We start from the raw sequence: 62,625 nt of genomic DNA, 5'->3' as shown, positions 1-62,625 counted from the left end.
ACATACAGTAATTTGTTCAGTTATTCCCCAGCGGGAGGATGGGCATCCCTTTAGTTTGCAATTCTTTGCCACTACAAAAATGACTGATATATATTATAGATATAAATATACATACATATACATATATAAATATTATTATTATTATATATTATGTATTATATACACACACTATATACATATATACGCATACACACATGTACAGATGGATGGATGGATGGATGGATATCGACATGGATGTAGATTTCCCCCCAGAACCAGGTTATCCTGCCACTTCCTAGTTTGGTCAATAGGGGAATTAGTGTTTTTTAACTATGCATATTTCTTTAAAAGGATTTTCTTTTTCTTTTCTTGAGGGGAGGGATGTGGAAAGAGAAAAATACTTTTTGTTCATGAAAATAATTTAAAAAAAAAACATAAGCTCCTTAAGAGCAGAGACTGTTTTCCTACTTGTATTTATGTCTCTAGTATGACATGTATTCAGAGGATAAATTATAAAGAGAAGGTCTAGAAGCAAAGAGGGCTATTGTAATAGTTCAAGTGATGAAAGGTAACAGGAACCTGTGTAGGGTCTGTGTTGAGTGGAGAAAAGGAGATAGATACGAGATATGACGGACAGAATGAACTACACTGAGTAACTAATTGGCTGTGGGAAGTGAAGGCATGAGAGCAAAGGAAAGAAGTGAGAGTCAAGAATAAAGAATGAGTTCGAGATTGGGAACCTGGGCAGCTAGAAGGATTGCAATATCCTGATGAGGAATAGGAAACTATAGAAGAGAGGTAGATTCAAAGGGAGAGTTAGCAAGTTCTATTTTGGGTAGGTTGAGCTTAAAGTCCTAATGAGACATCTGGGGAGATTATTCCAGCAGGCAGCTACTGACTTCGGACTGGTGTTGAGGAGAAAAAGTAGGACCAAGCAAATGGATGTAGGAATCATAGATGCATATAAGAGAAGAGAAGAAATGTGTGTATGGAAAGGGGAGAGAGACACAGACAGAGACAGAGAGAAAACCCAGGCTGGAAGATCTTAGTGGAGGAACACCTAACAAGCAGAGCAGCCCCAAAGTGGAATGGGCTGCCTAGGCTGGTCCCTTTCTTCAACCAGAGGCTAGATGACCATCTCTCAGGTACATTACAGCATGAATTCCTTCCTTCTCCAATGTAAGTTGGACTAGAATTGCCATTGAGGTACTTTCCAACTCTCCAAATTTGTGATTCTTTGGTGTTTTGACATGTGGAGAAGGGAAAAGAAGTGGGATGGACTTAATTTTCTCATTAAACCAGGAGGCCAATTCTGCCCTCGGACCAAACATGAGTTTTCTACATGACAGTCTTCAAATACTTTAGGACAGATATCATGTGTTCCTTCCTCCACTTCTATTCTTCAGGCTATCTTTTATTCTCTCTCCTCACCCTGGACAGTTTCTCTTAACACAGCCTAAGGATACCATTAGTTTTCTGGCTTCCATAAAGTCAGTTGGTTGGAGCCAGAAGGGACCTTCAAAATCGTCTAGTCCAACATTCTTTTTGTATAGAAGAGGAAAATGAGGCTCAGCAAAGGTACCTGATCACTTGCCCAAGGTTTCCTGTCATCCACTTAATGACAGACCCTGGACTAATGAAATTACTCTGGGAGGCCAATCTCTGAGGAACACCTAATCCATTGCCAACTGGGGAAATCTATGGAACTAGCAAATAAAATTAAACTACTTCCTGTTCAGCTTAGACCCCATGGTCAACCTTTCATTACAGTCCCAAAAATTCCTAGAACCAATCACCTTCTTGACCCTCTCTTACATCGTCCATAGGTAAAACCTCTGGTCTCCTAAACCTTTCCACTGGACTAACATGCTTCCCATAGATTAGTAATTAAATTAAAAGGAATTTTTTCATTAATTTGCATTTTAAGGAAAAGAAGGTAAATCCTAGCAAAAGAAGCCTTTATTAAAGATGTACAAGTACAAGGTTCTAAGATCTGTCCCAAGGTTAGCTCGGATCTGGTCCAGTTTTCTATATGGGGTTGGCCTTTCAGAGGTGTTGAATTGAGTTTTGCTTTACACATTCTGCCATGAGCAAGGGGGATTTAGCCAAATGCAGATCACTCTTTCCAGTGATGCCTGAAAACTTCAAGTGGTAACAGGTAGGTTGTTTGAGCCTCCTGGTGGGAGCCTAGTTAGAGATTCTTCGGGATTATATCCTCCACACATTCCAAGAGTCCACAGAAGTCTTGACAAAAGAATGAAGAGGGGCAGGTAGGTGGCACAGTGGAGTCAGGAGAACCTGAGTTCAAATCCGGACTCAGACACGTAAGACTCACTAGCTGTGTGACTCTGAGCAAGTCACTTAACCCCAATTGCCTCACCAAAAAGAGAGAGAGAGAGAGAGAGAGAGAGAGAGAGAGAGAGAGAGAGAGAGAGAGAGAGAGAAAGAGAGAGAGAGAGAGAGAGAGAGAGAGAGAGAGAATGAAGAAATGAGCATTGACACAGATTCTGTGTCTGAACTCCAGCTTGCACACACATCTATACCTTCTACTGTGCTTAGGATCCACCTTACAAATGGTTTGTGTAACCGGCTCCCTGCCCCTAAGGGATCAACCCCTCAGTTCTCCATCATGCTTTATTTCCTTTGGGTCTTGAAGATATCTACCCATTCATTCATTGATTCATTCACTTTCCCTATCTAGGTGAACGGCTTGGAAGCGGGCGAAATAGACTAAAAATGGTTAGGAGGGAGGCGCAATAGAGAGTAAATGAGGAAACAGTAAGAGAGCATCTGCTTGTGCTCAGTGAGTGCAGATCCTCAGACCCAGACAAACATCCTGTGGTCCTGAAAAAGCTGGTGGATGTAAGAACTGGTCAGTGACCTTGAAGGAATGGTAGTGAGCAAGGGAAGGGGAAGGAAATAAGCTTTTACTAAGCTTCTGTTCTGTGCCAGACACTGCGCTAAGTGACTTGCAGATGTCTCGTTTGATCCTCACAACAACCCTGGGAGGTAAGTGCTCTCATTATCTCCACTTTACAGTTGAGGAAACGGAGGCAAACAGAGGTTAAGTGACTTGTCCAGGACCACACAGCTAGTGAGTGTCTAAGACTGGATTCCAACTCAAGTCTTCCAGACTCCAGGCCCCATGCTCAATCCACTGTGCCACCTAACTGCCTCAGCAGAACAAGAAAGTGGCAATCTAACTTAGAGCTTAGCAAATTTCTCCATTCTTTTATTTTTTGCAAGGCAATTGGGGTTAAGTGACTTGCCCAGGGTCACACAAGTAGTAAGTGCCAAGTGTCTAGTCTGAGACTGGATTTGAACTCAGGTCCTCCTGATTCCAGGGCTGGTTGCTCTATCCTAATTTCTCCTTTTTTTTTTTCTTTTTGGTGAGGCAATCAAGATTAACGGACTTGTCCAGGGTCACACAGGTAGTAAGTGTCAAGTGTCTGAGGCTGGATTGGAACTCAGGTCCTCCTGACTCCAAGGCCAGAGCTCTATCCACTGCAGCACCTAGCTGCCCCAATTTCTCCATTCTTAAAATCATAAATCCTTCAAGCTTTCATCCCATAATTCATAGCAAAGTTCTATATTAGATCATTAAAGAAACATTTGTGAGCAACTAAGGGAGATGTGGTCACTGTGTGCCTTCATGGTCTCGTGAAGAATAAGTCATGCCAGATTAGGCTAATTTCCTTTTTTTGGACAGTTTTTTTCCCAAGAAACACTGGAGTTATATTTTGCCTGGATTTAAGCATTGCATTTGACTAAGTCTTTCATGAGACCAGTCATCCTTCATTCTTGGAACTTTGCCACCATGTCCCATTGTAGCTATTTCTCCATCCTCCTTATTAGAATGCAAGCTCCTTGAGGGCAGGGACTGTCTTTCTTTTTTGCTTATGTTTCTATTCCTAGTGCTTAGTACAGTCTGGCACATAATCAATGCTTAACAAATGCTTATTGAGTTGAGATCCTTGTGGCCAAGATGGGAAATGTGAACTCACCACAGTGTAGCTAGGTGGATTTACAACTGACAACTCACAGAGTATTGAGTAATTCTTCAATGTCAGTATGGAGGGAGTACTGGTAGAAAGCACAGCTATTTTATTTGCTATTTGCATCAACAACTTGAAGGATTCGTCAGCCTGTTATCAAATTTGAGAATGACATGAAGCCAAGAAGACAAAGGTTAATACAGTGGAGAACAGAATCAAGACCCAGAAAGATCACCCCAGGATCCTGGACCGAAAGATGGAAGGAACCTTAACATTCATCTGGTCTAACCCCCTCATTTTACAGATGAAAAAAACGGGTACCCAGAGAAACCGCCCAAATTGGAAGGCAGCTCTTCTGACTCCAAATTCAGTATTCCATTGTACTACTGATGCAATATCCTTCAATACCTTGTAAAGAAAAAAAATCCCAGTTCTTTCTTTTCCCCCCCATAAAAATCTCATCAAGTATTCCAAGTTCCAGTATTTCCTTTGGAACTTTATTCAAAATATTAAAATATTTTAGTGCCTTCCAGGGTCCTTACAGATGAGAACAATGAGCTGGATCTGATAAGAGCCCACATTTATCTATTGATTTATGATCTATAAAGCACTTTGCATACATTACCTCCTTTAAGCCTTACAACAGCCCTGTCAGATAGGTAGGACGCATAATATTATTTCCATTTTCCACATGTGGAAACTAAGACTTTCCTATTGTCACACAGTAGTTAATTAATTGGCAGAGCTGGAATTCAAACCCAGATCTTTCTGATTCCAAATCCAGCATATTCTTCTATACAATGCTAACAAGATAAAATGTGATGAGGATAAATATAAAATGGTACATTTGAAATATTAACTAGCATTTATAGAGCGCTTAAAGGTTTACAGAGTGCTTCATGAGTATTAACTCGTTTAGTCCTCAACAATCCTGGGAGATAGGTGCTATCATTAGCCCCAATTTACAGATGAAGAAACTGAGGCAGAAAAAGATTAAGTGTCTCATAGCTCAAAAGTGTCTGAGGCTGGATTTGAGTTCAGGTCTTCCTGACTCCCAGCCCAGGGCTTTATCCACTGCACCACCTCGCTACCTATTTGAAAACAAAAAATCAGTGGAACAAGTCCAGAATCTGGTAGACTTGGCCATAGAACAATTTTTGTGGAAAAGGATGTGGGGACTTCAGAGGGCTACAAGGTCAAAGTAAGTCAGCAGTGTGACATGACATCCAAAAAAAAAAGTAATCTTGGGCTACATTATAATAGTGACCAGAATATGGGGGCTTGTGGTCTCCCCATCCTCTGCCCTGATCAGAACCCTTCTCAAATGCCATGTTTATTTCTGGGCAGGAAGGACATTGACAGGTTGGAATGTGTTCAGAGGATCACCGAGATGGGCTGAGAACATGAGACAAGGTCATAAGAACATGGTTTTAGAGCTAGATGGAATTCTGGAGACCATCCAATCCAAACCCCTCATTTTACACTTGGGGAAACTGAGGCTTAGAAAGGCCAAGGCATGTGCTCAACTTCACACAGGGCGGGCAATAAATGGCAGAGTTGGAATTAGTTGAAGAAATAGAGGATGTTTATTGTGGAAAAGAAAAGACTTAGGGGAGATATGAGAGCTGTCTTCCAGTATTTGAAGAGGAATTAGCCTTGTTTTGCTTGGTCCCAAAGGGCAGCATTAAGACTAATGGGTGCTAAAAGGAGACAGATTTCACTAAATTATAAGGAAAAGCAGTCTAAGAATTTGAACTGTCTAGAAGTGGAATGGCTTGCCTCAGGCAGTAGTGAGGTCCTGGTGACTAGAAGTCTACAGGCAGTCAATGAATATTAAGCACCTACTATGTACCAGAAACTGTGCTAAGTACTGAGGTGGAACAAGGATTCACACTTCTGTTGGAAGTTGGACTAAATGATCTCAAGATTCCTTCCAGTGCTGCAATGAAGTGACTTGGAGTGATCACTTCCCCGAGGTATGTCTGGTCTGTGACCAGCTGAGGAAATTCTGTGGCTTCAGTCCTCCAAGGGTGGTCTTGGGACCCCTGGGAGCCCTCAAGATCTTTTTGGGGTGGGAAGATCCTTGAGGTAAAAACTATTTTCATAATAATACTAATTTTTCATTTCAAATATGCTAAATATTGATAGATATGACCCACACAAACAAAAGCTCTTTGGGAAGGGTCTCAGTTTTTAAAAAACTGATCACCTATGGAACTGGTAAATTAAATTGGACAAAGACATGCACTAGCCTGTTTCCTGCCCAGCCTAGACCCCATGATGAGCCATTTCAATTACGGTCTCAGCCTAGGACTCTTCAGCCTTTTTGACCTTCCCATATATCTTCCTCCCCATTCCCTAACCCCAGGTAAAATCCTACTGACTGTTCTCTCCTATTCCTAGCCTCTGAGAGTTTCTGGAGGAAGTCTTGTTACCATGCCAATCAGTTCCACTACATATTTACACTGTGTAACCCCGGGCTAAGCCCTCACTGCTATTTCTCAGCCTTCGTATTCCTTCTCTAGCTGATGGCCTATTCCTTCTTCTCAGTAGCTGTTCCAGATCTTTTCTGTTCTCAAGGCTCACTTTGTTGACTTCAACCAACCAATTCCATTGTAGGTCTCCCCATCACTAAAATGAATTTAGTGAAATAGAAAAGCACTAGAATGGTATTCAGACAAACGTCTTCCATTTAACTCAGTCTGTATGTTTGTGCAACTCACCTCACCCCCTCCTCCCATCTCACCCCCATTAGACTGTGAGCTCTAACCTTTCTCTTGACGTGAATGACCAGCTGCCAAAATGATCTTCCTGAAGTTCGGGTCGAACCATGTTACCCCCCCCACTTCTCAATAAACTCCAGTGAGTTCCAGTTTCCTTGAAGATCAATACAAAATCCTCTTTGGCATTTAAAGTCTTTCACAACCTGGCCTCTTCCTACCTTTCCAGTCTCCTTATCCTTTACCCCTCCCCCTCCATATACTCTATGTTCTAGCTACAATGAAGTATTTGCTGTTCCTCACACATAACACTCAGTCTCCCAAATTCCAATGGCTTTCCATTTACCATCCTCCATGCCCAGAATACTATCCTGTAGGATAAGGAAGAATGAAGAGTTAAGAATGACTCTTGAGGCTTTGAACCTGGGTGACTAGAAAGATGGTGGTCCTCTCTACAGAAATAGGGAAGTTAGGAAAAAGGGTGTGAGGAAAGATGAGTTCTGCTCTGGATATGTTACCCTTTGAACATGTTAAGTTGGAGATACCTACAGAACAGAAATGCAGACTATAAATGGGCATTTGAGTACATGTGTCATGTTACTAGTCAACAAGCATTTATGTATTTATATTCCAGGGACTATGGTAGGTAGATGCCATGTGGCAAAAGATGAATTAAAACAGTCCCTGACCTCAAAGAGCTAGAGAAGTGCAAATGAAAGTCTGATATATGACCTTATAACCTGAAATTGGGAAAGATGACTCCCAATGGGAACAGTCAATGTTGGAGGAGCTGTGGGAAGACAGGCACAGTGATATGAACCTGTGGATTGGTCCAACTATTTGGAATGCCAATTTGGAATAATTATACAAAATAAAGTGACTCAAAAGTTTATACCTTTGATCCCAGGAGGTCAAAGACAGAAACAAATACCTAACATATGGCAAAATATTAGTAGCATCATTCTTTGCAGTAGCAAAAAGAAAAGAAAGAAAACAGGTACCCATAAGTTGCAGAATGGATGAAAAAAATGTGGTATTTTGGATGTAGTCAAATATTATTTCATGGTAAGAAAGTAAGAGTTCACAGAAACATGGAGATATTTGTATAAACAGATGCAGAGTAAACTTAAACAGAACAAAAAAAACCCCAATCCACAGTGATTACAACTGTGTAGATGAAAATGTCACTAAAAGGAAGGCATTATAAATTCAACATGTCCAAAACAGAGCTTATCTTTCCTCCTAAGCCCACCCCTCTCCTAAACTTCCCTCTGATGGTCACTCCTCTCAGTCACTCAGGTTAACAACTTCAGCTTCTCCCATATCCCCATCAGTTGCCAAATCTTATTTCTTTTCTACATTTATCATATTTGTCTCCTCCTCTCCACTCGAACAGTGAATCATCTTAGGTCAGGCGCTCATCAGTAGCTTTCTAAGTGATTTCTCTGCCCCACGTCTCTGTCCTCTTCAATTTATCCTGCATCCAGCGATCAGGGTAGTTTTCCTAAAGCATAGATCTCCCCATGTCAATCCCCCTACTCAGTAAACTCCAGTAGTTCCCTATGTATCCCTTCTAGGTTCAAATACAGGCTTTTGTTTTTCATTTAGGTACTCTACATGACCTTACCCGCTCCTGTCTTTTCAGTCTTCTTACACAGTCCCTCCTTCCACGCACTCTATAATCCAGCCTAAGTACTAACCTACTTACTGGTCCTTATACACAATGCCCCATCTCTTGTCTGCATGCCTTTGTGATGATTACTCCGTGCTCCTGGAACTGTCTGTATTCACCTCCACCTCTCGGAAGCCCTGACTTCCTTCAAGATTCATCTCAAATGCAACCTTCTACAAGATGTCTTTTTCAGTCCCTCCAGCTGCTCATGGCTTTCCCTCTCAGGGTACCTTCTACCTACTCCATGTGTGTCTTATAAGTCTCCCCAACCAGAATATAAGCTCTTCGAGCATTGGCACTGTTTTTCCTTTATCTTTGTATCTTTGTACATTTAGCACGATGCCTGGCATATTGTATATGATTAATAAATGTCGATTGATTGGAAAAAAAACAAAAGTTCAGGGAAAAAAAGATAATTAAGCATGCTTCCTCATGGCAGAAGAGTAGAGAACTATTGTGACAGAATATTGTATACATTGTCACATGCAGTTCCTGTTTCTGTATCTACTATAGTGTTTTTACTTAATTGTTGAATTGGGATTGGAAGGGAGATATTGGAAGGGAGATAGGTAGGTAAGTGGATAGATAGATGGTTGGATGGATAAGTAGATGGATGGATAGATAGATGATAGATAGATGGATGGATGGATGAATATGCTTTGAAGAATTAATAAAATTCATTTTAAAAGACACTTGCTTAGTGGTGTACAATTGTTGTACCTGTTGGCAGGGAGGTTGAGGCTAGTGGATTACTTGAGCTTGGGGCTTCTGAGCTGCTGTGGGGCTAAAGCCAATAAAGTATCCTTATTAAGAACAGGACCAGCATGGTGAGCCTCGGGAGCAGAGAGCTACCAGGCTACCTAAAGAGGGGAAAGCAGTCCAAGTTAGAAAAACAGAGCAGGCCCAAGTTTCTGTACTTATTAGTATTGAGATCAGGCCCACGAGTGGTCACTGTGCTTCTAGTCTGGGTGAGATAGGGAGCCCCAGTCTCCAAAAAAAAATTTTTTAAAAGAAACCTCTTAGTATTTTGATTATTGTTTATTGCTTAAAATGAGCAATTTGCTTTAATTAATTAATTTCTGAAAATAAGCAAATGAAAAAGAGAAAAGAATAAAGAGAAGGAAGCTGAAAGAACTCACATCTGAAGCCATCAGCCATTGGAGGTATATTCCAGGGCTAGAGAGAATGAAAAAGGTTTGCAACAGTTGGCTGTGGAGAATGCTGTGGGGAGTTGATAATGCAGAAGAGAGATGCTGAACAGCATTGAGGGCCCAGTCCTTTTCCTGTCTCCTAAATTTGATGTTCCCCTAGCTTATGCCATGTTCCCCAATCCCCTCCCTCACACCTTCTACCATCACCTCGAAAAAAATCTTCAGACCCACACTTCCAACGGTGGTGTTGGACAGCTCCATTTGGATTCCTCACCAACAAACACTACATTGGGTAGAGAATGTCTTTTTTCCCCCTCTTCCATTCCCAAATCTGCATCTGCTATTAGTGGCAACGCCTTTGATGCTTGCGGTGATCCAAACCTCATTTTCATCTCTGACTCCTTCCTCTCCAGTCATCAAATCTTGTTGTTTCAGCCTCCACTGAGGCTGTCTGATCTTTCCCATCCTTTCTCCCATGACTCCCAGTTTAGTGAAGCCCCCCTCCTTACGCATTTGTATAATGCTTAGGAGATGATAATACTGTAATCAACAACAATGGAGAGGCAAAAGAGAATGGTGGGCACCAGTTACATTTGGAATCAGAAGACTTGAATTATAGACCTGCCTCTGCCACTTACAAGCTGTATGAATTTAAGCAGATCTTTCTAAGCCTCAGTTTTCTCATCTGTAAAATGAGGAGCCTCTATTAGATAATCAGTCTCCAAGGTTCCTTCCAGATATAAATTTTAAGATCTTTCCTCCTAGAGGTCCTAGAAGCTGGACTGTTGGGCAGGCAGGTAGTGTCTTCATGCAGCCTGCTCAACACCAAGGGAATACGTTTACGTTGTTTGTCCCAATAGGAGGATAGCCTCGAAAGAATTTTCTGCTTGTGGGGGGTTTTAGATGCTGGGTTGGAGCAACAGAGGCATCTAGGGTCACAGGATTAAGAGGTGGAAGGGACCTTAGAGATCATATCCTCCAGCGCTTTCCTTTTACAGACAGAGAAACTGAGGCCCAGAGAAGCCATGACTTCCTACACAGACAATAACCAGCTGAATTGGGATTCAAACCCAGGTCATCTCGCTCCAAATCCACTGGAGACCACACCGCCCTTGCTGGTCCAGTTGACTTAGCACTCCTTCCTGGTCCAAAGCCAATGGAAGGACTAGAAGACCTCTGGACACCCACAGGCGCCTCCAAACGGGACTGGCCCTGGGGTCTTGGGCTCCAGCAGCCCAGTTCCACACCCCATGATGGTACATCCCTCTTTCCGTGTGCAATCCCTGGCATCTGCCACTAGGGGGGCCGTGCCCCTCTCTCCTGCTCCTAGCTTTTCTTCCCTTCCGCTTACTCACAGCTGTTTCCCGCAGGAGATTGACAGCTGGGCTCCCAGGTTGCCATGGGGATAGGCAAATGAGGGCGGACGGGCTGGGGTTCCGATTGGCCTGGGGGCTGTTACCCCCTCCCGGGGAGGCGGGCTCGGGCACTGCGCTCTATAAAAGGGCTGAGTGCTGTCTTCGGCGTTTCAATCTTGTTGAGGAGGGGGTGGGGGGGGCGCTGGGGCGGGCCGGGACGGGCCGGGCCGGGCCGCGCCGCGCCGCTTAGGAAACCGTGGGAAGAGGAGGAGGTGGGAGCAGCGGCGGCAGCAGCAATTGCTGCGAGAGCAAAGAACAGCTTTCGCAACCGAGCGAGGACAGAAAGGCGGTGGGGCCGCGGGAGGGCACTCGCTCCGGGAGCCCAGTGCGTGCCGGCGGGGTGACTTTCTCAGCGAAGGCGCACGGAAAGCAGGAACGGACTAGGACCGCCAAAGAGTCCTGGCGGAGGCGAGGCAGTGAGGGCCTCCCAGCACTTCAGTGAGTTCTCTCCACCAAACTTTTCTGCCTTCTCCCTCCAAAGCCGGCGCACCCCACCTCCTCCCTCGCGGGAAAGTGTTCTGCTCTACTCACCTCTCCCGCCACCGCCGCGGCACCAACCTCAGCTGCCCACCGCAGGCGGGACCAGGACTTATACACTTCGCGCCCCCCTCGGGGGAAGCCTGCAGGAGGTGGGGGCGTGCCCAGACCCCCGATTTAATTAGTGTAGTGGGGGGGGAGGCCGGCGGCTCCCCCCCCATCACCTCCGCCCCCAGTTCTCGCCCTTGACCCCAGTCTGCCCGCCCCGTCGGGGGTGACAGCCTCCTCCCCGCTGCCCTTGAGCTGTCAGGGCGCGGGGGGCGGGCCGGGGCAGGGCCTTCCTGAGATGGCCTCGGAGCTGGCGATGGGCGGCGAGCTGCCCAGCAGTCCCCTGGCCATCGAATACGTGAACGACTTCGACCTGATGAAGTTTGAAGTAAAGAAGGAGCCCCCCGAAGCGGAGCGCTTCTGCCACCGCCTTCCCCCAGGCTCACTCTCCTCCACACCACTCAGCACCCCCTGCTCCTCGGTCCCTTCTTCGCCCAGCTTCTGTGCCCCAAGCCCAGGCACCGGCGGCGGCGGAGGAGGAGGAGGAGGCGGAGGCGGCGGAGGAGCGCCCACAGGGGGGCCCCCCGGGCCGCCGAGCGGGGGCCCCACAACTGTCGGGGCTGTGACTGGCAAGCCCCAGCTGGAGGACTTGTACTGGATGAGCGGCTACCAGCACCACCTCAACCCCGAGGCGCTCAACCTGACCCCGGAGGACGCGGTGGAGGCGCTCATCGGCAGCGGCCACCACGGCGGCCACCACTCGGCCTCGGCCTACGAGACCTTCCGGGCTCAGGGTTTTCCGGGCGGCGGCGGGGGCGCTGGGGAGGAGCTGGGGCCTGGCCACCACCACAGTGGCCACCACGCAGCTCACCACCACCACCATCACCCGGGCCACCACCACCACCACGGCGCGGGCCACGGCCACCACGTGCGTCTGGAGGAGCGCTTCTCCGACGACCAGCTGGTGTCCATGTCTGTGCGCGAGCTGAACCGACAGCTCCGCGGCTTCAGCAAGGAGGAGGTGATCCGCCTGAAACAGAAGCGGCGGACCCTGAAGAACCGTGGCTACGCGCAGTCCTGCCGCTATAAGCGGGTGCAGCAGCGGCACATCTTGGAGAGCGAGAAGTGCCAGCTGCAGAGCCAGGTGGAGCAGCTGAAGCTGGAGGTGGGCCGGCTGGCCAAAGAGCGGGACCTGTACCGGGAGAAATACGAGAAGCTGGCGGGCCGAGGAGGCCCTGGGGCAGGGGCCGGAGCCGGGGGGCCCGGGGCAGCGGCCGGGGGAGCCGGCAGCGGCAACACAGGCTTCCCCAGGGAGCCCTCCCCGCCCCAGGCCGCTCCCGGGGCAGCCAAAGGGGCAGCTGATTACTTCCTGTGAGCTTTGCCCCTAGTCCGGGCCGCGGCTGGGGCTCCGCGCAGGCTTCGGGGAGCGAGCCGAGGAGCGGCCGAAGCGAGGATTCTGCCCCTCTCCTCTCTTACCAGCGCTCCCCGTGCCCTCCCCCGGCCTCTGCCGAGACGTTGGCGGCTCTGCCCGAGAACCCGGCCCAAAGGCGCTGTGAACTTTGTAAATTTCCAGAAGCCCCGGAGGGAGGGGATTTACTTGGAGGGGAGGGTGTCTGCAGCCCCCGAACTCTGGGGGCAACTTCACACACTACGGAATCTTAACTTGGTACTGGGCTGGGAGGGATCGGGAGCGGCGGAGCTAATGAGGGAAGAAGTGGTCTTGCGGAGGTCGCCTCTCCACTAAACTTTTCTTAAGACTTTGTGAAGCACTAGCCTCAGCGGCTTTCCAGGCGGCTCGGAACTGCTGTTCCCTTGTCACCTCCCACCCCGCCGGGCCTCCCTGCATGCGGGCCATGTATGGACTCGGGGGGGTCCTTGTTCGGGCCTGAGGCGCGTTCCCTCTCCAGCGCTTTGGCGCCGTTAGGGTTTTGCATCCTTTTAATTCTAGCCCAATCTCCCGAACCCAACTCTGCGCACAGAAAAGTCTTAAAGGGCCGAGCCAGGGCACAAGTTCTGGAGGCCTGAGCCGCCCCAGGCCCCTAACACCGGGCGGTCACTTCAGTCTCCAACTCCAGGGCCCGTGGGCATCCGGCCTAGCCGCCCTAGTAGAGTGCGGCCCTCCCCCTTCCCCTGGCCCGGTCCAGGATTCCCTCCAGGCTCGGAGCTGGAAGTGTGGGTGGAAGGGGACTTTGCTTGCTCGAATTCTGTTCCCTTCGGTCCCTTCGGCTAAGATGGTGCTGACCACGGGAATAATGTTCGTTATTATTGCTACTACTATCATTATTATTAATTATTATTATTATTAATCTTATTGCTATGAGGATGGAGAATGGTTATTTTAAACAGGAAACTTGAGCCAGATTTAACTTATTTAAAGGAGGCCACTTGTACATATGTAGAATTTAGGTTTGGAGGGCTCAGCTCTCGTCCTTTGCGTTCTCTCTCTCTCTCTCTCTCTCTCTCTCTCTCTCTCTCTCTCTCTCTCTCTCTCTCTCTCTCTCTCTCTCTCTCTCTCTTTTCTCTTTCTCTCTCTCCCTCTCTCTCCCTCTTTCCCCACGCCCCTGTCTGTCTCTGTCTCCTCCACCTGTCTCTTTTCTTTCTTCTATTTGTTCTTTCTCTGTTACTTCGTCTCTTTTCCCTCTTAATTCAATTCAATTTCACTCCCCCTCCCTCTCTCTCCTTTTCTATTTTGCTTGATGATTTTAAAAACAAAAACTGGAGGGAAAAAATCCCCCCCCCAAGCTCTGAGTCTTAACCCCAAAGTTTCTGTCCCAGCATGTGCGAGACCACTGAGTGAGCAGCTGCCTGCCGTCTGCCCCTGAACCGCGGGACGCCTGCTGGCCCTCCCTCTCCGCCGCCCGTCGTAAGACGGCTACCCCGCCAGCCGGTCCCCGACGCGGGTCCCAGAGCTGCCGGCTGCCCGCCCACTGCTATTGGCGTTTTTTGTTTTGTTCTGTTTTGTATTTTTAGAGATTTAAACCAAGAGAAAGTATCTATACTGTTTAATCATACTACTACTATTACTGCTACTCTGTGGGGTAGGGGTGGGTCGAGGGTGGGGGGCAAAGGAAGCCCGTGCAGGTGGAATGGAGACAAACTCCGGCTGGCGGCCTGCGGCGGTGGCCGGAGCAGGCGGACTTGGGCCGCGGGCTGTTATTTCTCTATGCACCAGATTGTATTTATTATTCCCTGGGAAACGAATCTTTTTTTGCCCTGGAAGAAGAGTGAAAGGACAGGACGCACAGGGTTTCTAGCAAACCCAGAATTGACAAGCCGAGAAGGAAATGAGGCCCCGGCCGCGAGGATTTTTTTTTGTACCTTTTAATTTAAACTGCTTTGTGTTTCGTTTGCGTTTTTGTTTATTTTTATTTTTTGTTGTTATTGTTTTGAAAGCCTGATGGCCTTTAGAGGTTGGGGAGGGCCTCGAGGCCGAGTGCAAGAGGAGATGCGCCCGGCCTGGAGAGCCTGGCCCACGATATCCCCGAGATCCCAGTGGCCTCCAGGTTTGGCCGGGCCCCTGGCCCTTTCTTTTGTCCTTTAGTTGGAGTCCCTAGGCATGGTCCAGCTTCAAGGGCCCCGGGAGTGGCCCCCTCCGCCCCAAGCGTGGGGCTGACTTTTTCCTTTCCTTTCCTTTATTTTATTTTTCCATTTGCTACGAAAACAGAGGAAAGAGAAAAACGAATAAACCTGTTGAGATGGAAGCGCCGCTGTCGCCTCCGCTGCTCTGTTTGAAGGGGGCTGAGTCTGAGTCGTGTTTCTCTCTGGGGCTAGCTTGGGGTGAGGGTGCGGAGGATGGTCAGAGGAAGGGAAATGGGGAGTCTCGCAGGCCCAGAAGGGTCCAAGGCTACTAAGAGAAGCCCTGCGAGAAAGGGTTGCGGTCGTGGCCAGGGCAAGAGGCACGCGGAGCGGGGCAAGGGCTGGGGCTGAAACTGACCAGGCCTTGGAGAGAAAAGAGCTATTTGGGCTGCCCTGCCCACGCCCGGCCAGATCGGCTGTCCTTTGGTCTCTTTGGTTTGATGGTCGTCGGGAGTTTGCTAGGGGGAAGGAGGGCATGTTTTTGTTTGTTTTTGTTTTTCCTAATCTCAAAACGAAGCCTCAAAATCAAACAGGAATTAGACGGGAAGGGATCGAGGTTAGGGTTGGTAATTGGAATCCGTCTATCTCCCGCTTCTTCCGAAGGAACTGTAGCTTATGTGGGAAAACACCTCCACTGCGGGAAGTGTCCAAGTACGGTCCGGGTTTCCCCGAGGCCCAGGTAGGGACGCTGAAAATCCCTGCCCCGGATTGGGGTAAGGTGACTGAAGGACGGAATGTTGAGCCCTAGGGAGAAGAGGCTGTGAGAGGACAGAGTCGGAGGTGTCATTCCCGGACTGGTTAAAACAGGCCCCTTTGTGTAAAGTGATGGAAATCTATGGTGGAGCGTGTTTTATCCTCCTTACCCGAACGTGTGTGTGTGTGTGTGTGTGTGTGTGTGTGTGTGTGTGTGTGTGTGTGTGTGTGGTATGTGTACTGTTTCTGTATTGAGGATTTGTGGCTGTAGCGTTTGGAACCCTAGGGACCTCCCCGCCCCGACGGTCCGATTGATGGTCATTTCCAGGGACCTCTGGGCATGTGTGCGAACGGCTCCCTCGACTTGGTCCCCCGATCCTATCCAATCTTTCGCAGAGGAAAGCCAACATTTCTACACTTTGGGGGCCTGCGTGGGTGGCTTCCTTTGGACTGAGTTGTGACTTTGTGTGTGTGTGTGTGTGTGTGTGTGTGTGTGGTGTGTGTGTGTGTGTGGTTTTGTTTCTCTATTTTTTAAATCAGAGAGACCCAGAGAAAAAAAGGCCTTTCCCTTCCACTCCCCGGTCTCCTCTGCCTACTCCCTAATTCACCAGGCTACTCCGTGCTCATCCCAGTCCCCTTACATGTAGTAGGTACTCAGTAGGGTTTTGTTGAACTGATTTAAAGATGCTGCAGCCTTCTAGGTTTTCTTCGGCCTTAGGTGTGGGTGATGGGGGAATTTTTAAAAATCCTAAACATAAATGCCTGGGTGGTTATCATCAGCTGCAGCCCAGAGACAGGGCTCTGGGACTCGAACAGGAAGCGTTGCTACCTCCCTGCAGCAGTAAGAGATGGAGGGGACCAAAGGAGAATTTGCCAGAGCTGGGGGGTGGGGTAGGGGATGGAAAGTAGACTTTGGGCTCGGGTGCAATATTGAGAAAGAAATAAAACTGAGAGACAGGGAAGGCTGAGAGTGTGGGTAGGGAAGGGTATTCCTTCCCCAGAATGAAAACCTTTTCTGTTGTCGAACGAGCAGTTCTGAAGCAAGAGCTAGTAGTGAAGCAGCCCAGAGTGCCTCCATCTGTGTGATTCCTTAGTTTCAACCATTGCAGGCGAGAAGCTTGCTTTTCCCCTAACCACTCCAGCAGCCTGGAGCCCAGAACTAGGAGCAGGAAATATCAGACACCGTGATTTCTGCTGGCACAGCTGCTCTGCAGCTGGAGTTGAAGGCAGCATTTCTTTCTGCAGAAAAATTAGAGGGATCAGCCTTGGCTAGGTGTAGGGGATGGGAGGCTGTGGCTAGGTGAGCTACTCCTCTCATCTTGTTTCCTTGAAGGAAAGAAAGAGACCTAGTGTGGTGGCTGTTATCCTGACTCTGGAAGTATTTATTTTCTTTTTAGTGGAGGGTCCATGGCTGGACCTTTTCCTGCTTGTTCACTGACCTGAGCTGCAGTGGGATGTGGTTCAAATCTTATTCCTCCAGATCATTTTATCATCTGGTTCCAGTTTTTCCCCTTCAGAGAGGAAGAAAGGCATTGTCACATTTATGTAGGACTTTTAAGGTTTATTGAGCCCAGTGAGACTTTGAGCCTCAGTTTCTTCATCTGTAACATGTAGATAATATCTGTAGCAAACCTTCAAGTTGTTTTTCAGTTATTATTATTTATTAACATCTACATTTTACAGATGAGGAAACTGAACCTTTGAGAGGTTAAGCAATTTGCCCGTTATTACACAGAAACTTGTTTGGGAACAAAGGAAGACCTCAGATGGAACTGGATCTGGAGGTGAGTCCTTTCTTGCCTGGGGGCATTGCCTTTTCCTGAGGGAGGTGTATAGATCTTAGAGTCCTGGGGTTTGGGAACCTTCTCTTTCCAGAGTCGCCAGACTCTTTTCTCATCATATGGGAAGTGGAGTGGATATGTCTTCTAGCACTTTGGTCCACGGAAGGGGAAGGAGGATTTCATTATTGTGCTCTGCAGGCAGTTGAGACCTGAGGTGGTAGAGGTAATGGAGTGATGACTTTCTGCCATCTGAAGAAGGATGCAATCTGAAGTAGGGAATCTGGATCTAGTTGTCTCTGACCCCATTTTCTCCCTCAGCCCCTTTACCCAGTGAGAAGCCTGGATAACCTGAAATCTGATCCCAGGTTATTGACTCTGGAATAAACCTGATGATGAGAGCAAAAGAAAATGGTAAATCAGAATAGGAGAGAAAGCTGACCCTTCCCTTTTTGCCCTGAATGACAGCTCTAGGGAGGGGAAATTCCCCATTTCTATGCTTTTTTTAAAAGGTTGCTGAAGTGCTTTCCAGGTGCCAGCCCTATGAGGAAAATGCTCATGAAGATGCAGGCCCTAAGAGGCCCATAGTCAGGGTCATTGACATGTATCAAAGCCAGGATTTGAATTCAGGTCTCCTGAGTCCAAGGCTAGCAGGAGCTTTAAACCTGGGGCAAAGAGGAAATCACCATGTGGTGACCCACGTCATGTGGTGGAAAGAGCACAGGTTTGGAGCCAAGAACCCTGGCTTCCTTCCCTTCCACTTGGATGACCTTGGGCAGGATATCTCACCTCTGGGCTTCAGCACCTTCATCTGCAAAATGAGTTTCCACCAAACGAGACAGTGGCCATAAAGCACTTTGGAAACCTCAAAACACCACATAAAAGACCAGTTATTTGACTTTAGAATGACAAGAACCCTTTGTAACTTCATGGTCTTAGAAAGCTGCCCTCAGCTCAGAGAGATTAAATGACTTACTTTGTTGATAATCAGACATCTCAGAAGTATAAGAGGCAGGCTCTAAGCTCAGGCCTTCTTTGTCCAGTTTTCTAGCCTTGATACCTCGATGTAAACTAATAGTAGTGGTATTTATTCATAATCACTAATAAATGGATAATAATAAATAAGGGTGTTAGGCTAGATGCGCTCTCCGTCTCCTTCTGGCTCTCAATCTGATGGCACCTCCCAACAGGAGCTGTCTGTCCCCACCTACTCTCACCCCAAATGATATCTCCAACTTTGCTTCTTGATAGATGGTAATACTAATAGCTGGTATTTATACAGCAGTTTACCAATTACATTACATTTGGTCCTCCTAGCAGTCCTGTGAGTTAAGAAGAATAGATATTATTTTCCCCATAGTATATAGAGAGAGCCAAACCTTCTTCTCTTGGAGCATAAATTCAAAGCTGCTTCTACTTCATTGCTCTCCACTGCAGAGTTGACAGCCCAGGTTCTCAGAACTTAGAGATGGAATGAGCGTTAAAGAATATAGTCCAAACTCCTTATTTTGCATATGAGAAAACTAAGCTTCCTATCTCCTGCCCTACTCCCAGCTGAAGGCAAGTTAGCTTAGATATAAGGACAAGCTTTAAGAGGGCACCTTGCTGATTTCTGATCATCTACACATGGCCCGAAGGTCCTGGTCCTTGGTTAGCTTCTTAGGAGCACATAGGAGCTCATTCTGGCCATGAGCTCAGGCTTCCAGGCTCAATCTTTCCTCTGTTCTGGGGTGACCCCTCAGCTTACTATCTGCCTTCCTACTGTGTCCACTTTTCCTTAGAGGTTCCGAGCTTAAGCATAGCCAGCTGGGCAACCTCTGAGAGCCTTAGTGTGTGTGTGTGTGTTTGGTGGTGGTGATAAGATGGGACTAATCAGAGCCAGGCTGGGTGTTTCTGTGTATGCGTGGCCAGCTGAGATCCTAGGTTCCCAAAGTACCATCCCAAAGGAAGCCCCCTGGTGAGGGTAGAGGGTACACTTTGGGAATCATTGGCACACTGGGAGCCTGATTATCCCTCCTACAGAAGGAAGAATGTGAGTCCAGTAGAGGCCACGGTGCAGAGAATCCCTAGTCTAGAGACCAAGCGAAGATAAATTACCTTTAGGACTCCAAGTCTATCCATGATGGAGTGCTGAAAGAGGAGGAAAGATTTCCAGAAAAACTCCTGTACAACCTCAGAGCATAGGGTTTGGAGCTGGAAGTGTCCTCAGAGATAATATAGTCCACTCCTTCATTTTACAGATGAGAAAACTGAGTCCCAGGGAAGGAAAGGGACTTGTCCAAGGTCACATAGCTGGCAAATAGCAGAGCTGGGCTTTAAAGCTTTGTTCTTTGACTCTTTCCACTATAATCTCCCGGGAGCTGTGAAGGTGGAAGCCCTGCCCTCATGTGTTTGGGATGTGTCACCAGATGTGTGTGTTTATGTCTCAGGGATTTTCTGTGGGTCTTTTTTTCTTCATGTCTTACTGATTTTTATAAAATCAATATTACTTCCCAATAGCCAGCTCTACACTAAATAGAACCCTCCCTTGTAACCACAAAGTACAGTGAAACAAAACAAACCATCATATTGACTGTATCTGACCAGGCATGCCTCATTCCATACCTTTCTACCCAGAGGAAGAGGGAGGCGTGTTCCAAGCTTGGTCCTCTGGAGCCCAGGTTGCTTATTGATCTGAATCTTGCATCGGTTCAAATAGAGCTTCCCTAATTTCTTTGAATATCTCATATTTGCCATTTCTTAGAGTGCATTAAAATTCCACTAAAATAATAGCTAACATTTACATAATGCTTACTACAGGCCAGGTACCATGCAAAGCACATTGCAATTGTTACCTCATTTGATACAACAAACCTGGGTGGTAGGCGCTATTATCCCCATTTTATAGATAAGGAAATTGAGGCAAACAGAGCTCAAGTGACTTGCTCAGGGTCATGAAGCTAGTAAATGTCTGAAGTAAGATTTGAGTTCAGATCTTTCTCCAAGCCCAGAGCTCTATCCACTGCCCAACCTAGCTACTCTATTACATTCATACACAATTTGTTTAGCCAATCAATGGGCATCCAATCACTTGGTTTCCTTTTTTTTTTTTTGCAACCACAAAAAGGGCTGCTATAGATATTTTGGTATACATACACTGTTTCCTCTGTCTTTCAGCCTTTCAGATGTGTGCCCAGTATTAGTACTACCATAATTCCAAATTATTTTCCAGAGCAGTAATATGACTTCACAGTTCCATCACCAGGCATGTATATGTCGTATGTGTTTTATTCAAATTTGCTTTCACGTTTGGGGGATTCGATAGGGTGTGTGTATGTGTGTGTTTGCATGCTTTTCCTTTGGGAGCTATTTGAATGGCTATCTGAGGGAAGCTACATTGGAGCAGGGTGGGAGTGTGTCTGTGTCTGAGGAGATGTAATGTTGGGATTCTGTGGGGTTTGTGTGGTATGTTTCGGCAGGATGTTTCTTTGTGGGATGTGTCTGTAGGGTACAGGATTAGGGCTAAAAGGGAAAATATTTTGAAGGCTGTATCTATGCAGGGATTATTTGGGATGAATTTCTCTATTGAGTGTAGGGTTGAGCTGTGCAATTTTGTGGCTTTAGAATATGGGTAGGAACCCCAGAGTCTTTTTTCTCCTTCTGTGTCTCCCTGTATGGCAGGTATTGGGGGTGTGAGGATGAAAGTGTTGTTGCCTGTATTGGAACAGATTGAGTCAGTGAAATAGGAAGAATACCCCCTCCCCCTTGACACACACATACTCTGTCACCTCCTCCCCACAACTGGGGGCCAGTGCACAGCTCACATATTACATGACTATATGGACAAGAAGGAATTGATGCCTCAGACTCTAAGCTGCTGTCCACTTTCCAGTCTAAGTATTCAGTTCTTCTGGGGAAGTGGGTGGGGTGTCTTCTGACTAAAAGCTCAAGTCTTGCCCAAGTGATGGAGCCCATTCCTAGGGACAGTAGGCATCCAAGCATTCAGATGTGGGGTTTGCCTGGCATCCATTCCTTCTTCCCTCTCCTATCTCCTATGTAGCCTGAAGGGAAGTACTGGTATTCTCCCATCCCCAATGCCCTCCTCATCCTCTTAGGTTTAAGCTGGCCCCTTATCACTTAGCTCCACTCTGCATTCCTGGATACTATTTCCCCAGTTTCTTCTACCCTATAATACCTTGGTCCACTCACCCACCTACCTATCCCTGGGCTAATTTTCCTCCTTTTTGCTTGGTTTGGGGTAGCCTGTCCCAAGCCTACAACCTCTGCTGGTTATCTCTTGTGAGCACGCAGGCCTCTCTCCTCTACCACCCCCACCCTCACCTGAGTTCAGAAGTCATGCAGATATGCAAGGACCTGAGAAGTAGCTCCCTCCCAAAAACCTTAATCCTCACTTGCCTCCAGGGAAGTTCTGGGGGTGAATCCAGTGTGGCCAAAGGTGCCCATCAAGTCTCAAGCCCCAAGACAAGAGCTGACTGTGTAAATGTGTATAGGAGATTGTAGGAATACGTTTTAGTTCCCTTTGCCCTGGACAAATAACTATAAAATTCCACAGGGCAAACTCAAGTTTTATTCTGCATTCATCCAGTCAATGAGCATTTGTTAAAGGCTAACTATGGGCCAGGCACTGTGCTAAATGCTGGGAATACAAACACAAGCACAAAGACAGTCCCTGCCCTCAAGGAGCTTACAATCTAATGGGAGAAGGTTAAACATAAAAAGAAGCGGGCAAGGAAGGTGCCCTGCTTGGCAGCATGGTAGACAAAGTCTGGAGTGAAGCCTGGAGAGGAATAAAGATACAGATGGCCTTCTTAATGCAGGTTCTGGGAAGAGCCATCCAATCAGGATAGGCTGAGGAGACAGAGGATACTTTTCCTGTGTGATTTCCAGGGTTGGAGTGATCTTTTAGGGATACTGATTTTTATCATTCAACATATTAGCATTTCTTGCCCCCTCCATTGCCGTCTGCAAATTAGATAAACATGTTATCTCTGCCTTCATCTGGGTTATGGATAAAATGCTGAACGGTGCAGAACTAAGGACAGATCCCTGGAGCCCTCCACTAGAGACTTCCCCTTTGTTAGACTGTGAGCTCCTCTTTTGCTTCTTCTGCCCTTCAGCATTGAGCACAGTGCCTGGCAGACAGTAGGGACTTAATAAATGTTTACTGACTGACTTCCCAATCCATTAATGACTTTTCTTTGGTTCTGGTCCTTGTACCACTCTTGCTTGCTGTGGGTAAAGCAATTTGTAAACCTTAAACCACTGTAAGAGTGTGAACAGCTATTATTATTTTACCAGTTCCAAATCTGCCCAACTGTCCTGAGGTCTATCCCACCTCTCCCCACTTTGTTCCCAAGGACAGCACAAGAGACTTTATCTGCAGCTCTGCCAAAATCCAAATTAGTTATGTCAACTGAATTCAGGAAACATTTATTAAGGACCTACTATATACATGGCCCAGTGCTAAGATGCTCAGGATTCAGACAGGAACACGAACTCACCCTGGCACTGGTGGTGTCTACAATATTCCCCTTGCCTCTCACTCCCCTCCATACTCACCCTGCATAGGAGGCCTGCTCTTCATGAAGCTGTCTGAGCTAGGCCTTTGGTGATCACCACTTCCTTTACTAAATGCTAACAATCTATCCCACTAATGACCACTTCATGGAAGGTGTTATGGAACTCCTGATGCTCCCTGGCTGCTGTCTCCTTTCAGCTTCTCTGCCCTCTGCTCGCCTTCATTTCCTCCAGGGCTCCTCCCAACCCGCCCCACTCTGTCCTCTCTCTCCTTCCCTGACGATGGGGATGAGGGAGCTGAACCCTCCTCACTCCCAAAGGGGATCTCTAACTTCCTCACAGCTCCATCATCCAGTCAATGACCCCCATCTTCTGGGACACAGGGCCTGGGCAGTAGCCTGCCCTTCTGTACTCTCTGGGCTCCGTCAGCAGCTCCTGCTGTCTGGCCCGGGACATCCAGCCAGATCAGTTCCTGGAAGAGGGGTGGGGGTAGGGAGGGCAAGGCCCAGGTCAGACCCAGTCCCCTCTTCTAGTCATTCCTATGGCCCTTCCTCATGCTCTATAAAGGCCTAGACTCCTCCAAAACACCCACCAGGACAGTAGGAGCAGCGTTTTCCCCAGAAGTGACACCTGGCCCACAGCCCTCCTGCTACACCACTCTGTCCCAACCCACTTCAGAGCTAAAGAACCTTGGAGCAGACTCTGGGGGCACATGATTGCTGTCTCTCAGAGGGCAGGGAGTTAGGCTTATTCTGCTTGACATCTTGGGGCTGAAGAAGGAGCAACAGGAGGAAATCTGGGGAGGCAAATTTCACTAAAAGGAAGAACCCCCTAACAATCAGAGCAGTCTTACAGGGAGGGGGCTGCCTGAAGGGAGGAGGGAATGGTAGTGAGCTCTCCAGTAATGGTAGGATTTCAGAACTGGAGGGAGCTTTGATGTGATGGAGTGCTAAGAACATAGGGCTAGGAGTCAGTCTCTTGGATGTGTCACCTTCCCTCTCTGGCCTCTGTTTCCCCACCTGTAAAATGTGAGGTTCAGATTAAATAGTTTCTAAGCTTCTTTCCAGCTCTGACATTTTAGTTATAACTCAACTTCTGCATTTTGCAGATGACGAAACTGAAGCAAACTGAGGTTAATTACTTGCCCAGGGTGACATAACCAGTACGTGTCTGAGGCCAGATTTGAACTCAGGCCTTCCTGACTCAGGGTCCAGGGCTCTGTCTACTGTACACACAGAAACAGATGCACACATTTATACACTGACAGAAACGTACAGATACATGCACATGGTGACATATGTACATATCAAGATATATAACGTATGCATGTATGACACAGACATCTTTACAGGAGAGGTACTTCTACATCAAGGTTTGATGTCACTTTGTTTTTCAGTCGTGTCCGACTCCTCATGAGTCCTTTTGAGATTTTCTCAGCAAAGATGCTTGAGTAGTTTGCCATTTCCTTCTCCAGCTCATTTTACAGATGAGGAAGCTGAGGCGAGGGTTAAGGACACTCAGATAGGAAGTGTCTGAGGCCAGATTTGAACTCATGAAGATGAGTCTTTCTGACACCAGGTCCAGCACTCTAGCCACTGTGCCACCTAGTTGCCCAGTGTCACTCAGAACTACTGAAAAGTAGAAGAGACCACTTGTGGCTTTGCTCCATTTGGGATCTTCAAAAAAAAGCCATGTGACCTGGGTGGCTTAGAGAGGATTTGACCTTGAGGGGTAGGTTGGGACCTGGTGCTCTTCTTGGGTCCCATCCAACCCTAAGATTCTGTGATTCAGACGCATGAGACAGATGAGGCGTATACCTAACCATATCCAGTCCTGGAAGCTGGGCATGAGCTGAGCCCTGAAAAGTGAGTGTGCTTCCGGGTTGCCCAGAGATTTCCAATCCTCAGTGACGGGCTTGGCCAGAGCAGCCACACTCGTTAGGAGCGTCAGGCCCCAGAACTGCTTCTAGCTCCCACTTTGGGGAGCAGTCTCTCTATGCAGCAGTCCCACAATCCCTAGTACTGAGTTTTGGCCCAGTCACAGAATAATAGATTCTATTGTACCAGAAACCCCAGAGCAGATGGTTCTTAGGCCCTCCCAGCTCTGACATTCTATCTTGTAGGCAAGGTTCTTTCCAGCTCTCATGTTCTGCTCTGTTCTAAGAACCCCACCACTGCTGATGTTCTAGGATTCTGTGATTAAGCAGAGAAGAGGGAACCCTCAGATCCCTCAGGGCACGTCATCTTATCTGTTAGGTTATTGAGAAGAGTGCTTTTTCCTATCTTCTGTCCCAGAGCATGCTCTTTTTAATTTCAGCCCCTTCTTGTCTGTCTCCAGCTCAATGTCTGTCTTAGATTGGGAAGTCTTAGAACAAGTAGATTCCTCAGGCCCCTCATTCAAGAGGGAGACATAGCCCCTGTGCTAATGGCAAGACAGAGCTCCTTCCATCTCCCAGAACTAATGCCCAGGAATTTTCCTATACCTCATCTCCATCCTTGTATCAAAGAGTTACCTGGCAGCTAGGTAATGCAGTAGAAAGGAAGACCTGAGTTTGAATTCTGCCTCAAACACTCCTTAGCTGTGCATCCCAGGGCAAGTTACTTAACCTCTCTGGGCTTCAGTTTCCCCATCTGTAAAATGAGAATAATAAAAGCAACTACCTCCCAGGATTATTGTGAGAATCAAATGAATTAACATACGTAAAACATTTTCCAAATCCAAAAGAACTATATAAAAAAGAACTATTATTAATAAATATTAATAATTAATTAGCCGATTGATACTTATTGATAAATATTGATTTATTACTAATGTATTTTTATATCATTATTAAATTTACTATTTTATTGACTGATTATCAAGCAAACCATCTCCATATCGGTCATGTCTAAAAATGTGTGTCTCATTCTGTAGCTTAAATCCATCACCTCTTTGATGATGGATTTCCATGTTGTCTGAAGCCAAGATGAAAAAGAGGAATAGGTAGTCAGAGTGGAGCAGCAGAGACTGAGGTGAGAAATACAGAAGGCCTGCTAAGAAAAGGAGCAACAATGCCCTCCAGGCAGAGCTTTTGTGTCCATAGGTATTTCCCCAGGGAGGAAGAAGGTAGCAGGGTCTGGCCTCCTGGGATCCTGGCTCTGGGGGCCGCCCCATTGGCTCTAGGGAGGGCATTTAGGTGGTTCAGTGGTTCAGAGTTCTAATACCACTTCAAGCACTTGTTAGCTTAGTCGTGTCACTTAACTTCTCTTGGGTTCAGTTTCCTCATCTGCAAAATAAGGCAACTGGATTTAATATCCACTAAAAAACCTTCCAGTTCTAAACCTATGAATCGGGTTCAGTGTAGTGAAAATGGCAGTGACCTTCGAGTAGAATCTCGAGATTCAAACTCCAGCTGTCACCAGAACAGCCCATTTTCCCACGTTGGCATTCCCACATATTGCGGGATTTAAGGCGATGTATTTTGGAAATAAGTATACCTCATTCATGACCAGAATCCCTATCCTAGTGTGTACTTGGGACCCTAAAGGCAATTCATGTCTGATTATTAACATAATTTTTAAAAACCTGGGCAATGTAGAGTGTAGAATCAGCAAGACCATTTAATTGGGAAGGACAAAGAAATAAAGCAAACATTAGAAGTATTAGCCATCCCTCCCCAAATTGATGGATTCCCACTTTCCTCATTCCCAGCCTTATCCAAAGATTAAGCTCCCCTTTACCCAAGTTTCAGCCTGAAAACTGAGGAGAGCCATGCAAATTTTGAGCAGCTGTGAGCCTTGCCCCCTAGACCTCCTGACCATTATGACAACCGACCACCATTGTGGCAGTCTTTGGATTCCATCGTCTCCCCTTCTCATGGCAAACAGCCTGCTAGAAAGTCACTTCAGGCTTCCATTTTTAACACGTTTCTTCACCCTCAACAGCTCAAGACTCTATGGGCTCTAAGTTTCCTCATTCCTTCGTTCTCTCTCTCCCTTTCCCCCTCCACTTCACTCCTCCACAACCCCTTCCCCCCAATCCCTTAGGTTGTCTCTACTTCCTCTCTTCCCCCCATGATTTCCACCTCTTCCTCATGTTGAAATATTTCTTTTACTCAGGTGATTGTCTCAGGGAAATGAAATCCCAGTTGGGTGGCCTTGTGTCTGCTGCACAGCACACTAGGAAGGGTAGGCTGAGTCCTTTGATGCACTTACTACCTGTATGACCTTGGAAAGGAATTTCCTTTCTCTGAGCCTCAATTTCCTCTCCTGTCAAATAAGGGAGTTGGATTAGAGAGGGAATTTTTGTATGGTGGACCACATTGGCATGCTAGTGAAGCCAATCCTCACCATCACCCCCAGAAGAATATTTTTAAATGCATCAAATAAGTACCCAGGATTACAAAGGAAATGAATTATATTGAAATAATAATTATTCAATTAAAAATACATTTATGGACCTTAAGTTAAGAATCCCTGGTAGATTATCTTAAAATTGGCCACTATAATCCCTACAGCTTTTTTACACACTGTTCTACAGCCAAGTCTCACCCATTCTATATTTGTCCAGCTGATTTTTTTTTAATAGGCAGCTAGCTGATGCAATGGATAAAAACCTTGGACCTGGAATTAAGAATACTTGAGTTCAAATCCAGCCTTGGACACTCCCTAACTGGGTAATCCTGAGCAAGTCACTTAATCGATGTCTGCCTCAGTTCCCTCATCTGTAAAATGATGACAATAATAGCCCCTGCCTCCCAGGGTTGTTGTGAGGCTCCAATGAGATAATATATGCAAAGTGCTTTGCAGATCTTAAGGTACTACATGAATGTACTATATTATTATATAGTACTATACTATAATATATACTATATTGTTATTAATTCCAAATCTTACATTTTAGTGAGAAGACAATATATAAAAGAGAGCTAACGGGGGGTGGGGAATGAAAGAGAGAGATGACTGTAACACATGGGGACATGGTGAGAAAGTCCAGAGACATCCTCCTTAAATGCAGATTCTAGGAAGAATCAGCTAATCAGAAGGAGAGACCACAAGGGTCCAAAGGGTGCTTTGCTGAAGTAGTCCAAGGATGGAGCCAGCTTCCATGAATAGCGTAACCAAGTAATTTGACACGCAGTACTGGGTTTTTCCCTCTCTCCTTCTCACTGTGCTCTGTCTATGACTCTGTGGGAATCTCGATCAAGACACTTCCCCTCTGTCTCTCATGCTTCTCTGTGCAATAAAGAGGATTGAATCACATGATCTCTGTGGGCCTTGCTAGCTCAGAGGCTCCAAGAGTCTCTTCTTCCAGAGCTCCAGGATTGCAGTTTCTAGAAATAGCTGGGATTTCCCGACTGCTTAGAGCCAGGCCTTCTTTCCAGTGGATACTCTCTATTCTGAAGAGAAGAAAGAAGGGAAGAGAGAGGAGGGAGGGGCTTCTGCTGAGTCAAGAGGGAGGTGAGACCTGTATCTGGCTGCATCCCAACCCTTGTGCTCCAACCCCATTCTCAGTGATCTCCTTAGCTTCTTCTTCTTCCTATTGCCTAGAGAAACTATTAAATACAAATCCTAAATCTTGGAATTCAAGAGGCTTATCTTCTAGTAGTCTAATACTTAATTGGAGGATTTAAGGCTGAAGGGACCTTGGAGATGAACCATTCAGCCACACCCCTATTTTACAGAAGAGAAAAATGAGGCCAGAGAGATTGGGCCATGACTTGCCCATGGTCACACCGTAACAAAAGTGAGATTTGAAACACTTCTCGTCTGGCTCCCAATTCATTGCTCTTCTCACCACATTCTCTTCATGCTCCTTAGAATCTAGCCTATCTGGACTGCTTCTGTTCTCTAACTCAACCTGCCTTCTTCTGCCTCAGTGAAATCTCACAAGCCTACCTCCAGCTAGCTCTAACGCTGGAGGCACTTTCCTCTGCATACTTCCCTTCTGAAATCCTTCTTTTCCTTCAAGGCCCAGCCTCTGGTACCATTTCCAGCTTTCCCATTTGTTACCTAGCTACTATATGTAGCTCCTTACTGGGAATACAAGGGTTACAAGAGACCCTGTGCTGATGGGCTTGGAGAGGGGGGGCCTCTTCCACTCAATGGCTGCTAGCTCTGGACTGGCATTCACAGATAGGTTTAGTCCTGGGGGACCCTGACCTCTTAGAAAAAGGGAGTCAAGCTTTTGCAGCCCCCATGTTTGTTGAGTAGGAAGTTCTTTCTGGCTTAGAATCCAATCCTCTTTGACAGATTTCTTCCCTGCCCCACTCCCCATTGCTGCCCTCAAAGGGACTGCAACTTCATCCCAAAGCAGTGAGCTCTGTCCTTCATCACTGAGCCCCCACACATGGGGGAAGGAAGTGGACCAGGGCCCCAGTTTATAAAGAATGGGGAATATCCCATTTGTCTAGAAGGGAAAATATATGGGATAGAGTACTGGAACAGAGGAGTAGGACTTAGCAAGGGGAGAAAGGAAAGAAATTAGCATTTATTAAGTGCCTATTACGTGCCTGGCACCGTGTAAAATGATTTACAAATATGTCCTTTGAAACTCAAAACAACCCTGTAAGGTAGGTGCTATTGTTATCCCTATTTTATAGTTGAAGAAACTGAGGTAGACATAAATTAAGTGACCTGCCCAAGGTAGGAAAATTAAATATAATCGTATAAGGGGGAAATGGACCATTAAAAAAATAATGTCTAAACAGTAGCGATGAAAAGATGAACTGAGTAGAAATTTTGAAGCACAGTATAGAGCAAAGAGAAATACAAAAAGAAAAATGCAAGTGATCAATTAGGAAAAAAAAACTTTATACAGATGAAGTGTTTAGATTCTAATGGGGAGGGGAGCGATAGAAGCATCCCCAGAAAATTGTAATGTCCGCAGGAATCACAGAGAGGTCAATTAAGATGGGGTGCCTGGGAGTGAGTTTTGTTATGTTTTGATGAATAAAAGAAAAAAAATAAAGGAATGAGAGAAGGGAAAGGACAGGAAGGAAAGGAAGGAAAGGGGAAGAATGGGGGAACTTACCTTACATAATTGGGGGGGCACAAGTAGAAGTCTATGCAAACAAGGAAACTCATCTCAAGCATTTTATTCAGTTTGGGGTCCTTTGTTTTAAGAAAAATATAAACAAGCTGGAGTATGTCCACAGGAAAGCAACTGGGACAAGGAGGGGATTGGAAGTCATAGCATTTAAGGATTAGTGGAAGGAACTCAGATGTTTAGCCCAGAGGAGGAGAAGACTGGGGCAGGAAGTAAGGGGTCAGGAAGGGAGGAAGATGATGGCTATCTTGCAATATTCGAAAGACCATCACTTGGAAGAAGGGTCAGTCTTATTCTGCTTGGACCAAAGAGCAGAACTAGGAGCAGTGAATGGAGTTCAACATACAGGGAGACAGATTTTGGCACAACTTAAGGAAAATGCCCCCATAATATGAGCTGTCCAAAAGTGAGATGTGCTGGCTCATCCAGTAGTAAGCTCCCCATCACTGGAAGTCTTCATGCAGAAGTTGTACAGACACTTGTCTGAGATGATTTAGAAGTGATTCCTGTTCAATTATAGCCAGACTGGCTGACCTCTAAGCTTCTGTGGTCCCTCAACTTGTGGGACAGGAGAAAGACTGTCAGCCCACAAGCTGAAGGAGTAGAATTTGTGGAGGGCAGGAAGGTGACTAGGATCCTCTGATCAGTGCTGCTTAGTATCATTGGGCAGGACTCTTAGAGACCATCAAGTAGAATCCCCATTAAGCCTCTTTTTAGAGACAAAGAACACAGAGACCAGAGATTCACCCACAGTCACACCACAGTGAGCTACTGGCATTCTCTGGGATTAGGAAGTGAGCCCCATGATAGGGAGGCAGGGTCGGGCTTTCTGGAAGGAGGATCTATGACAGATGGCATACCCAGGCAGCTTCCGAGGAGTCTGGTCTGGCCATCCCCGCTGAGGCCCAGTGCTGATCGCTCGGGACCGTCTCAGGCTCAGCTGGTGGGGGATGGGCCCGGGGCAGTGGATGGGCCTGACAACTCCAGAGGCCCCTCTGTCTCAAAGATGTCTCCATTAAGGGGACAATAGGAGAATAAGCACTTTTCCTTCTTCATTTCCCACTGTCGGCTAATATCATATTGATGATAATTTCCCTTTAATGGCCCATTTGCTGTAATTATGATGCAGAGATTGAGTAATTGTATGTGACTTCCAGCACTGCCTTGACCACAAACCTCTAACCTCAACAAAACTAGATTCCTTTGGTGCCCCCAGGAACAATCCCCAATTTTTTCTAGGCAGCCCCCCATAGGACCACTCCATCCCCTACCCCCACTCCCTGCTCTGTACCCCTTCCTCTACCTCTCAGACACCCAGCCTGCTTTTATCGTGGCCTGTGGATAGAGCTTGAAAATCACCAAGTCACCAAATCTTAGAATCATTGAAGTCAATGAATTCATCAAATATTATATTAAGTGCCTACTATGTTCCAGGCACCAGTTTAAATGATGAATATATTTTTAAAAAAATGAATTGCCCTCAAGAAACTTACATTCTATTGGGAATAATACTGGGAGCAGAATCTTAGGAATGTAACCTTGGAATGTTAGAATAATAGAATATTGGAGTTGGAATCTTAGAAACACAGCATATTGGAGTTACAACATCTGAGATCAACAAGATCTTAGATCCGGAGAAGATTTAAGATGGCCTGGAGTCTAACTAACACCTTCTACCTTATGCATTAGTTCTCTCTATAGCCTCTTCTTGAACACTACGATGTCAGGGACCTCCCTCTCTCTCAAGACCCTATCTTCCATTGTGGGCTAGATCTGACCTCCTCCTTGTGGAGGTCTGGTCTCCCCCTTGCACCTCCCCTTCAACACTGTGCTGATGTACCTACTATGACTCCCTATTGTGGATGCAGCTAAGATTTTGGTCCTAGCATTCAAAACCTTCAACATCCTTGTGCCAGCTTAATCTCCTTTAATCAAAGTGACTTGTTCATTCCTATTTCTTTCTCACAGATCATCCCTACCTTTCTCTCTTTCTTTGTTCCATGTCCTCTCCCTTCTTCCAAATCCAGCCCAAAGCTCACCCTCTGCAAGAAGTCTTCCTTACAGAGAGGCTAGGTGGTGCAGTGGATAGCGCACTGGCCCAAGAGTCAGGAGGACCTAAGTTCAAATCCAGCCCCAGACACTTGACACATCCTAGCTGTGTGACCCTGGGCAAGTCACTTAACCCCGAATGCCTTACAAAAAAAAAAAGTCTTCCTTAGTTAACTCCGCTGCACATAGATGATCCATTTACTCTTTTGCTGGGTCCAAGGGGTCTGTCTCTCCACCTGAGATGGGTCTTTGTGTCATTCATTCCTTACAGAATAATAGCTAACATTTCTATAATGCTTTAAGATTTGCAAAGGGCTTTACATATTATCATATCATTTGATTTTCACAGCAACCCTGGGAATTAGGTGCTGTTCTTATCCATATTTTACAAATTATGAACCTGAGGCTGAAAGGGTTGACTTAAGTGACTTGCCCAGAATCACATAGTAAGCGTCTGAGGCAGGATTTGAACTCAGATCTTCCATACTCCAAGTTTCGCACTGTATATAGACTGTAAACTTAAACGCAGCTAGACCAGTGCTCTTATGAGAGATGTGGTGTCTACCACCGGATTCACACTGGAAGTTTTTTAGCTTTTGTTCTTCTGGCATAACCTGGTTATGCCAGAACCCAGCACCCTGGGTCATCACCAGTTGTCAGGTATCAATCTCAGAATTATGAGGTGAATTATTAGGGGCTGTGCTTCTCCCCATCTGCCCCCCATTCCTTGATCTATCCAAATGCTCCTCCTGCCCTCCTCCATCCTGAAAGCCTCATCTAGCCATGACTTGAAGTTTGTTTCTGCCCCTATACAAAACATTATATTTCAGGGGCAGCTAGGTGGCACATTGTATAGAGCGCCAGCCCTGGAGTCAGGAGGACTTGAGTTTAAATCCAGCCTCAGACACTTACTAGCTGTGTGACCCTGGACAAGTCATTTAACCCCAATTGCCTCTCCCCAAAAATGTTTACCATAAAAACGTTGTCTTTCTTTGGATAAGGCAAAACAGAAGGTAATCTCACTGATGGTTCTTCACCTTTTTCCTCTTGTGAATTCTCCTGTGCCCTTGACTTTAGCCCTGGAGATGCCCTGAGTCTTGGTAACCCCACTGGACTTCTCAACACTGTCCTTGCTATGCCCGCTGTGACTTGACTCTTCCCGGTTCCAGTAATAGTGGTTCACTTTTATATGCCCCTAAAGATTTTTGTAGTAACCTTCATTACAACAACCCTGTGAGAGAGGGAGTGAGGAGTAGCCAACATTCATTCATTTGCGAAAAATTTATAAAGAACCTACTGTGTGCTCATTGTGGAGGGTACCAAGACAGATCACAGCATTATAAGTTTAGAGCCAGAAGGAAACTTCAAATCCATAAGTCCAACCCTTTCATTTTATACTTGAGGAAACTGAGGCCTTGGAGAGGTTAAGTGACCAGCTCAGAGTCACACAGCTGGTGTCTGACGTGGTATCTGAAGCCAGGTTTTCCTGACTCCATGTCCAGGGCTACCTCTCACCAAGGTCTCTGCCCTCAGGGACTTTACAATCTAATGAGGGAATGTCTGGAACGCTCCATGCTCACACACACACACACACCACACACACACACACACACACACACACACACAAAACTACAAGCAAAGGAGACAAGTATAAAGGAGAGGTCCAAGTAAAGTGCTGTAAGGAATTTGAAGAGGAAGTTATCAAGAAGACCAGAAGAAAGCTTCGTGGAGAAGGTGGCATTGAAGGCAGTGGCTCGAAGGCAAGGAACAAAGGCTAGGGATTAATTGGGAGAGGGCAATACAAGAACATAGGGTGTCTTGGCCCACTTTGGATGGTGCATAGACTGGTGGTGGTGGTGGGGTATTCTGGAGCCTGCTCCTACCTGCCCTGAAAGCTGATTGTTAAATTTCCAGTGTAAATGGTTACATCTTGGAAATCTCACATGGTACAAACCAGAGCTCTATTTTTCGTTGATTGCGATGAAGAAAACATAACTAATGTAAATTAAACTTACTTTTTTGGTGTGGAGGTTGATTGTTAAATATTTACCAGCACATAGTGGGGGGGGTCTATCATGTGGAAAAGGGATTAAACTTGTTGACCCTAGAGGAGCAACAGCTGAGTGCTACAAAGAAGCCAATTTAGGCTAGATGTCATGAAAAATTTCTCAACAGTTTGAACTGTACAAAAATGAGATGGACTTTAAGGGGAGCCCCCTCCTTGGAGATCTTCAGACAGCAGTTGCATGTCTGCTTGTCAGGTATACTTTATTGCTTTTAACTATGAATTGGATTAAATGACTCCTGTGGTTGCCTTTAACTCTTAAAGTCCATGACTCTGTGAGATAATTGAAGCTGTGAGAGCTAAAGAGGTGTGTGTGTGTTTGTGTGTGTTTGTGTGTGTTTGTGTGTGTGTGAGAGAGAGAGAGAGAGAGACAGACAGAGAAGGAGAGAGAGAGAGAGAGAGAGAGAGAGAGAGAGAGAGAGAGAGAGAGAGAGAGAGAGAGAGAGAGAGATCACCCACCACAGAGCTAGGTATGGTGTACACCTAGGCCTAGGAGACATGCCTGGGATGATGACCCTATCAAAGAGAATGGGAAGGATCGGGTGGATATGTAGAAAGAGAAACAGGACAGACATCACCAAAATCCAAGTAGGAAAGGACAGAGGGATCGACTGTATCAAATGCAACAGGGAGGTTAAGATGGAAGAAGACTAAAGAAAGGCGATTGGATTTAGCAATTAGATCATTGGTGACCTTGGAGAGAACAGTCTCAGCTGAGTGGTAGAGACAGAAGCCAGATTGAAAAGTGGTGAGAAGCAAGTGGAGGTTAAGAATTCAGAGGCAATGAATGCTGGCAGCTGTTTCTAGGAATTTGACTGTGAAAGGGAGGAGAGGTATAGGACTAATAATAATAACAATGGTAATAGCTAATATTTATGTAGCACTTTAAGGTTTCCAAATCAATTTATCTCCATTTTACAGATGAGGAAACTGAGGTTGACAGAGGTTAAGGGTCACTCATCTGATGAGTAGCAGGGAGGTAGTACTCAAACTCAAGTCTTCCTAGCCCCAAGTTCAGATTTCCATCCTCTATAGCTTGAGCACATTGCATGTATGGTCAAATGAAGGGTTTTTTGTCTGTTTGTTTGTTTGTATTTTAAGGATGAGGAAGACCTGGGCATGTTTGAAGGCAGCAGGAAAAGAGCCAGTAGAGAAGAGATTGAAAATTAGGGAGCACAGTTAGGATGACTGAAGGGGTAAGCTGCCAAAGTAGATGAATGGTATTGGATGAGACCAAAGCCACCAGTACCAGATTGGTGTTTTCTGTCTCAATCTCTGAGATAGAAGCAAAAGAAGAGAGCATGAGGGATGATTCTGAGGTGACTTCAAGTGTGGAATTGAGGAGGAGAGGGAGCTCTCCACCAACAGTCTTTATTATTATTATTATTATTATTATTATTATTATTGCTATTTTTAAGTGAAGTACAAGGCAAGGTCCTTGCCTGAGAGAGAAGGGAGAGGGATAATGTGGAAGGCTTGAGAAGAGAAGAGAAGCTTTAATCGGCTGTTGTCGGCAGAGGGATAGTCAATCAGGAGAAAGGAAAAGAGTTATTCAGCAGCAATGAGGGTCCAGTGGAGACTGGCTAACAAACTTGGGAGGTGGACTCAACCAATTCAGCCACAGGCTTCCTCTAGCATTGTTCAGCTGCCCTGGAGCTGAAGAAGAAAAGGTAGAGGGTGGGATTAATTCAGGGCTGAGGTTTGAAAAGGGATCAGCATTAGTAGGACAATAGGGCCAGGGATGTAAGGGTCAAGTGCTATTTCAAGTTGTTAAATCCTAAAGATTTGAATGGAGAAGCTGAGACCAGAGCAAGTTGATAGAAAGGAAAAGCATAAGGGCAGCTAGATGTTACAGTGGATAGAGCACCAGTCTAGGAGTCAGGAGGACCTAAGTACAAATCTGAGACTTACTAGCTGTGTGACCCTGGGCAAGTCACTTAATCCCAATTGCCTCAAAAAGGGAAAGCAGGAATGGGTGGGGTGGCTGAAGGGTGATAATTATCAAGGTAGCTACTATTTATACAGCATTTTAAGGTCTCTAAAGTACTATACCTATGTTACCTCATTTGATCTTCACAATAGAGGTGCTATAATCACCATTAAAAAAACGTTGATGAGGAAGCTGGGGCTAAGGGTAGTTAAGGGATTTGCACGGAGTCACACGGCTACTAAGTGCCTGAGGCAGAATTTGTACTCCAGTCTTCTGAATTCCAAATCTACTTTCTCCACTTCACCACCTGGCTGCCATTGGACTGACTGAAGTCAGAATGCCAATAGGTTTAGTCAATGTTTAGCCACTGGCTTTCCAAGAAAAAAAAAAAAGGCCCCCAGACACACTTTAAAATTTATTCCGCATTATTAACATTTTCTCCATCACTTTCTTAAGTCTAGACAATCACCACAACAATAAATCCAGCCTTGATTTGTAGTGATTGCCAATTTCTGAGATGTAAATGCTTGCGCTGAAAAAAAAATTGGCTTCCAGTTTTATCTTCAACTCAATTTATTTTTTAAAATTAACTTATTTATTTATTTTAGCACTTGTTAATTTTTTTGAGTTCCAAATTCTCTCCCATTAAGAAGGCAAGCAATATATCAATTATACATGTGGCATCATGCAAAACATTTTCGTATTATCCACGTTGCAAAAAAAAAAAACAACCAAAAAAAAGCAAGAAAAATAAAGTGAAAAAGTATGCTTCAATCTGCAATCAGCGTTCCTCAGTTCTCCATTTGGGGGTAGATAGCATTTTTCATATTGAGCCCAGTGGAATTGTCTTGGACCACTGTCTTGATTGGAGTAGCTAAGTCTTTCGCAGTTGATCACCATTACAATATTGCTATTACTGTCATATTCAGAATTTCACAATTGGCTCTCTCAGCTGGGATGAGCTTGCTCCAGTAAATTCTTGTTTAGAAGGAGGGAGGCATAGGGAAAGCTTGAAGGACAGGAGGTTATGGTCAGATAGAGGAATTCAGGGTTCTGGACTATAGAAGTGATACACTTGTGGGTAATGATGAAATCAGAGGCATGACCATCCCTGTGTATGGCTGACATGAAGTAAAGGTGCAATCCATAGAAGGTGAGGACATGGAGGAGCTGGGAGGCAAGGGTATTTGAAGGGGCATAAATATGTTAGGTGAAGTCCTCAAATATAAGGGCTGGATTTGGAGTGGAGCTTGTCAGTCAGACACTGAAACTCAAGAAAGGAGTCACCTGGGGTGAGGCAGGGGGCGGTGGTGATAGATAACAGTTTCTATAATGGGTAAGGTAGGAGATGTTGCCAAGTAGAGATGGAAGGGAGAGGGCCTGCAAGGGACACTGAGGACCAGGAAGAGAAGATACAGCCAACAACGGAGTGGGGGGGAGGAAGATACGGTGTTTTCAGGGGACAGCAATGTTTCTGTGATTTTGCGAAGATGAATTGTTATGATTCCTAACTGTAGGCTCTGTCCTCGCCTCTCATCTTCTCCCTCTACCTTTTTACCTGATGACTTTATCAACTCCCTTGGGTTTGTCATCTCTATGCAGGTGATACACAGGTCTGTGTGTCCAGCCCCACCTGCCTCTTGAACTCCAGTTCTGTTATCAACAGCAATCTGTTGGACATTTTGAAGCTCATTGACTGATCCACCCAAGCAGCAGTCCCATTATTTCCCCCCTCCACCCCCTCCATCAATATAGCTTTAATAAATCCTTTTTGTTATAATTATCTTTCCTTGCAAGCCTCAGCTCATTCTGAGCTTTAGCCATGCTGGCACAACTCTCATTTAGACCATGCCATGCTTTTCTATCCATCCTCCATTGCCTGTCTTTGTTCCCATATTCTCCACATGCTGAAAACAAAAATAAACAGATGAAAAAATTAGGTTGTTTTGAGAGTTCCCTATATAGCTACATCAGTTTCTTTAGACAGCCCCCACCCCTTCTCATTAGAGTTGTTTCTCTTTTGTGAACGGATCTAATCATTCTGGAGAGCAATTTAGAATTACGCCCAAAGGACTACAAAATTGTGCATACTCTTTAATCCAGCAATAACACTAGTAGGTTTGTATCCCAAAGAGATTTTTTTAAAAAAGGAAAAGGACCTATATATACAAAAATATTAATAGCATCTCCTTTTGTGGTGGCAAGGAATTGGAAATTGAGAGGATGCCCATCAATTTAGGAATGGCTGAACAAGTTGTGGTATATGATTGTGATGGAATACTATTGTGCTATAATAAATGACCAGCAGGATGCTTTTGGGAAAAGCTAGAAAGACTTAAATGAACTGATGCAAAGTGAAGTGAGCAGAACCAGAACATTGTACACAGTAACAGCAATATTTTACCATGATCACCTGTGAATGACCTAGCTATTCTCAGCAATGTAAAGATCCAAGACAATTCCAAAGGACTCGTGATGAAAAATATTATCTACCTCCAGAGAAAGAACTGATGGAGTCTGAATGCAGGTCGAAGCATACTATTTTACACTTTATTTTTTCATGTTTTATTTATCTGTGTTTTCTTTCACAGTATGACCAATATGGAAATAGATTTTGAATGACTGCGAATGTATAACCTATATCAAATTGTTTGCCTTCTCAAGGAGAGGAGAGGGAGAAAAAAGAGGGAGGAAAAGAGAGAATTTGGAACTCAATGTTTAAAAAAACAAATGTTAAAAATAATTTTCACATGTAATTGGGAAAATATTTTTAAAAAGAATTGTTTCTCTTTATCTCCAGAATTTTATTCTTGAATGTTATCTATTTCTTCTAGTCTTGTAGAATTGTATCCCATGAGATACTACCTATCCTTTTTTTTGAGCCTGTCAAAATCTGCTCTGCCAAAATCTAGAATATATATCAGGTTACCCTCAGCTTTCTTCTTTTCCATCACAAATCCTAAGATCAATCAACCAACAAGCACTTATTAAGCACCTACTATGTGACAGATACTGACATAAGCACTAGGATTGCAATTATTAGAAATGAAACAGTCTCCGAGAGTAAGGAGGTTATATTCTAGAGAGAGGAAGATGTGCATTTGCAAGCATATGCAAAATAAATAGAAAGTAGTTTGGTAAGGAAGGCTCTAGCAACTGAGAGGATCAGGAATGGCTTCCGTTAAGGTTGGTGCTTAAGCAGAGTTGTTTTTGTTGTTTTTTTTTTTAATTTGTCAGCAATTAGGTTTATTTTTTAAATATTTTATTTTTTCCAATTACATGTAAAAACAATTTTAATGTTAATTTTTTGAAATTTTGAGTTCCAAATTCCCTCCCTCCTTCCATTCCCCCCTCATTGAGAAGGCAATCAATTTTATATAGGTTATGTATATGTAGTTATGCAAAACCTATTTTCATATTACACATATTATGAAAGAAAACAGGCCTAAAAAATGAAAAAATAAAGAAAGTAAAAAATACTATGCTTCGATCTGCATTGAGACTCCATCAATTCTTTCTCTAAAGGCAATTCCTCTTCGGAATTGTGTTAGAATTGTTAGCTACTGCTGACAGTAGCTAAGTCATTCACAATTGATCATGGTACAATGTTGCTGTTACTATGTACAATGTTCTCCTGGTTCTGCTCACTTCACTTTGCATCAGTTCATGTGAGTCCCTCCAGGTTTTTCTGAAAGCATCCTAGCTTGAGCAGAGTTTTGAAGGAAACCAAGGATTCCAAGAGTCAGGGTGGGTGGAGAGGGTACATTGAGGCATTAAGGATGGCCAATGCTAAGGTATGGAAATGGAGTGTCATGTATGAGGAAAAGCTAAAAGGACAGATTGACTCTTCTGTAGATTTTGGAAAAGAGACTAAAATGTAATAAGCCTGGAAAGGTAGGTTGGAGCCAGGTTTGAAGGGCTTTAAAAGCAGAGAAGCTTATTTTTGATCTTAGAGGAAATAGGGAGCCATTAGAGTAGGAGAGTGACAGAGTCAGATCTGCACTTTAGGAAAATCACCTCGATGGTTTAATCTTATTATCCCTGGCACCACTTGCCTATAAAAAGTACTTAAAACATTTGCTGAATTGATTTGAGTTAAGTTAAATGTTCAACAAGTGTCATCCAGTATCTGTTTGAATTCCCCCCACCCTCACTCAGTGACAAAGAACTTACTACCTCAATTTGTCACAGATGTAGGAGATAATAAAGGTACATGGGTTAAAGAATAACACCCAATAGGGCAGCTAAGTGGACACTTACTAGCTGTTTGACCCTGGGCAAGTCACCTAAGCCCAATTGCCTAAAAAAAAAAAAGAATAGCACTCAACTGGATCTGGCATTGCATGGTCCATCCATCTGAAGGTGGTCCAGGTTCTCATGGTCAGTGTGAAGGGTGGTGGGAATGCTGGGTTCCTCAAGGTCTTGTCTGCATGCCTGATAGATTTGATGTGAATCTAAGGAGTGACAGTAAATTTTCTCCCACAGACAGTAGCTTTTCTCTGAATAAGTCACCTTTCAGAAGTTACAGGCACTAGGCAATAGCATAGGGAAGAGTGGTAGGGTCTGGGAGAGGATGCTCCCGCCTCATGACCGTGCATATGTTTCTATTATGACCTGTTTATGAGGGTTCACTTAGATAAATGTCAAGAGAAAAAGTCTGAAAGCCACAGAGTGTGCCATCTATTTCTTGTGCCCAGTGGAATGCTTTCAGGCATTTATAGGTGCCAAAATGGTACAGTGAATAGACGACTACCAGACTCAGAATCAGGAAAGCCTGAGTTCAAATCCTACCCCAGACACTAACTAGCTGTGTGACTTTAGACAAGTCACTTCACCCCTCTCAGTCTCAGTTTCCTCAGGTGTAAAATGGTGATAATAATAGCAACAATTTCACAGGTTGTTGTTCATAGATCACCTGTGTTAAGTGTTTTGTAAATACTAGCTAGCTGCTGTAATCTGAGCAGGTCAGTCACCTGCTCTTTTCAGAACTATAACTTGTTGAAGGACTGATGGCTTCAGTCAAGTTGTGGGTTTAGGAGCCAGGATTTGAGAAGTGAGGGGATGATAAGGAAGCAGAAGCATCGATGCATAACTCAGGAGTTTGACAATGAATGAATGAAGCATTTTTTAAGTATTTACTATGTACTAAGCATAGTACTAAGAACTGAGGATGTAAATGAAAAAAAAAAGCAAGACAGTCTTTATTTTCAACGAACTCACATTCTAATGGGGAAAACAACACATATGGAAGGTTCCAGCTGTCAGATGGAAAGGTCCAATGGTCCTTGGGGTGTGGCAGCAAAGCAGATGGTGATGCTTCTTCTTTAATGTTATTACCACTGATAACATCGTATTAGCTTCTGATGGTGAACCATCTGACAGTGCCAAGGACTTTGGTGGCAAGGACTTTCATCTGGGGGTCTTCAATAGCTGTGGCTGTAACACCTGCAGGGGCAGTTGCCAGGCTACATCTCCATGGGGGTTGCTTCCCGGGATGATGGCTGTGGACACAGGGCTGGAAGCATTGCTATTTCAAATGCCATCGACTTTAGGATTGTGGGCTATCTCCATCAGGGTGTGAGAGGAGCTGGTGGTCAAAATGGCAGCCTGGTCTGACTTGTCTGGCACATGCTGGCTTACCTGCCCTCTCAGTGGTAATTGATTGGCAGTTGGTAGAGACGGTTGGCCCTTTCTTTACAAGCTTTGCTTCCCGAGATGATGACTGTGAGGGCTGGGCTGGAAGCAGGACCAGCATTCTGAAGCAGGGGTGGTCCTGCTTTAGAACAATAACTTTTGATGGGATGTGAGAGTCCAGCGAAGGTTTTGAAAGCATGGGAAGAGGTGGGCATGACTATAAGCAACAGATGTTGTGGGAGGGATTCCTGCTGCGAGATGAATTGGAATAAATGCCTTCTGCTGTCCCTTCTATAATTCTGAGATTCCGCGATTGTTTTGTCATCCCAGGGAATCACCACTCCTTGGTACAGGCACTGGCATGGAAACCAGGCTTTGGCCATGGACAGCCTCAGCCACCTTGGCAACCTTTTTGGGAGTCAGCAGAGCCCTACATACTGATTGATGGCAGATATCAAGTTTAACTAGAGTGTGGCCCCTACCTCACGGTTTAGTTAGGGAATCGGGTACCAGTGAAACCCTTCATACATGACGATGATAATAGCCAGCATTTATATAGCACCTCCTATATGTCAGGCACTATGTAAATATTATCTCATTTGATCCTCACAACAACCCTCTGAGGAAGCTGCTATTACTATCATCATTTTACAGTCAAGGAAACTGAGGCAAACAGAGACTAAGTGATTTGCCCAAGGTTTGTTATTGAGTCGTCTCAGTCACGTCTGACTCTTTGTGACCCCATTTGGGGTTTTCTTGGCAAAGATCTGGGAGCGGTTTGCTATTTCCACTCCAACTCATTTTACAGATGAGGAAACTGAGGCAAATTGGGTTAAGTGACTAGCCCAGGGTCACACAGCCAATAAATGTCTGAGGCCAAATTTGAACTCAGGTGTTCCTGATTCCAGGCCCAGCACTCTACCCACTGCACCACCTAGCTCCATAAGAGACCCTAGACTCATAAGCTCATGTCTACATATAGATCCCATTGGCTTATTATCGCCTATATGTTATGAGTCCATAGACCCACTTAGTTGTCCTTTTCTTCTTGAATAAGATGTCCTCTTCCATAGCCATGTTCCAGTCACAAGAACCATCTCCCTCAGCCTCAGTGATACTGGTCAGGCTGACTTCCCCCCCTCACCTTAGGGCAACTGTAGTTGCTCGTGACCACATTTGGGGTTTACTTGGCAAGGATACTGCAGTGGTTTTCCATTTCCTTCTCCAGCCCGTTTTATAGATGAGGAACTGAGACAAAGAGGGTTGAGTGACTTGCCCAGGGTCACACAGCTAGTATCCGAGGCCAGATTTGAAGACAGGGTGATGAGTCTTCCTGACTCCAAGCCCGGCACTCTGTGCACTATGGCGCCACCTAGCTGCCCCTTAGGGTGCCAAGTTCACTTTATTCATTAGCCTTATCCCTACATTTGAGTTGAGACATCTTGACACCACAGCTTTTGTCTCCACATCCCTTCTTAGATTTGGTCTCTTGAGAATTCTGGGGCCTCTTCAACGATCTCCCTGGGTGGCACCTGTAGGTTACAGGGGATGTAGCTCTGCAGGTGACCCCAGGGAGTTTCTGTCCTCGACCCACCCTCCTGCCCACCATCGGTTTAAAGTCCATGGAGTCATTTATGCTCAAAGGTCAGGGGAGCAGAGCATGAGGCTCCTGGTCCTCTGACCAATTCACTCTGGAATTCCCTATTACTTTTAGGTTTTTTCCTCTTCTCCTACATTCCTTATGAGCTTTTTTAAAGCTTTGGGTGTATTTAGGTAACTGAGCATAGCTTCAGATAGGCTTTCATGGGCAGTGGCAACAGGACAGTAAGGAAGGTCCAAACCCCAAGGCTGGCCCTTTCACGTTCTTCTTGAACTATGATTCAATCAACAAGCATTTATTGAGCACCTGCTGTATACCAGAAACTGTTTTCATCCTCACTATCTGCCCCACCTTATTATTGACTCTTGATGTTGTCTTATACCATGTTAGCTCTGTCTACCAGCATTGTGTCATCTGCCAATACCATAATCTAATTTATTGATAAAAATCTTGAATGGCACAATTCCAAGGACACATCCCATAGAGACTCCACTGCAGATCTCCCTCCATGGTGACATCGTTCACTACACAAGGGATCTGGTAATTGAACCACTTCCAGATCTACCTATCTGTACAATTATCTAGGAGATGGCTAAATGGCATAGTGGATAGAGTGCTACACTGAGAGGCAGGAAGACCTGAGTTCCAATTCTGCCTCAGATACAAGTTTCATGAGTAAATTAACCTCTGTGCCTCAGTTTCCTCATCTGTAAATGGAGATAATAGCACCAACTCACAGAATTCTGAGGACCAAATGAGATCACATGTAAAGTGCTTTGCAAACCTCAAATCATCATCACAATAATTAATAATAACTAATATTTAAAAGGCACTTTAAAGTTTACAAAGCACTCTACATGTGAACTCATTTGATCCTCACAACAAGCTTGAGAATTAGGGCCTATTATTTACAGATGAAGAAACTGAGGCAGGCAGGTTCAGGGACTTGCCCAGAATCATACAGCTATAAAGTATCTGAGGCTAGATTTGAATTCAGGTCTTCTTGACTCCATGTAGCTATAAATATTCTTTATTATGTAATTCACAACTCACCATCCTGTCCTCAAAAGTGTCATGAAACACTTTGTCAAATATTTTGTCTGAAATCCAGGCCTATAGTTGCTGTTTCTCCTTCATGCTTCAAGAGGACCAAAATGACCCCACGAGGTTGGGGTCAATATGGAGTCTCCAGCTGTGGCTGAACTCAGAAGGCTCTGCCACAGGTCAGGCATAGGTCTCAAATCCAGACATGCAGTATGAAGTAACAGAAAGACCTAGTCTCATGTCCTGGCTTGACTGCTTAATAGCCATATAATCTTACACAAGTCACTTAACCTCACTGAGTCTCAGTTTCCTTATCAATAAAATGGGGATAATACCACTAATACTACCTATGCTACAAGGTACCACAAGAAAAGTACTTTGTAAACCTTAAAGAGCTATAGAAATGAAGGCTATTATAATGATGTCTGCTATTCATTCCCCTGGTCTCTAGCCTAGTAACCCTGCTAAAAAGGAAATGAGGTTGGTCTGGGAGGACCTGTTCTTGATAAAAACATGCTGATTCTTCATGATTACTAATTCCATTTTATAAGCTCACAAATCATCCCCTCAGAAATCTGTTCTAGAATTTTGCCAGGAATTCAAGTCAAATTGGCCACCCTAGTAATGCAGAGGGCACAGGCTGGAACCATCCTATAGAGTGAAGAATTTACTTTCTTGTCTTTTTGGAAAATTGGAATGCTATTTGCCTGCTTCCAGGGGTATGGCACCATTCCCATGCTCCACAATTTTCAAAGTTAGCGATAGAGGCTTGGCCATCACATCTTCCATTTCTTTCTATAACCTTTTTTTTTTTTTCAGGCAATTGGGATTAAGTGACGTGCCCAGGGTCCCACAGCTAGTAAGTGTCAAGTGTTTGGTCTGAGGGCAGATTTGAACTCAGGTCCTCCTGACTTCAGGGCCGGTGCTCTATCCACTGCGCCACCTAGCTGCCCCTCAATATCCTTCTTCAGCTGAGTCACCTGGGTCATAGAACTCTTTGAGGGCAGCTGGGGCCTTGTTTAGTCTGGGCCTTAATCTTGGTTAATCATTTTACTAATCAGAAGCTATTTTTCCTTGGTCGCTAAAACTTAAGCAAAGCATGAGTTGAGTAGTTTTCCTTCTCTTTCTTGTTCATTATCCTCATCTTTTCCATCCTGCGGAGTGGTTCTGTCCTTATTTGGTCCTCTTCTTATTCCCAATTAGCTTTTTAAAAGCTCTTTTTGTAGTCCTTACCATTCATTGCCAGCTGCTGCTCCTCCTGAACTTTAGAGTGTCTGACCCCACTCTTACAGGATTATGAAACTTTTTTGCATTAGTCTTCCTTCTGCATTTTGGGCATATGTTTTTAAGGCCTAAGTTGGTCAGTGAGGTTCCTATATATTCACATGTTGTAGACAGTTCCTCTTCTTCTTTCTCTTTGGATTTGTTTCTGTTTCAACAAAGTTTCATTCTTAGGAGCGCCCCATCCCTCTTGGGGTTTCTATTTAGAATTTTAGGCTTATGGGAGCTACCTATCCTTTCTGAAGACCCTTTGAAATCCCCTTGCCCAAAATCTCTGATGAATATCAGACTTGGATTTACTTTTCTTCTTTATTACAAACTCTAGTTATCTCCTCCTCTTCCTCCTCCTTCCCCTCCTCCTCCTCCTCCTCCTCCCCAGAATAGTCTTTCTGGGCTCAGACTGAATCTATCTCTATCAGAGGAAGCCAGGGGTGCAGTACATAAAGCTCTGAGCCTGGAGTCAGAAAGATGTGAATTCAGATCCTGGGCAAATCACTTAACTGCTCTCTGACTCAGTTTCTTCAGCTTTAAAATAGGGATAATAACAACTACACCACAGAGTTGTTGTAAGGAGAAAATGAGGTGTTTTTAAAGCACTTAGCGCAGTGCATGACACACAGCAGGTGCTTAATAAATGCATTTTTCCTTCCTTCTAGCCTAGCCACATTATCTCCTCCCATTTGGTATCCCCTTTTCCTACATTTCCTCATTTTCAGAAACTCTCATAGTTCAAGTCTTCTATACCTGGAGTGTTCCAGGTCAGAAAATTTCAGTGTTGGAGATAACCGATGCTTCCTTGCCTGTGACAGAAGTGGGAAGCCACTCATCTGCCCAGGGACCCCACTCTTCCCTCTAAAACACCTGACTCTCTTCAGCCTGCCTGGGCTGTCCTGGTGCACGGAGTGATAACAATCCACTGAACTTGAAAAAGCTTAATGTACGGCAATGCGAGGATCTAACACCTCCAAAGGTCTCATGATGGAAAATGCTGTCCACGTCCAAAGAAAGAACTATAGAGTTTCAATGCAGATCGAAGCATACTATTTGCCCTTTTTTTAAAAATTCTGTTTTGTTTCGTTTCCTCTTTCAGGTGGTTCCTCCTATTGGTTCTAATTCTTCCTTACAACACCAGTAATGTGAAAATATGTTTAATAGGCATGTATATGTAGAGCCTATATCAGATTGTGTGCCATCTTGGGGAGGGAAGGGGAGAAAAATTTGAAACTCAAAAGCTTGTGGAAGTGATATTGATAGATCAAAATAAATGAATAAAAAATTAAAAAAATAAAAACTTAACGTAATATGGCACCAAGTCCTGGGAGTCATCTCTCTTGAAGACCATCTCAGACTCCCTTTCACTGCAGAGGCCTGAAATCCGTCATGCCTGGGGATCTCTGGTGACCTCTCTGGGTAGTTTCTCTTTCATTCCTCCGCTCCACGTTAGAGCTCTCAGGCCTGGTCCCAGTGCTGGGGACAGGCACGGGGAGGTAAGTAAGCTGCCTTAGTGTTGGAGGCATCATCTGCTATCCCCATTGGAGAAGATAGATTACGCCCTAGCGTTCTTCCCTTTGTTGTCCTTGCTTCCCCAGCTGTGTACCCTTGAATGTCTCCAGTTAAGAACTGGGTGCGGGTTTTCCTCAGACATTTACTAGCTGTGTGATTCTGGATGAGTTACTTAACCTTTCTCAGCCTCAGTCTCCTCACTTGTAAAATGGGAGAAGCAGAACCAGGACAACACTGTACACAGTAACAGCAATATTCCAATGATGATCTGCTGTAAAAGACTTAGCTGCTCTGATCAAGACAATGATCCCAGACTGTTTCAAAGGACCCATGATGAAAAATGCTATCTGCCTGCAGAGAGAAAAATTATGGATACAGACTGAAGCATACTATTTTCACTTGATTTTTCTCATTTTTAGTGTGTTTTCTTTTGCAACATGGCCAATAATGGAAATATATTTTGCATGAATTCACATGTCTAATCAATATCATATTGCTTGCCTTCTCAAAGGGTAGGAGGGAGGGAGAGAATTTGGAACTCAAAATTTTAAAAATGAATTAAATTTTTTTTAGTGTAATTCAGAACTATTTAACAAAATAAATAAAAGATATTTAAGAATATTTGGCCTATCAAGATCTTTTTTTATTTCTATCATCTAATGTGTTTGCTCTCACTCATACCTTTGCATTATATACAAATTAATAAGCATGCTATATATGTCTTTACCTAAGTAACTGATTAAAAAATGTTAAACAGCATAGATCCTCATGGTCCTTCAATAGATACCACTTTCTAAGATGACATTGAACCATCAATCACTACGCTTTGGACCCAGCCAGTCAACCAGTTTCAAAATCATCCAAACTGGACTATTGTATATATGACATGCATGTGTATATATGTATATGTGTATATACACACATGCATACATCTACAAGCTATCCCAAAAATCTTAGCACAGTTTCAAGCCTTAATATTTTAAAACTGAACTAAGACTTTTGGAACACCCTGTACCTGACAAAAGGCATTTTCCAGTAGATAAAGTAGCCACAGGACATAAACAGGCAGTTCTCAAAAGAAGAATTGCTTCAAATAGCTAGTCACAAGAGAAATGCAAATCAAAACAAGCCTGAGGTTTCACCTCACGTCTTGCAAATTGGCAAAGATGACAAAAGGTAGGCATAACAGTTACTGGAGTGTTTGTGGGAAGATAGGCATCGTAAATCAATGCAGTCGCCTTGGAAAGCAATTTGGAATTATGCAAATGAAAGCTGCAAAATTACGAAGAATAAGCATGACCCCAAAGAACAGATATGAAAAGACACCCCCGTCCTACTCCTTCGCTGAGGTGTACGGGCCACAGATGTAGTGCACTGTGCAAATGTTCAGATGTCTAGAGACTAGGTGGCATAGTGGGCAATCATGCTGGCCTTGAGTCAAGAAGACCTGAGTTCAAATCTTACCTTAGACACATTAGCTGTGTGGACCGGTGAGAGTAACAACCTCTCTTTACCATAGTTTCTTCATCTGTAAATGGGGATAATAATAACACCAACTTTTCAGGATTGTTGTGAGAAACAAATGAGAATATGTATAGCAATTTGTATAGCTGGAAGTGCTATAATAAAAGCTAACTACTATTCTCATGAGTTTTGCTGATATTTTTTTTTCTATTTTTTTGTTTATAAATATTTTTATAGGGATTTTTTTAAATAGAGATTTCCTCTCTGGGAGAGGGAATAGGAGAGAGGGAAGATGTTAGGACAAATTTTGGTGATATTAAAAAAGGTATGAATAAAAATACATTTTTTAAAAAAAGGCCTTTCTACCCAACTTTTCACATCCTTCCAAACAATGTCTCCTGGACAGTCCCTCCTCAAAGCTGATGCCTGTTGGTCAATCCATCTCCCCAGATTAGTTTGTTTAATGATTCCCAGTGCTATTGGGGAAGGTCTGAAGCTTTGCCTGGATGGGTCAAGCAGTCCTAACAGGAGCGCCATTCAGGGATGAAGTTGTGACACCTGAACCATCATTTCTTAGACATGATAACAAGGGCTGCCTTGTAGACCACTGCCCAAAGAACCTAGCCTGAATAATATAATAGCATTTATATAGCACTTTAAGGTTTGCAAAGCATTTTACAAATATTACCTCATTTGATCCTGACAACAACATTGGAAGGTGTTATTATTATTTCCATTTTACAGATGAGAAAACTGAGGCCTTCTCTCTGAGGCAGACAGAGGCAAAGTGACTTGCCCAGGGCCATATAGCCAAGTAAAGTCCTAAAGCTAGATTTGAACTCAGGTTTTCCTGACTCCAAGTTCAACACTCTATTTTCTGCACTTCCTAGCAGCCTGATCTTTGCTTGCCACGTCAAAAGAATTGATCAATCCCCTAGCTTCCTCTGGTAGAGATAGATTCAGTCAGGGGTGATAATAGTATCTACCTCCCAAGGTTGTTGTCAGGATTAAATGAGATAATATTAGTAAAGCATTTAGCCAGTGCCTGGCATATTGTAGGTGCTTAATAAATGCTTGTTTCTGTTCTTCTGTCCAAATTCCTACCACTCTGACCCTCTTCCCAAGTGTCTCCCTTCAGCTCTGGTGACTTGCTCTGGGAAGATCTTCCTTTAGAAGGGTCATGTTCTTATTTATCACTCAAGAGTAAATAATTTCCTGATGCCCCCAAGAATCAATGAGGCCCTGACCCTCAGCACACCTTTCCTCATGTGTAATTGAGGGGAGATGCCTTTGCCACACTCCGAAGACTTTACTACTTTCTCTGCCACCAGGGGACCTGGAGAACTGAGGCTCTCACGCAGGAATCAGCATCCTAGAATTTCTGAGTTGTAACAAACCTCGGAGGCAATGTAGTCTAACTTGTGCCCAAATGGGGATCCATTCTGTGGCATGACAAATAATACCTGACTCTTAGACATGCATTACATACATTATCTCATTTGATCCTTACAACAACTCTTCAAGGTACATGTTATTATCCCCATTTTACAGTTGAGAAACTTGAGGTAAACAGAGGTTAAGTGATTTGCTCTGAGTCACCCAGCTAGTAAATGTCTGAAGCTGAATTTGAACTCAGGTCTTCCCGACTCTAGGCCCAGTGCTCTCCCTATTGCACTACCTAGCTGCCTGCCATCTTTAGCTGACTTTCTGGCTTTTTGCCACCCTAATGACTCAATATATTCTCTTTATTCTTCAGTCTGTTCCCTTTTCTCACCCCCCCCCCATAAGGTCATTCATTTACACTATAACATCAGTCAAAGTCATCAAACCTCCAGGCATGGAAGGTCCCAATAAGTAGTCCTTTATTTTTTTTAAATTGCATTGATATCATTTATCTTTACATTGCCTCAGTTTCCCTCTGTGTCTCTCCCCATCCTTTTCCCAAAGAGCCATCCCACTTCACAGTAATTTCATTTCCTTATATACATCCTTAACTCTCCCCCGCGCAACACTCACGTATCTAACTATCCTTTATAACAAATATTATTCAAGGAAGGAAGAAAGACAATTCAGCAAAACCAGCCAACTTCTTTATCCCATCTGAGTGCATGTAGGATGTTTCGATCCAGTATCCTCTACATCCACACAGAAGAGAGGGAGGTACCTCTTCTCCCTTCTTCCTCCGGGCCAAGCTTGTTCATTACAATCTCACAGCATTTGGTTCTTGCTTTGCGGCTGGTGTTCTTCCTATTCAGTATCAGTTCATATAACTCTTCTGATGCTTCTCTCCATTCTTCATGCTCTTCATTTCTAATGGCACAATGACATGTCATTGCCTCCATGTTCCACCATTTGCTTATCCATCCTTGCTACTTTGTTTCCATTTTTCTTTGAGCCTGCACAAGAGGCCTGACAGAGGGTTCCCTCAGTACTCTCTCTTCTTGGCCAGGAATGGCTCTGGGCTGGTAGAATTTGTTAGTTTAGGCTAACAGCAGGTCATTCCCCCAGAGCAGTCCCAACATGGTGATGACTCAGTAACTCAGCTTGGAACTTCTTCCCAGCAATGGCTCCCCTCCTCCATCAGAGGAACTGCTGGACAGCCCCTCTTAGTTTCCCTATTACAAAGGCTACACATGCAGGATCCCAGTCAACAAAAAAAATCGCATGTACTATGTGCCAGACACTGTGCTGGGGACACAAAGAAAGGCAAAAATGATCCCTGCCCTGCCCTCAGAGGGAGTAGATTCTGATGGGTAGGAATGTGATGGTGAATGTGTAAAAACTGGCTTCATGGTGCACTTTTAAGTTTAGTCTGTATATTAATATATTGCACACTACTTTCTTAAGTCTGGATGACCAACAAAACAGTAAATCAAGCCCTGGTTTGTGGCGATGATGGATTAAATGCACTGCATTCCCTTTGAGCTAGCTCCAACACACTCCTGTACTGTAGGAGATAACATGTACATACCTAGGTAGACCCAAGATACAGAGAGAGTAGACGGAAGATTAACAGCAGCTGGGGATGGGGAAAGGCCTCTTAGAGAACATCGGGTTTTAGCAGGTTTTTTTTTTTTAGGCAATTGCGGTTAAGTGACTTGCCCAGGGTCACACAGCTAGTAAGTGTCAAGTGTTTGGTCTGAGGCCAGATTTGAACTCAGGTCCTCCTGACTTCAGTGCTGGTGCTCTATCCACCTTGCCACCTAGCTGCCCCTTTTAGCTGGGTTTTGAAAGAAGCCAGGAAAGGTAAGAGGAGGAGGTAAGGAGAGAGAGCTCACCAAGCCTGGGGGTCAGCCAGTGCAAAAGCAGAGAGGGCTGATGGAAGGTCATGAGCGTTGTTGGATTGTGGGGTGCTTAAAGGGGATTATGGTGTAAGAATAGTTGTTGTTCAGCTATGTCCTACTCTCCCTGACCCAATTTGGGGTTTTCTTGGCAAAGATACTAGAGTGGTTTTTCATTTCCCTCTCCAACTCATTTTACAGATGAGGAAACTAAGGCAAACAGGGTTAAGTGACTTGCCTAGGGTCACACATCCAATAAGTTTCTGAGGCTGGATTTGAACTCATGAAGATGAGTCTTCCTGATTCCAAGCCCAGTACTCTATCCACAGCACCAGATAGCTGCTAGGTGGTAGAAAGGTAGAAAAGGGACAGGTTATGAATAGCTTTAAATGCCAAACAGAGGACTTAATATTCAATACTGGAGGTAATAGGGAGCCACTTTAGTTTATGGGAGTGATGTAGTCAGTCTTATGATCTAGGAAAACCATTTTGGTAACTGAAAGAAGGGTGTGTTACAATGGGGAAAGACTTCAGACACAGAGAACAATTAGAAGACAAATTCAATAGTCCAGGCAAAAGATGATACCAGCCTAAACTAGAGTGATGGATATGGGCAAGGCTGTACTTTAAATACCATATTTATACCATATTTGTAAATAGGGTGTTTGCACACTGCCTAGTACATGGTAGGTACTACACAGATCCTAGCTGTGATTATTATTATAATTATTACTCTCAGCCCCCGTAGGATGGTAGAGCAGACACTCAGAACCACCGAGGTGTCGTAAATTCAGCCAACGCTCTCCATGACAGACTTGGAAATCACAGGGTTGGCCTCAAAACTGCATCTCTGCTATGTGGAGGCAAATGTTGCCCAAAAGACCTAGTACCTAGAGGAGGGAAAACACAGACACTCATACACATCAAGGTCCCAGCTGCCCCTCTGCCAGTCAACACTCTGGTGAAGAGTCTGACATGTGCCTGCTGAGAGACGCTTCTCTTCGGAGGACTCAGTCAGTACATCCATTCCTTTGGAGCCCCCAAGGCTCACTGGAATCTTAGCTCCCACTCTTTGAATAACCCCCAAATGCCTACAGGAGCCAAAGTCGCATCTATTCAAATTATTCAGCACCACAAGCAACAGCCCTTCTTGCGCCTTAAATAGTGCAGCTGCCAGGAATGGGGAAGCTAGGCGTAGACGTATCGCAGCTTTCCCTAGCAATGACACTGACCTGAACCGGCTTCTTCTTACTCCAAAGCTTACTCTAGCCATGCTGCTGACATCTACCAACTTCTATATGCCATGCACACCTTTCTGACATCCTCCCTACAGCAGGGTCAGAGGAGAGGGAGTGCTAGGCCAGGACCAAGGAAGAGACTGAGATATGGGAGATAGCCTGAGGGCCAGAGATGGGCAGGCGGTTCTGAATGCCCTGGGCAGGTCAGAAAACCCCAGGATATCCTGCTTTCCCTCACTCTCTTCCCCTCCTTCTCCCAGTCCTGCCTGCAGTGCCCAGACCAGCTAAGGGTGGGAGTGAGTGGCATGGCCTCCGATGATGACTTTAATCTCCTCATATGTCTTTTCTGCTCAATAAACCCCGTGTCTAATGGAGTCAGTGGCTCTGAGAGCTGCCGGAAGGAGGCCGGCAGCCCAGCTAATGTAGTTTGTCATAATTAAGTGCGCAGTCTAATTAATTGAGTGGTCAGGATGCTAATTAGTGCCTTTATTGGGACTGGAGGAGGGTGAAGGGCAATATGGGCGCTCATGAAAGGCTGCCTCCTCCTCTTCTCCTCACTCATTCACTTTCGCTCTTTCTTTCCCTGTCTCTTTCTTGGTTTCTGTTTCCTTCTCTCTCTCTCTCTCTCTCTCTCTCTCTCTCTCTCTCTCTCTCTCTCTCTCCACACACACACACACACACACTCTCTCTCTCTCTCTCTCTCTCTCTCTCTCTCTCTCTCTCTCATCTTTCTTTCTCTTCTTTCTGTTTCTGTCTCTGCCTGCTCTCTGTCTCTGTCTGTCTCCTCCCACCACCACCCTTTCTCTGTGTTTCTCTTTTCCTCTGTTTCTCACCATCTCTGGGATTGTCTTTCTTCCTCTCTCTCTCTCCCACTGTTTTGTCTCTGTCTTTCTAATAATGGAACCTCAGAACTAGAAGGGATATAAAACAGCATCTATTCTGACCCAGTCGTTTTGCAAACGAAAGAGTCCCAGAGAAGGGAGGGGACCTGCCCAAGGTCACACATCAAGTTAACAGCCCTGTCTCTGTCCCCACACCACCTCTGAATAACCAGAGGCCCCTCTTTGGGGCCTGCCATTGGGAGGGCAGGGGATGTGGTCAGTGGGTAGGGCTCAACAAGGCGAGGGGAGGTCCGAGGCTTTTGGCCAGCTGAGCCGCAGGACAGCTGGATTGCCCTGTTTAAGGTGCCTCTCCCCCTTCTACATGTCCTCCTTTGTACATCAAGGCGAGTGTTGGAGCAGCCCAGTTGTAGGCTGAGTCAGAGATACTGAGACGTAGAAATTCCAGGAACTCGAAGGCAGTCCCCCTCCCTCCGGGGCCTGTTCCTGCTGCCCAGCCAGAGGATATAACCCCCTGCTCAGCCTGGGTCAGGCCAGGACTTGCTCTCTTATGGGCAGTTCCCAGCACCAGCCTCTCCTAACATAGCCTTCTCAGGTTACAGATTCCTCCCTGTGTCTGGTTACAGGGAGGGAAAGATGGACAGAGCCAAAGATGAACGGGGAGACAGCAACAGGGGGAGAAGGCCAGAGAGGACAAAGATGATTTTTCTGAGCCAAGTCTGCCTGGGGACCAAGGAAGCTGAGTGACAATGACCAGGAACTTCGGGTGTCATGCGGCCCAATTTCTGCATTTTGCAGAGGGAGGAACCAAGGCCTAGAGAGAGAAATACATTTGCCCAAGGTCCCAGCTTTAACCTTAGAATAGCTTAGTGGCACAGAAAAGTGGATGGTGAATAAGAAGACATGGCTTCTGGTCCCGGCTTTACCATGATTTTGCTGTTTTTTGAAGTTAGTCCCTTCTCCAGTCTGTGCCTCCATTTCCTTCTCCATAACATGAGGGTTTTAGATGGGATGATCTCTAAGGACTCTTCCAGCTTAGACTTCTGTGATTCCTTTGGAGCTGGGAGGGATTTTAGAAATCACTTAATCTAATGCCCTTCATTTTACCATGAGGAAACTGAGGCTCAGAGACAAATGACTTGACCAAGGTAATGCACCTGTGTGGTGTCAGAGCCAAGGACTAGAACCCAAGTCTTTTGGCTTCTATCCTGGTGTTGTGACTATAATAGCCTTCTTAGCCAATGTCTCCCAAGTGGAAGGAGAGAGGGTAGAATATGGGGTATCACAGATTAGGAATGGCAGAGGAAAAGAGCCTTGTGTTTACAATGGTGAGACCCAGGGACCCAGAAGAGGTTCACTGAAGGGACAAGAACCTATACATCTCCAACTCCAGGGATATCTTGATCGTACGATGCCAGCAAGATTCGGAAAGCTGCCTTCCATTGGCCTCAGCTCTAACAATATTCTATGGGCCTGGTGGGCAAGAAGGGAGTGAACAATTTTACCCAGAGAACAGATAATGGGAGGAGAGCTTGACAAAATCCCAGCTCCCCAGGAAAATGAAGGAGAAAAGGAAAGAAAAAAAGGAGGAAGACAAAGGCAAAGGAAGAAAAGAGAAGGAGGGGGCTGAAGGAGAAAGAGGATTAAGGAAGAGGGAAAAGGAGGGGGGTAGGAAGAGAGAGGAGACAAAGTTTGGATGAAGAGGAAGGAGGAAGATCATGAAAGAGGAGGGAAGAGGAATGGGAAATAAGGAAGGGGAGTTGTTGTTTTTGGGGGGTGTGTGTGTGTGTGTATGTGTGTTGGGGGAGGGTTCTGTGAAGGGACCTCCCCATTCTCGCCTGTACCAGGCCTAACTGAGGTCAGGGTACAAACACCAACACCTACACCTGCCAACTATAATCCAAATATCTTGAACTGGGAGTTAGGAATGCCAGGATCTAGGCCCAGCTCTGCCACTGCCTTGCTGTGTGACCTGGGGAAAATCCCTTCCCTTCTCTGAACCTCAGTCTCCTTAACTATGAGGGCTAGAAGAAATCCATTCATCCATTAACAAGCGTGTAAAAACCCACTGCGTGCCAGGCACTAATCTAGGCGATGAGGATACAAAACCAAAAATGAAACATTCCCTGTCTTCAAGGAGGTTACACTCTATGGGGAAATATAATATGCACACAATATGAAAATACCAACAAATACAAAGGAATTTGGGGGGATGCTCACAGCCAAAGTCATCGGTTAAGGTCCAACATAGGAGATGTCGTGTTTGAGCTGAGCTTGGAAGGAAATTAGAGATTCTTACAGGTGACGATGAGGAGAGAGTGGGTATTAAATGAAATGCAGACAACTTATTCAAAAGTAAGAGACGGAAAACAGAATGTGGGTAAGGAACAGCAAAGAGGAGAGTCTGGCTGGACTGAAGCATCATAAAGGGAAAGGCTGGACCACACTTTATGGTCCAGCTGGGTTGGCCTTCTTCTAGTTCCTCATACATGGCATACCATCTTCCACCTCCCTGTCTTTGTCCTGGCCATTCCTAGTGCTTGGAATATATTCTTTGCTCATCTCTGCCTCAAAGAATCCCTCACTTCCTTCAAGACATAGCTCAAGCAATACCTCATACACAAAGCCTTTCCTGATCCTCTCCAATACTGATGTCTTTTGTTGTTATTCAATTGTGTCCAACTTTATGTGACCCCATGGACTTTGTCCATAAGGTTTTCTTGGCCAAGATATTGGAGTGGTTTGCCATTTCCTTCTCCAGTATGTTCCCATTTTACAGATGAGGAACTGACGCCAACAGGGTTAAGTGACTTGCTCAGGGTCACACAGATTTGAACTCAGATCTTCCTGACCCCAGGCCCGGATACCCTACCTCTCTATTCTTGATTGATTTTATACTTACTCTGCATATATTCATATGTGTGCCTGTTGTTTTCCTCAGTCGAATGTAAGCTCCTTGAGGGCAGAGACCATTTCCTTTTTGTCTTTGGATCGCCAGCACCTAACCCAGAGTAAGTGCTCAGTCATTGTTTGTTGATCAAATGCTTGATTGATTAAAAGGCTGACTGACGGGTTTTGAAGGACTTTTCATACTAAACAGGAGAGTTTGTATTTGAACCTTGGGAACCAGTAGAGTTTACCACCAGGGGAGTGCCATGACCCAAATCACTTTAACAGCTGTGGGAAAACAGAGAGAGGCTTGAGACAGAGGGGCACGTTAGGAAGATGTAGCACTAATCTAGGCCAGAGGTGAGGAGGGCCTTGTGAGTGGAAAAAAAGGGGACAGGTGCAAGAGATATTATGGAGTCAGAGATGACAAAATTTGGCAACTGTTTGTATATGGGGAGTAAGGAAGAGTGAGGAGTTGAATGTGACCAAAGTTTTGAACTCGGCTGTCAGGAAGAGTGGTGATATCCTTGCCAGAGGCGTGGGTTTGAAGGGAAAAAATGATGAGTTCTGTTTTAGACATGTTCAGTCTGAGCTTGCTATTGAACACCCTCTCTGAGATGTCCAATAGGCAGTCAGCGACGAAGGACCGGCCCTCAGGAGGGACTTCAGTTGGGTCCATAGATAGTTATGTGATCTTTATGGTCCCTTCTGGCTCTGTCTATGAGCCAGTGAGGTCTTTACTGGGAAGAGATATCCCAAAATATCCTGACCTACCCCCCCTTGCCTCCAACCTCCTGTTTTTGTGGAACTAGAACATCCACTCCTCCTTCCAGCCCCGAGATCACTGGATCCAGACTCTCTAAGGAAATTTTGCAAGACTGATCAGAGGAGGACAGTTGAATTTCCCCTGATCCGCTCCAGTTCTGCCTCACCTTTCCTACATCTACCTTTCCTCACTCACGCCTACCTCCACAAAATCTTTTTTCTCCTGCCCCAGGACCTGAAAAACACACACACACACACTCGAGGGTGAGGTAGAGCTAGTCAAAAGGGCTCCAGCAATCACTGAACCCAATGCCCTCATTTTACAGAAGAGGAAACTGAGGCCCATAGAGGTAGGTTACTTCCATCACATAGCTAGAATGTTAAAGAGCTAGGACCCAACCTTAGGTCATCTGCCTCCATATCCTTTTGCTGCATCCCACTGCCTCTGCGCCACATCCTGCCAGCTCAGTTGCCCTGCTGTTGGATGTTAGCATCTTTGTCTTGTATGCTCTAAGCTGTGGTTGCAGAGCTTGGGATGGGACAAGCTGATGTGGAGAGCTTTCCTTCCCTCTGTCTTCCTCTCTCCTACTCACTGTCTATTTGCATCTCTGTATCTCTCATTCTCTTTGTCTTTTCCTCCTTCTGTGTCTTTACCAATTATTTCTGGGCCTTCTATGTGCTCAGTAATGCTCAGGAAAAGACAGTGATAGGTAAGATCCAGCATCTGCCATCAGGGAGTTCACTGGGGAAATAAAGCCAAATCATTATCATGGCTTAAACCTCTAATAATAACTCCCATTTCTATATCAGGAAAACTTGAGTTCAAATCTCACCTCAGATACGAATTAGCTGTGTGACTCTGGACAAGTCACAGCTTCTAAGTCTCAATTCTCTCATCTGTAAAATGGAGGTGATACTAGCACCCACCTCACAGGGTTGTTCTGAGTCAGTATCAAATAAGTTAACATATATAAAGTGCTTTGCAAAGCTTAAGAAGCTATGTAAATGTTAGCTATTGTTTATGGCATTTGGGAGTTTGCAAAGTGGCTTCCTGACAACAAGCTTGCTGAGGAGCAGCATACTAGGTCAAGTTCTGGATGTGGGGTCAGGAAGACCTAATATTCTGATCCTGCTTCTGTTACCAGTGTGACCTTGGGCATGTCACTTACCCCTCCCCCTTAGCCTCTGTTTTTTCATCTGTAAAAGGGAGATAATAATAATTGTAATATCTTCCCCAGAGTGTCATTGTAAAGCTCAAATGGGATAATATATTCCAAGCACTTAGCACACTTTAAAGCTTTATGTCAGTGAAGCTGAGGATGGTAATGAACTTCTGTTCTGAATTTGATTCTCACTAACGAGGAAGAACTGTCTGCTAGGTAGGAAATGATGGGAACCTTGGGGGTGAGGTGGAATTACTCCTCCATCTTAGAATTTGTGATAGAAAAGAGAAGAAGGTTGGGAGTAATCCGGCTTATGGCCTTGATTTTGGAAGAGCAGATTCCAAAGGGTCTAGAGAAAGGATGGGTCAGATCCCATGGCCTAAAACAGCCCGGTCACTTAGCATCAGCCAGTCAGTTCACAAGCAGTTATTAAATGTGCCAGGTGCTGGGCACAAAGACAGGCAAAAGTAGCCCGTGCCCTCAAGGAGCTCCCAGTCTAATGGGGGAAGGCAAAGATAGACATAACTAGGCACATGCAAGATATATAGAGAACAGATGGAAGATGGATGATCTCAGACAGAAAGGCGCTAGCATCTGGGGAGATGTGGAAAAGCCTCCTGCACAAGGCTTTGAGCTGAGAGCTGAAGGAAGCTAGCAAAGCCGTTCGAAAGCACAAAGAGAAACCAATCTGATGAGGAAGGAGTAGTTGGCTAGAGTCAAAGTTCTCTTACGTTTTAAAAAAAGCACATGGAGAAGACAAATAAAAGCAGGTGATAGAGAATGACCACAAAAGCATGAGTTCTTTGTTCAGTCCTATCTGACTCTTTGTGACCTTATTTGGGATTTTCTTGGCAAAGATACTAGAGTGGCTTACCATTTCCTTCTCCAGCTCATTTTACAAATGAAGAAACTGAGGCAACCAGGGTTATGTGACTTATCCAGGGTCACCTAGTTTCGAAGTGTCTGAGGCCAGATTTGAACTCAGGTCTTCCTGACTCCAGGCCTCGCACTCTCTCCACTATGCCAACTAGCTGCCCCTCAAAAACGAAGTACAGATCTATGACAATAGTGTCTCATGTCCCAAAATTCAGAAAGGGCTGAGGCTGGTGATAGATTGAAGGGTCAGGTTGGTTTTTTGTGTTTTTGTTTTGTTTTGTTTTTAACTGTAGTGGAGAGATTGCTGTTGTTCATGCTTCGCTCTGGAAGAGGACCACTGCCATCAGGAGGCTGATGTCTTGGCTTGCAGGTGCATCGGACTGAAGGGAGGCAGTGCGGTGCAAAGTCATCAGCCTCACTCTCTCCTTCAGATTCTGATGACTCTGATTGTGTGAAAAGAGGAGGCTCAAAGAAGAGACACAACTGCTTCTCAGGGTGTAATGGGAAAAAGAAAGAAGGCAGAAAGAAGAAAGAAGGCAGAGCTGATCAACTCTTAGTTTTACTCTGTTTTCTCCTCTCTGATACCTCAATTTTCCTTGGAATTGACACTTGGTTGTCTTTTTTTTTTTTTAGGCAATTGGGGTTAAGTGACTTGCCCAGGGTCACACAGCTAGTAAGCATCTGAGTGTTTGGTCTGAGGCCGGATTTGAACTCAGGTCCTCCTGACTTCAGGGCTGGTGCTCTATTCACTATGCCACCTAGCTGCCCTGACCCTTGGTTTTCAAAGGCAAAGGCAGCAAAGTACAATCTCTGGCAGGGCTTTGAGTACAGTAACTTTTGAGTATAGCAACAAGCTGAAAAACTGCTTTCTGAGGCCTGAGCTACTCAGCTCTGAAGAGGTTCCCCAGCAGTAGGCTAGCTTATTGGAGGTCACAGCAACCCATTAAAAAATCCAAAATGTCTTTCAGTCCTCTGCAGTACCCCTTTGCTCCTGCAATGTTGGCAGAATGATGGAAAAGGCTGTAAGGAGGGCGGATAATCACAAAGTTTTTAGACTATTTAAAAGCTTTATTTTGGCTGTTGGTACTCTAAATGTGAGACCTTTGTCCAATGGCCAATGAAAAGACATGCTACTAGAAAATCGGAATTGTGATGTCCTCATTGTAAATGAAGCCAGAAGAAAGAAGGAAATTATAGCTACATGGAAAGCAGTCTTGCAGGTTCTTTCTGATGGAGCAAATACAGGAACTGGCAGAATTGGTTTTACTTTGTGTCCAAAGATAATAATATCATTTTATGGGATTTTTAGTTACCTTACATCACAATGCTCGTGGCAAATATTTACCAAAAGACCACCGTGAACATAATTGAAAATTATCCACCACCACCTACTTCAGAGGATGAAAAGGTACGGAAATTTTATAAAGAACTTGATAGGACTCTCCAGATTAAATCAGCATATATCCTGATATTTAGTGACTCAATGAAAAGGTGGGAGTACATGAAGATGTCAAGAAATATATTGGAAACCATTCATCGGGAATGGGAATAAGAAAGGCCCAAGACTGTTAGACTACATGAAAGCCTTACACCTCCGTATCATAAATATCTTCTTAAAGAAAATAATCAGTAGGCATTGATATGAAAAGCTCCAAATCATGCCACAAAAATAAAATGGATTACACTTTAACAGACTGAAAATGGCTCATTACCTATGTGGAAGTTATTCTTGAACCAACTATGTGTGTATATTGAGACCACTGATTTGTTATGGTAAAAACGGAAATGAGTAGTAAACTAGATGAAAGGACAAAATAAGAACTAGATATGATATCTTTGTCAAAACAACTAAATCTTGACCTTTTCAAATATGTTATTAATAATGAAATATGAGGAATTGACAGAAGAAAGGATATTGACACATACCATAATAATTTCATACCAGTTTAACTGATATAAATCGATTGCCAGAACTAGGAGACTAAAAGAGCCTTAAAAATGGCTTTGGAGGCAGCGAGGTGGCGCAGTGGATAGAGCATCAGCCCTGGAGTCAGGAGGACCTGAGTTCAAATCTGACCTCAGACCCATAATACTTCCTGGCTGTGTGACTCTTGGCAAGTCACTTAACCCCAATTACCTAACAAAACAAACAAAAAAACACCTCCCAAAAAATGGCTTTGGTCAGAAAATGTTTGACTGATTTGCCAGACAGGGAGATATAACCACCAAAGGCAGCACCAGTTTAGAATATAACTGTTTATAAAATCATGGGGAGATGGCTAATGGAAATTTGTATAGTATCATCTCATAAAAGAGAGGGAAACATTGAGGGGTAAGGCCCATTTTTATTTTTATAATTTTTTCCACATAAAAACTATTTTCAACAGTCATTTTTTAAACTTTTGAGTTCCAAATTCCTTTCCTTCTTCCCTTCCTCCTCTCTGCCCTCCTTGAGAAAGCAAGCAATTTGATATAGGTATACATGTGCAGTCACACAAAACACATTTCGAGTTTAGTCGTATTGTGAAAGAAAACACAGACAAAAAAAGCAAGAAAAAATAAAGTTAAAAAATAGTATGCTTCTATCTGCATTCATATTTCATCAGTTCTTTCTTTGGAGGTGGATAGCATTTTTCATCATGAGTTCTTGGGAATTGTCTTGAATCTTTGCATTGCTGAGAACAGCTGAGTCATTCATAACTGATCATCTTACAATATTGTTGTTACTGTGTGCAATGTTCTCCTGATCCTGCTCACTTCACTCTGAATCAATTCATGTAAGTCTTTCCAGGTTTTTCTGAAAGAATCCTGCTCATTTTTTCTCACAGAACAATAGTAATCCATTCCATTCATATACCACAACTTATTCAGCCATTCTCCAAGTGATGGGCATCCCCATGATATCCAATTCTTGGTTTTTTTGTTTGTTTGTTAGTTTATTTTTGCTAGGCAATGGG

General features: G+C 44.7%; 1 protein-coding gene across 1 annotated transcript; it reads left to right on the top strand.

Annotated features, from left to right (window-relative positions):
• The first annotated feature begins 11,070 nt into the window (after window positions 1–11,070).
• MAFA (MAF bZIP transcription factor A) lies at window positions 11,071–15,158 on the top strand. Its single transcript, XM_020995397.2, has one exon. It carries the CDS (start codon window positions 11,756–11,758, stop codon window positions 12,830–12,832), a length of 1,077 nt encoding a protein of 358 aa, XP_020851056.1. The 5' UTR covers window positions 11,071–11,755; the 3' UTR covers window positions 12,833–15,158.
• The last annotated feature ends 47,467 nt before the right edge of the window (window positions 15,159–62,625 follow it).

This window comes from Phascolarctos cinereus, unplaced genomic scaffold, assembly GCF_003287225.1.
Source record: "Phascolarctos cinereus isolate Bilbo 61053 unplaced genomic scaffold, phaCin_HiC Scaffold_4;HRSCAF=312, whole genome shotgun sequence".
Taxonomy (NCBI): Eukaryota; Metazoa; Chordata; class Mammalia; order Diprotodontia; family Phascolarctidae; genus Phascolarctos; species Phascolarctos cinereus.
Note: the sequence above shows the minus strand (reverse complement) of the source record. Positions and strands in the feature narration are given on the sequence as shown.

Excerpts from the sequence above, each read along its gene's own strand:
- MAFA (XM_020995397.2), top strand. The coding sequence starts at position 11,756 with ATGGCCTCGGAGCTGGCGATGGGCGGCGAGCTGCCCAGCAGTCCCCTG.